We start from the raw sequence: 72,089 nt of genomic DNA on the forward strand, positions 1-72,089 counted from the left end.
CACAAGAATGGCACCAAGAACATAGGTGATTTTAATGGCTGTAAGACGGTAATTAATATGACTGACTTAGGTTTGGAAGAACAGGAGAAAATTCTTAACCTCACAGCACCTATAACTGATGTATGGGGGGCTTGTACCAGCAAAGGACACATACGACAGACAATACCAAAAGGGTGGTTAAGTACTTGCACACCGGTGTTATTGGTCCAACCAGTTAGAATTAGTCATCAGAGGCCAGTTATACGAGGCCAAAGTAGGCACAGGAGGAGTTTTGACCAGGATGGGAGTAGCCCTGTCTAGATGGATGCTATTGGCATCCCCAGGGGAGTTCCAGATGAATACAAAGCTATGAATCAAATAGGTGAAGGCCTTACCACTACGTTCTTTTGGTGGTTGACAATAAATAAAAATGTGGATTGAATTAATTACATCTATTATAATCAACAGAGATTCATGAATGAAATCGGGGATGCAGTAAAGGGGATCTCTGACCAATTATCCGCCACCTCCCTCATGACCTGGCAAAATAGGCTGGCTCTCGATATGTTATTGGCAGAAAAGGGCGGGGTCTGTAGGATGGTGGGGGGTCATTGCTGTACGTTTATTACAAGAGCTCTAGCAGGGTTAACGGCTCTAAGTGAAGAATAGGCTGAAAACTCAGGGGTTAATACATCTGTGACAGGGTTGTTTGATGAAATGTTTGGCAAATGGAAAACCATAGTAGCTACCATCTTGGGGGCTGCTGCTATTGTTTGTATGGGTATGCTTGTATTATGTGGTTGTTGTCTTGTTCCCTGTGTCCGAGGGTTGGTGAGCAAGGCGTTGGAGAATGCTGTGACGCAGCAGATGGTGAGGTATGGACCCATAAGAAAGAAAATATTTACAATGATTTTAATTTGTCCTTATTTGACAGGATGCACACCTTATTAGAAACAATGTAACAGTCATGATCATGATTCTTGTACATTTTTTGGTTGATCCCTTTTAAAATTGAGATACAATTATAAAACTATATACACAAAATATACATTTCAATCTGACATGATTTCAATCTGACTCTCACAACTCGACCTTTGGTGGTTATTTTTTAAATAAAACCATGATAGCTTATGACTATTTTTTATAATTTGTTGCTTTTCATCTGTTATGTATTTTAAGATCAGAGAAAGTACCTGGATAATGTATAATGTAATAATCCATGATGAGTTTTCCCTGGTTAAATCATGCAGGACTGGTCCACTCTTCTACAGTAGGAGGGGGGTTTCTCATCAGCATTATATAATCCAAAGAATATCAAGGTTGGAAAAAGACATGAAACTGTGAATAGGAAAATCAGTGTAAAACAATAAATAACTTTGTTATCGTTACTCTTTGGAGTTTTAGCTTAAAATAATATCCAGGCCAGCCCAACAAGAAAGTACAGTAAAATTGACAGTCTTAAAAAAATGTGCACAATTCTGCTTAAAGCGAAATATAGTTGTCACAAAAAAATGGACATCAATCATCCCAGGATAGATTCCTGGTCCTTTTGTGCTCTTTTGGCAAGACAGCACAAACAGATCTCGGACCAGGCAAGCATCAACTTATGCCTCTCATTAAATCAGGGTGATTATGGTTTTATAAAACTCCCAGGTGTTGCTAGGAGGTCACGAGGTCAGGCATCATGGGGTCATGTCCAGCCCCCTAGATCTGAGACTCTCCCGTGTTCTGGGCACTCTTGGATGTCTGGGGGACACAGACAGAGAGAGGGCAAAGACAGACAACAACGTCAATCAGTTGCTTTTTGATCAGACTCTGTCATCACAGTCCATTATTAATGCACAAGTGGCTCTGCTGTCTCTCTCTTTCACCCGCTAGACAAAATGCTTCACTTAACACCTTCCTCACCCACCTCATCTTTAGGGAGCGTCGGCTCTGGCCCAGAATCACACATTTGCCTATTTTATGGAAATCATCAAAAATGACAGTTCTTTTCCTCCTCTGTTGTGCTTTGAAAGGTTTTTAAAATTGCCTTTGAGCAATCTCACTTGAAGGAAATGACTAGACTGATCACACCTCTGCTCAGTTCTGAACATGATGTCCCAAACCATGGTCAGTAATGATTAACGATGAAATTAATGGACTGATTAATTAAAGATGTCTCTGGATGGGGAAAGAAGTGAGAATTTTACAATGCGCTGTAAAACAAATGTTCCAAATTGACCATTAACCTGATAAGAGTGTGCCCTCTGAGAAATTGAGATTGAAGTACTCTGAAGTTTGGATGAATGCACATTTGACTTGTATCTAAATATTCTAATATGCTTATATCCTTTGTATAATACAGTAAATGTAATATTTTATGCAGAACTTTAACTTGCAGATCAGCCTTAATAATATTACAGATTCTGGGTTCTATCAAGCAAATTTTTGTCTAATTTCTAATCCCCCTATTAGTATTATATATTTTTTTTTTCAGCAGTATCAATCCTCCCCTGATTGGAGAAAACTAATGGCCAACAATACTTATTCTACTGCTACTCACATCTATCTACGCTCAGATATACAGTACACTTTAATCTTAAATACCAATACCCTCAGATGTCCACAAACTAACTGGTGAGCGGCCCCCTCTTGGCAGGTTTGTTGTGATGGCATATTACATTTTTTAATAATGGATTTAATGGTGCTCTGTGGGATTTTCAACGTTTTTGATATTTTTTTATAACCTAACCCTGATCTGTACTTCTCCACAACCTTGTCCCTGACCTGTTTGAAGAGCTCCTTGGTCTTCATGGTGCCGCTTGCTTGGTGGTGGTGTAGTAGACTCTGGGGCCTTTTAGAACATGTGTATATATACTGAGATCATGTAACACTTAGTAAAATAAAGTCCACCTGTGTGCAATCTAATTATGATACTTCTGAAGGTAATTGGTTGCACCAGATCTTATTTAGGGGCTTCATAGCAAAGGGGGTGAATACATATACACGCACCACTTTTCAGTTTTTAATTTTTAAGAACTTTTTCATTTAACCAATTTGGACTATTTTGTGTATGTCCATTACCTGAAATCCAAATAAAAATCAATATAAATTGCAGGTTGTAATGCAACAAAATAGAAAAACGCCAAGGGGGATGAATACTTTTGCAAAGCACTGTAACAACCACTCCTGGACCTGACTCCAAAACCGAGCCACTGAAGTACCAAATGAAATCTGTTTATTGTGTTTCCTCATGACAGAGTCTGCACAGAGCTGAGTGTTCATTGTGCCATATATTGAGGATTATGTTTGTGGCGAGAATTTTATATAGTAGTTTACATTGAAAAGATCGGATTGATGCGTCCATTTTTTGTTTTGTATATCAGTTCATAAACCTGATTCAATGGTAATGGGACATCAAAAACCTGTTCCCAATTATCTTGAATTTCATGCTGCATAGTTGTCAAACCTCTCAACCCTATATTGAAACTGGTACATTTCATGATTTATACCTGTCATTTTAAGCCATGCATGGTTTTTCATTGGAGGCCGACAAACCAATTAATTTGTTTCTGTTTTGAGTAATTGCAGTCTTCCATTTTTGTGGCAGAGCTGCAATGAGTTGGTTATACTTCTGTATTTATCTCCATACACATTTGTTCATTTCTTGTGTGACATAATTTTACCGTCCTTATTTACATTGTCATCCATAAACATGATACCTGCCTTCTACATTTCTTCCCCAAAAAATTAGTACATTGGAGTTTAGACATATTATTTGCTGTAATATTTGTTCTGCCTCTTCTGGAGTATGAAATTTGAATTTTGACCAGCTCTGTATGGCTTCATTTTAAAAGAAGAATACGTTAAAGAGGGTTACGTTATCAATCCACTGGAAATGTTTTATTTTAATCAGTAAAGCAAAAAGCTCACTTTTGAAATTGGATGTGGCTATTAGTACCCATCTGGAAAACCAGTTTGGATTTAGATATAATTTTGGTATAACAGAGGCTTTAAGGGATAGGTTTAATGCCTTAATATCCAAACTCATGTTCGTTATATAAATATAACTTTATCTGGTTTGCCATTAAAATTAAATATATTTTTCTCGCATGACTTGAAAAAGGATTCTCCTGAAGTCGGTAGAGCCATTAGTAAATATATAAACTGAGATATCAATAGAGAATGAATCAGGGTAACTTTCCTGTAAATGGACAGGTGTTTCCCTCTCCATGATTTAAGGATCCTATCTATTTTGTTTTCTATCGAAGTTAATAGTTCCAAGGTCGTTAAACTTTTCTGGTATATGTACACCAAGCACATAAACTTCACCATCCACCCATTTAATCAGGAGGCTACATGGCAATTTAAAGTTGATATCTTTTAGAGACCCAATCCATAATATAATACACTTATCATAGGTGGGTTTCACCCAGAGAAACTATCCAGGTCCTCAATAAGGTTGAAGATTGAGGACTCAAGAAAAAACTTGAATCCTCGGCGTACATTGATACTTTTGTCTCTAATCCATAAATGTTTTGCCCCTTAAAGCTGCAATATGTAACTTTTTGGGCGACCAAATTCACATAAAAAAGTGAGTTATAGATCTGTCATTCTCATTAAAAGCAAGTCTAAGAAGCGGTAGATCTGTTCTGTGAGCTATTTCTATGCTTCCCATTCTTAAGTTTACTTTTTGCGTCTTTTAATTTCAGTTTTGCACACCCGCTGAAAGTACAATATTTTTGGTTATGGAACATATATTTCACAGTGGTTTAGATGGTTCAAGGATGCCGTAAACTATATGTGCTTGTTTTGTCACAAACTAAAATTAGATTTTTAGCAATCAGGAAATGGGGGAGCGATTTCTGCAGTGCAGCTTTAATGTAATCAGTAGATCAGATTTTTACAGCTAACAGTTCAATGGCTATAACAAATAAGTCTCGTGACAGCGGGCACATTGTTTTACTCCTCTTGACTATTCAACATTCTCAGAGAAATAACAGTTATTTATTATTTTACATAAAGTATTGTTCTCTTAGAGATTCTGCAAAAAAAAAAAAAAAAAATCCAGGCACTTACACAGATTCTAGACAGGATAAAAGGCTTTCTCAAAATCTGCTATATAGATTATACCTGGTTTCCCTACATTCTCGTAGTTTTCAATTATTTCTAATAGTTGTGTAATGTTGTCTCCAAAATATATTCATTTTAAGAATCCCGTCTTATCATGATGAATAATGTCTGGTAGGACATTTTTAATTCAAAATGATTTTTTTTGCAATAAAAAAAAAAAGATGTTGGGTCTTTGTACTGCCTTCCTGGCTCCTGCTTCAGTAAGAGAGTGATCATTCACTCTTTGTGTGTCCGACAGGTGGCAATTAATATGCGATTAATTAAAATATAATAGTAATGGATCTTCCAGTAGAACATATATTCAACTTTTTATCTCTATTGGAATGCCATCAAGGTCAGAAGTTTTTCCCGTCTGAAAGGAGTCAAGTGCCAACTATAGATTGTCCTGTGTAATTAGGCCTTCACAATATATTTTTTTGGTGTCTGAAATAGTTTAACATGATTTTTTGGGAGAAGGATATCACAAAACTCACTGACAAATGAGGTTTGAGGAACTTGACAAGCTTGTTTAAAATATTTTTATCCTTTGGTGAGATAAGGATTTATCCATCTTTGTAACTATTTTCTGTAGGTTATTTTTGGTTGGGTTTCTATATTGAAGGTTTAGGAAAAACTTTTTCTTGCCATTCTCCATCTAATTTGCTCTGTTTTTTAGATAAGTGAAACACGATTTTTTTCATGAATAAGTTCCTCAAACTCCTTTTACGTTGTCTATAGAGTATTCAGTGCTTCTGCAGTACATTCATCAACACCATTGATGTCTGTTAGATTTTCTATTTCTGTTGTAAGCCTTTTCTCTGTTGACCAGTTTTTGGGGATGAAGATTCAATTGATTGGCCTCCCATATGATAAATGGGTCCGCTGAACCTGTATTGTGCAAGAAAAAGTAATATGTCCCTAGTTGTTGTTAAGAAAGTTCTGTCAGTCAATAAACCCAGGTAAAATTGTAAATATCCCTGTCCTCATGGAAAGTATGTCATAGTTATATGGAGGGATATAAGTTGATGATATGATCGCATTCGATCCTCAATCAATACATATTTCACTTTTGGCACCATAGAAAAGGATACAAGAAAATAATCAATCCGACTAGCTTGATTAAGCCTCCTCCAAGTATATCTTACGAGATCCGGGTTTCTGAGCCAATATCAGTCAATTCCAACGTGCCCATAATATTCATAATCTCTATGAGCGCCAGAGGGTGATAGTTGGTAGTATGATTTCCTTTACGGTCTACTGACTTACTTAAAACTGTAATAATGTTATTTGTATCTAATTAGATTATTATAAATATTGTCAAAGAAGTTTGGATGGTCATTATTCGGTCCATATAAATGTATGAGCAATGTGTTTATAATCAAGTAGTATTATCAAAGCAATCCATCTTCATTGAGCATTTAAAAGTATTGCACCTCAAGATCTAGAGTGTCTTAGTACATGACAGAAATAGATTTTACCATCCCATTCTTTTTCCAAGGGCAATTCGTCAGAGTATATTTAATGACTTTCCTGTAAACAATAAATATGGTATAACTTTTACTCGCAGAACTTTGCCTCGCAGACCTTTACCTAGTGTTCAGTGTCACTCAAACTTAACAGTGTTGGAGGGCATAAGTACATCATATTGAAAGCCTTTCTGCTCTTTTAGATATTGGCAACTCAATTAGTAAGAGTTAATACCTGTGATTTGCTGTTGCTTGACTGGTTGGAGGAAAACTCTGAGTACTTCGTCTTCTGTAGTGCACAGACGCTGTCCAGGATCTTGCCATACTCCTCTCTCACCTACAAGGTGCAAAAGAGAGCACTATGAGCAAAGATGGTAGAGAAAGCTGGCAGAGCAAGGATGCGGGGAAGGGAATAAGTAGACCGGAACCAGCTATTCGTTCCTCCATTGTTCCTGTCTCTGTAAGTGGGCGTTCGTTCTCTAGTGTGACCATGTTTGAGCATGCGGTAAAGCATGCTCATGAGAGACAGGGAACGCTCATTTACATAGACAGAACCTTGACCATTTATTTAAATGGTAAACAGCTCTTATGCATCATCTTTATTATCCACCACATTTGTTATGAGTCCAACAAGCACATATTCGCCTACCCTTAACTGTAGGCCCTACAGTAAACTAAAGCCAATCAGTATTATTTAAACACTTAACAACTCATTTGGAATTCAGCCAAAGTAGTATAACCCAAAGCCATGTATTTAGAGAGTTGGGCCTATGTGGTTCCTGCATTATGATGCATTTACATGACACTGTTAGCTCCTAAAAAATACTATATAGAATGAGCATAATGGTGCATGTACATGACACTACAACATTCTATGACAGCCATGTTATCTCCCCATTAACATTACATGGGGAATATTTAAACAATGCTGAATCCCTCCCCCTAGGCTTTTGTGAGGCCCAAAGGCCAAACTTGGTCCTTCACATTTGGTCTGGCCTGCCAGAAGCTTCCAGAATGATCTTATGTATTGATGAACAATGTTATTGAATGTTTTTTGGTTCAAGGCCCAATACTGAGATTACGTTTCATCCCACCAAGCCCAACAGTTTGGACTCATCTGTACGATGTCCATATTAGAACTGCTTCAAGGTCCCTGGTTGACAGAGTCTTGACGTACCTGTTTAGAGAGCAGGCAGTGCATGAGGAACACTAGGACCCCCTGCAGACTGTTGAGGATGGTGAACAGGTACGACATGGCCAGCGTGCTTTCCTCAAACTGGAAACAGCCAAAGATCCACATGGTGCCCAGCACACACAGCTGAGCCACTGCAGTTATGGTGAATGCCCTGCAGGAGGTGACAAACACACAAAGTTAGATAGAAAGCATGGGTCACAACATGTCATCTTACAGTAAGGCCTGTTTTTTCCCCCACATGTTCTGGCCAGGAAAAACAGTGGTCCTTTGTTATGGGCTATAACACAGCCTGTGTGAGAACGTCCGTTTCTTTGCCGGCTCACTTGATTTTGCAGAGTTTGTCAAGGTCAGGGTTCAGGCTGGAGAACTTCTGGGCCAACTTCCACACCGTGATGAGGAAGAAAAACACATTCACCTAGGAGGGGAGAGGGAGATAAGTAGAACTAACATGACACAAAACATTGTAAGTAGGAGTGATGAAACTATTACACCTTTCATCTGTGATACGCACCATGATGATGATACAGACAGGGCCAAAGAAGCTCCAGATGAATCCATCCTCAAGGTTGAGCCAGCAGCTAAAACACACAATGCACACATGAATACCTGATCTCTATAGTACACAACAGAGAAGGACAGAGAGTCAGACAAATATATATAGGGAATCCAGTCAGGAGATGACACTGTCAGGGATCGATGCAGTGGTCACTCACTGGCGTTCGGTTCCGTATCCTTTGGCGTTGGCGAGGGCAGAGATGGCGACGATGACAGCAGGAACGCCGTAGCCCCCCGCCATCATGTAGAGGGGCCTGAAGGTGGTGTTGAAGACCAGGACCACCATCCTGAAGAGCTGCACTCCCTCCAGACACATCCAGCAGAACGCTGCCAGGAAGAAGAAGTGAAGCAGTCCAGCCACCACCGCACAACCAGCCTGAGGAAGAGAGGAGAGAGGGATGAAGAGAAAGGAAGTAAAGGGGTGAGAGTGATCGAGAAAACTAAATGTGAGTGAAATTACATATACTGTAGATAGTGATAAGGTTCACAATACAATAAGTTACCCACAACTGAACACACAATCGCTGCATACATTAACATTTCTTCCTACTAAAACATTTTTCTCACCACCCACATAGACAGAGTACCTATGCCACATGTAAATGTTTCACATATTGTCACATCCTCTGACCTCCCACGCCCAGAAAAGCTCAGTGGAGTTTTCCTTATTCAATCTTGTTCCGAGGGCAATTCTGCCTCGAGGGCAGAGCGTATGTGATTGGTTGGATGCAAGCTTACCTGGCTCTCGGTGTGTGAGATGCCGACGAGGAAGACCAGGTTGGCAATGAAGAGGCTGAGACAGAGGTGGAGGTGGATGGTATTGCGGGTGCTCCGGATGGAGCGGATCAGGGAGAAGGTGAGGATGCAGAGGAAGAGACACAGCAGGGACAGGGACAGGCCCACCCAGGTGATCAGCTGCAGCTGGAATGTGTCCTGGAGGGAGGAATGGAGGCGAAGACACGTCACCATATAGTCACAGCAGTGGAGGCTGCTGAGGGGAGGATGGCTCATAATAATGGCTGGAACGGAGTAAATGGAATGGTACCAAACACATGGAAACCATATGTTTGATGTATTTGATACCATTCCACTTATTCCACTCTATTACCACGAGCTTCAGTTAATGTGTCACCAACCTCCTGTGAGTCACAGTGACTGACAACTTTCATGGATGTGTCTTATAGACAACATACCCCTGGAGAAATAATAATGGAGCCCTATCTAGCTAGACAAGACACAGAACAAATAAAATAAAACATCTTTATGGATTCACTGTTCTCAAATGAATGCAAACTTTTTAAAAGCCAAACTATCGCATATTGCACAATTAAATAGAAAGTGAAATGAAACTATTAGAAAAGGCATTGTTACTGCTCTATCTTACAGCAGAAGTACAGCTAGACTAAAAGAGAAATCCCCCTCACCTTGAACTCATAGAGAGCCATAAGAACAGAAAAACTGCTGAGATGGTAGCAGGAGCACACCGTGTGGGTGGCATTGGACTTCACCAGCAAACAGCCTCGATCAGACCAGGTCCCTTCTCCCAACTCAGCATCCCAGTACACACAGGTGTAGTTACCTTCATCTGACTGGGAAACAACATTCACAATTACCATAGAAGAGAAGTAGAAAAACAATGTTACTCCAGGACACTTCACATAGTGACCATCCCAGAAAAGCAAAGCAGGTTCACTCAGATGTCTGCATAGATCTTGAAATATAGTGCAGCATATGAAGATTTGATACTGCCACATTCACATAGACCATCATAATGGGATAGAGAGGTAATGCTTTTGCTCCTCACCTTCAAATGGGAGAAGGTGAATGTGACTGGCTCCTTGAGAACGGATGTGTCCTTGTTACTAATGGTGGCCGTCACCACTTTGGAGTTGATCTGGAAGCTGTGGCCCTCCTGTGCCTTCAGCCCTGAGAAGGAATGGTTGGTGGATGTCTCCAGACCCTTATAGCTGAGCAGGGACACCGTTGCAAATCCTGAGAAAGCAAATGTTTAAGTCTAGGAGTTTGGACACTGTGTACATTAATTTCACATTATATCATTACATTATAAAGATTGGTTCTGATGATTGTGATTCTGATGATTGTGGTGGGATTATGATGGCAGTGTTGAAGTTGATCATGAAGATGAGGATGATGAAGATGGTAACCTGGGTAGGAGGTGTCTCCAGCAGCAGTCTCCCAGTGGCTGTCTAGCTGAGCGTGTGTAGAGGACAAGGTGAGGGGTCCCTGGGGTGAGGAGGCATTTCTCTGCACCAACAGCTCCACCTCTGGAAGAAAATACATTCACATCTTCACAAACAGGCCTACAGCAGGTGAGATGTTACAACTCTCAGAATGGTTATCTGCTAGAAAGGCAGACTTGTTCCCAGGAAATTATGCAATGAAATGTGACCCATTTAACCTAATGAAAAACTTTAAGCTATTCAAAAATGGCCACAAATGGCCACAAACTACGAAGGAAGTTATAACAACTTGTCTTCCGTTAGGTGGCTTCAAAAGCCAAAACAATCATGGCTGAGTTTGTTGTCTGGACTCATGGCTGAGTTCAGGACGTTCTCCTACCGGTGTGAGTGTTGAACCTCCTGGTCTCGGGGTGTTTCAGCAGAGGTCCTATCATTTTCAGAGCAGTCTCTACCAGGTCCAGCAAGACACTCACTTCCTTGTTATTATTCAGAGGCCCGCCAGACAGGAGCCTGTCTATAGCAGACAACAGAGTCTACAGAGACACAGAGAGAGGTGGGGGAGGAGGGGTTACATAGACAGTCAGAGAGGCTGAGACTTTTATTTGTCACATGCACAAGTACAGTGAAATTCTTAACTTGCAAGCCCTACACAACATTGCAGTATTCAATATCAAAATAGTAAAACTAATAAAATAAATAAATGAAATAAAAACACAAGAAATAAGAGAATAAATATAGAAGAATGTTATATACAGCAGGGTCAGGGCCAATTCCGAAATGTACATGACTATATATTTGGCATACACAAACCACAATGCTATGTTTAGAAGTCATACAGCAAAAGGAGGCCAGTTTCCATTATAAGAGTTCATGACAACAAACTCAACCTTCCCAAGTTCTCTCACGTCACCCCGCTCCTCCGCTCTCTCCACTGGCTTCCAGTTGAAGCTCGCATCCGCTACAAGACCATGGTGCTTGCCTACGGAGCCGTGAGGGGAACGGCACCTCCGTACCTTCAGGCTCTGATCAGTCCCTACATCCAAACGAGGGCACTGCGCTCATCCACCTCTGGCCTGCTGGCCCCCCTACCTCTGAGGAAGCACAGTTCCCGCTCAGCCCAGTCAAAACTGTTCGCTGCTCTGGCACCCCTATGGTGGAACAAGTTCCCTCACGACGCCAGGACAGCGGAGTCAATCACCACCTTCCGGAGACACCTGAAACCCCACCTCTTTAAGGAATACCTAGGATAGGATAAAGTAATCCTTCTAACCCCCCCCCCCCCCCCCTAAAATATATAGATGTACTATTGTAAAGTGGTTGTTCCACTGGATATCATAAGGTGAATGCACCAATTTGTAAGTCGCTCTGGATAAGAGCGTCTGCTAAATGACTTAAATGTAAATAAGCTAGATGTACCAACAGTGCTGGTCATCAGTCGTTGTTTCACTGCATGTATCCTTTCCTTAATGTGTGTGGGCTGAGTCTGAACCTGCATATGTCAACCTCTCTATGATGGATGCCTGGGTTATAATGAGCCTCAAATATAAAAAAGGGCCTCAAATATAAATATAGAAATAAGCAGTAGTACCTCTAGCAGGGCCTCTCCATCGACTTGTTCTGCCGTATTACTCTCACTCAACTTCAGACAACTGGTCCTCATCAGGGCCACAGCATCCTGCAGACCTGGGATGACCTGAGAACGAGGGATGAGGAGAGAAAGTGAGGAGAGAGAGAGAGAGAGAGAGAGAGAGCAGGTGGGGGGGGGGGGTAGAGAGAGGAGGAAGTTAGTCTATTTTGTTCTGCAGATACCTGTAGGTGTGAATCATTACACTGTATACTCATGTGGATTACCATCTTAAGATGCTTCTCACTCGCAAACGTGTCACAGTTCAACTCTGTAGAAAGAGAAGAGATGAGTGAGTAAGGCATCTTAAATGAAAATACATTTTTTAATGAAATTATTGATGAAGTGATGACAACTTGATCATGCAGAGGAAGTATTGAAATTTGAATGTTGAAACAGCTCCATCTCAATGAGAATGATGATCTATAAATGTGATTCTCACCAGTACATCTCCCCTGCGGGTCTCCGTAGTTGGTGAATCCTGCATGGCACGCACACCGATGGCCACTGTTGGTGGCATTATGGCACGTTCCATTCCCTCCACAGATAAACATATTTATTTTACACAAGTCTACAAAGGAATGATAGAAAGCACAGGTGACATTTTCATAAGATGTTCAGATCTACCTAAAACCGATCAAGTCACATAATATCAATTACACATTCTGGTCATAAAGAAATTAGTATCTGGTGCTTCATGAGGAAGAGGAGCAATTGAGCAAAATACATCAAGGGGTATAGATAAAAAATGATTTAACTTTCTCAAAATTCCCTTGTTTTCCCCAAATCCCGGTTGGAAGATTCTTGGAAATAGCAGGAAATCTGGAGGCTTCCAACCAGGATTTCTAGAAAACCCATTAAGGGTGATAATACAATTCCTCCCATACCTTTAGCACCTTGAGCATCCTCACTGTCTGTGGTTGCTGTCTGGTCTGTGGTGGCTTTCTGATCTGTTATTTCCTCACATGATTCTCCATTCCCTGTGAATTGAGCTTTACCAGACTTCAGGCCAATCCCTGGATTGCAGACACAGGAGTAGCTGCCTTGTGTGTTGAAGCACTGTTTATGCTTCCCGCAAATTGTGATGTCGTCCACACACTCGTTTCTATCTATATGTGGGTAAAAAAGACCATTAGGAAAAGAAAACTCACCATTTCATACATGATGACATCCTGTATATGCCTGATATGCTCTCTGGATGTACTGTACACATCTTTTGATAGTTAGTGTTATCACCAGTTTTCTTTGGCATCTTACCTTTACATGTGACTCCTTGGCCAAATATAAATCTTTCCACTCCAGTACTGGAGACAAACCCCTCATTGCAGATGCAGGAGTATGACCCTAACACATTGTGACACTCGGCATTGGGACCACAGGTGGCCTTATTCTCCAAACACTCATTGATGTCTTGAGGCACAGAGAAAGGAATAGTCAGTCACACCTCAAATGCAAACGTAGAATATACACTGAACAAAAATATAAACGCAACATGTAAAGTGTTGGTCCCATGTTTCATGAGCTGAAATGTTGTGTACAAATTTGTTGACATCCTTGTTAGTGAGCATTTCTCCTTTACCAAGATAATTCGGCATATCAAGAAGCTGATTATACAGCATGATCATTACACAGGTGCACCTTGTACTGCGGACAGTAAAAGGCCACTCTAAAATGTGCAGTTTTGTCACACAACACAATGCCACAGATTTCTCAAATTGAGGGAGCGTGCAATTAACTTCAGGAATGTCCACCAGAGCTGTTGCCAGAGAATTGAATGTTAATTTCTCTACCAAAAGCCGACTCCAATGTTGTTTTAGAGAATTTGGCAGTACTTCAAACCTGCCTCGCGATTGCAGACCACATGTATGGCGTTGTGTGGGAGAGCGGTTTGCAGATGTCAACGTTGTGAACAGAGTGACCCATGGTGGCGGTGGGGTTATTGTATGGGCAGGCATAAACTACGGACAACGAACATAATTGCATTTAATCTATGACAATTTGAATGCACAGTGATACCGTGATGAGATCCAGAGACCCATTGACGTGCCATTCATCAGCTGCCATCACCTCATGTTTCAGATCTGCACACAATTCCTTGAAGCTGAAAATGTCCCAGTTCTTTCATGGCCTGCATACCCATCAGACATGTTGAGCATGTTTGGAATGCTCTGGATCGACATGTACGACAGCGTGTTCCAGTTCCCGTCAATATCCAGCAACTTCACACAGCCATTGAAGAGGAGTGGGACAACATTCCACAGGCCACAATCAACAGCCTGATCAACTCTATGCGAAAGAGATGTGTTGTGCTGCATGAGGCAAATGGTGGTCACACCAGATACTGACTGGTTTTCTGATCCACGCCCCTATCTTTTTTTAAAGTTATCTGTGACCAAGAGATCATATCTGTATTCCTAGTCCTGTGAAATCCATAGATAATGACCTAATGTATTTATTTAAATTGATTGATTTCCTTATATATAAACTGTAACTCAGTAAATTATTTTAAATTGTTGCATGTTGCGTTTATATTTTGTTCAGTATAGTCACTATAGCGAATAAGTGTATGGATTCCAAAATTGCAGCAGTGCTGTGTTCTCTGGCCAGGACTGCAATGTATAGAAATGCTATAAGGTAACTAAAAAGAGAGTTGTTTACCTATACATTGTTCAGGTAAGACAGCTGTGAAGTTCATCTGCTGTGATGATGTGAACCCAAGAGCACATTGACAGTAGTAGCTTCCATTAGTGTTGATGCATGCTGCATTCTCACCACAGATGTGTGGTGTTTCAGCATCATCATTATTGTCATCACTGGGAGGATTACACTCATTCTCATCTGGGGTCAAAAACAGAGGCATTGAGAAAGTGTGAAGAGAGGTAGAATGGTTGGGGAATGGGAATGGTCATTCAAAATATAAGAGAGATATACAGTTGACGTCGGAAGTTTACATACACCTTAGCGAAATACATTTAAACTCAGTTTTTCACAATTCCTGACATTTAATCCAATTAAAAATTCCCTGTCTTAGGTCAGTTTGGATCACCAATTAATTTTAAGAATGTCCGAATAATAGTAGAGAGAATGTCAGAAGTTTACATACACTCAATTAGTATTTGGTAGCGTTGCCTTTAAAATTGTTTAACTTGGGTCAAACGTTTCAGGTAGCCTTCCACACGCTTCCAACAATAAGTTGGGTGAATTTTGGCCCATTCCTCCTGACAGAGCTGGTGTAACTGAGTCAGGTTTGTAGGCCTCCTTGCTCGCACACGCTTTTTCAATTCTGTCCACAAATTTTCTATGGATTGAGGTCAAGGCTTTGTGATGGCCACTCCAATACCTTGACTTTGTTGTCCTTAAGCCATTTTGAGACAACTTTGGAAGTATGCTTGGGGTCATTGTCCATTTGGAAGACCCATTTGCAACCAAGCTTTAACTTCCTGACTGATGTCTTGAGATGTTGCTTCAATATATCCACATCATTTTCGTACCAAATGATGCCATCTATTTTGTGAAGTGCTCCAGTCCCTCCTGCAGCAAAGCACCCCCACAACATGATGCTGCCACCCCCGTGCTTCACGGTTGGGATGGTGATCTTCGGCTTGCAAGCCTCCCCTTTTTTCCTCCAAACATAACGATGCTCATTATGGCCAAACAGTTCTATTTTCGTTTCATCAGACCAGAGGACATTTCCCCAAAAAGTACGATGTTTGTCCCCATGTAAAGTTGCAAACGGTAGTCTGGCTTTTTTTATGGTGGTTTTGGAGCAGTGGTTTCTTCCTTGCTGAGCGGCCTTTCAGGTTATGCCGATAAAGGACTCGTTTTTACTCTGGATATCGATACTTTTGTACCTGTTTCCTCCAGCATCTTCACAAGGTCCTTTGCTGTTGTTCTGGGATTGATTTGCACTTTTCGCACCAAAGTATGTTCATCTCTAGGAGACAGAACGCGTCTCCTTCTTGAGCGGTATGACGGCTGTGTGGTCCCATGGTGTTTATACTTGCATACTATTGCTTATACAGATGAACGTGGTACCTTCAGGCGTTTGGAAATTGCTCCCAAGGATGAACCAGACTTGTGGAGGTCTCCAAGTTTTTTCAGAGGTCTTGACTGATTTCTTTTGATTTTCCCATGATGTCAAGCGAAGAGGCACTGAGTTTGAAGGTAGGCCTTGAAATACATCCACAGGTACACCTCCAATTGACTCAAAGTATGTCAATTAGCCTATCAGAAGCTTCTAAAGCCATGACATCATTTTCTGGAATTTTCCAAGCTGTTTAAAGGCACAGTCAACTTAGTGTATGTAAACTTCTGACCCACTGGAATTGTGTCTGTAAACAATTGTTGGAAAAATGACTTGTGTCATGCACAAAGTTGATGTCCTAACCGACTTGCAAAAACAGTAGTTTGTTAACAAGAAATGTATGAAGTGGTTGAAAAACAAGTTTTAATGACTCCAACCTAAGTGTATGTGAACTTCCGACTTCAACTGTATATAGAATATATAATACAAGACAGACATGTACATACCAATGCAATCTTTCCCCTTTGTAGAGAATCCTGGGGGACAGCCTGATACATGTACCATCAGCGGGGCAAGGTGAAGAGCTGCAGAGTAAGAAACAGGCAGATTCTCTAATAAGTTGTCCCATTATCGTATGGTCACTGCTATCCTGGATACTTGGAACATCCCTACCCTAAAGCCTAGCCCTAACCTTAACCTTATTAACCCTCACCTTACCCTAACCCTCACCCTTACCTTTCTACATTTCAAATTCAATATGGTAGGGACGTCCCAAGGACACTGGATAGCACAGAACATTAATGGTATTGGGGGAGTGCCCTGAACATGTGTAATATTGACAAGTACATGACAAAACTACTTTTGTAGAACCAACCTTTGACTATGATTGTAAGGTTGTAACATTAATCAGTTGGAGAGGTTTCAGGCACAGAAACGTGCAGCCATAGTTTTTAAAGGTTTAAATATTTCTCTCTCTCTGTTCAAAAAGGTATACCCCCTATCTGGATTTAAGCAGATTGTTCCTACGGTAACTGTGCTCACAGGAAGCCATAATAACAGGAAGCCATCATGCCCATAATAACTCCTGAATTGCACACGGCTGTCCGGAGGTGACCATTTCCTCTTTACCAGGAAGCCATCACCTGGCATGGGACTGTGTGATAATGACTGTAAACCTCCTCAGTCTGTATGATAGTGAATGAGTAATCAGTCCATTGTGTTAATGAGTGGAGAGAAGAGGCAGCAGTAGTGTGGAATGTTGTGGTCACAGAGAGATTATTCTAAAATGATGTGTAGGCACTGTTTAAGCTCCACATTTCTGGTGCTCTCTGTTTCACTCTAACTAGTAAAAAATATTAAGAAAAAACGTTTTTAAATAGTGGAACTTTTCATTGAGGAACCATCTGTCAAACATTGTTCTCTGATACAGTAGCTTTGTTCTCTCCCTTCACAACCCTCCATGTCACGTGGAATGACGCTGGAGAGACGAAGCAGGTACGGGGAGTAAACATTTAAAACCTCTTAGGGATAGGGGGCAGTATTTTCACGTTCGGATGAAATAAGTGCCCATATTAAACTGCCTCCTACTCAAACTCAGAAGCTAGGATATGCATATTATTAGTAGATTTGGATAGAAAACACTCTGAAGTTTCTAAAACTGTTTGAATGATGTCTGTGAGTATAACATAACTCATATGGCAGGCAAAAACCTGAGAAAAATTTAACCAGGAAGTGGGAGATTTGAGAATTGTAGTTCTCCTTTTGAATCCCTATAGAAACTACAGTGACATAGGGGTCACGTTGCACTTCCTAAGGCTTCCATTGGCTGTCAACAGTCTTTAGAAACTGGTTTCATCCTTTTCCTGTTACTGGGCAGAAAATAGTAAGTAGCTTAGTGTAACGTCTTGTCTGTAGTGTGGCGGAAAGAAGCGCAGGAAGCAGCGAACACTGTGTGGTAGTTTTAATGGAACCACCTGTACAAAATAAAAGGTCTCCCAACAACAGGGAAAAATACAATAGACAAGCACAGTCGAACAAACGCAGTCGACACACAGAAAAACAATCCCGCACAATAGGGTGCGGGCCAGCTGAACTAAATAGCCCTCTTAATTGCCTAACTCAGGGCAGGTGAGAAAACATAAAAAAAGGGAAAAACAAAAAGGGAATCGGTGGTAGCTAATAGGCCGGTGACGACGACCGCCGAGCGCCACCCGAGCAGGAGGGGGCGCCACCGTCGGTAGGAATCGTGACAGTACCCCCCTCCTGACGCGCGGCCCCTGCAGCGCGCCGACACCGGCCTCGAGGCCGACCCGGAGGACGAGGCGCAGGGCGATCCGGACGGAGGCGGTGGAACTCCTTCAACATGGATGGGTCCAAGACGTCCTCCGCCGGCACCCAGCACCTCTCCTCCGGACCGTACCCCTCCCAGTCCACAAGGTACTGCAGGCCCCCCGCCCGGCGTCTCGAGTCCAGAATGGCCCTTACGCTGTACGCCGGGGACCCCCCGATGTCCAGGGGGGGTGGAGGGACCTCCGGCACCTCATCTTCTTGTAGGGGACCAGCCACCACCGGCCTGAGGAGAGACACATGAAACGAGGGGTTAATACGGTAATAGGAAGGGAGTTGCAACCGATAACACACCTCGTTTATCCTCCTCAGGACTTTGAAGGGCCCCACACACTGCGGCCCCAGCTTCCGGCAGGGCACGCGGAGAGACAGGTTCCGGGTCGAGAGCCAGACCCTGTCACCCGGTGCGAACACCGGCGCCTCACTGCGGTGGCGGTCAGCACTCCTTTTCTGCCTAGCACTGGCCTCCTTCAGTGAGTCCTGTACTGCTTTCCAGGTCTCCTTGGAGTGCTGAACCCAGTCCTCCACCGCAGGAGCCTCGGTCTGGCTCTGGTGCCATGGGGCCAGGACCGGCTGGTACCCTAGCACACACTGGAAGGGTGACATGTTAGTAGAGGAGTGGCGAAGTGAGTTCTGGGCTAACTCTGCCCAAGGAATATACCTCGCCCACTCCCCTGGCCGGTCCCGGCAATACGACCTCAGGAACCTGCCCACCTCCTGGTTCACCCTCTCCGCCTGCCCATTGCTCTCGGGGTGATAACCGGAGGTTAAACTGACCGAGACCCCCAGCCGCTCCATAAACGCCTTCCAGACCCTGGATGTGAACTGGGAACCCCGATCAGAGACAATATCCTCCGGCACCCCGTAGTGCCGGAAGACGTGGGTAAATAGGGCCTCCGCAGTCTGCAGGGCCGTAGGGAGACCGGGCAAGGGGAGGAGACGGCAGGACTTAGAAAACCGATCCACAACCACCAGAATCGCAGTGTTCCCCTGAGAGGGGGGAAGATCTGTCAGGAAGTCGATAGACAGGTGCGACCATGGCCGTTGCGGAACGGGGAGGGGCTGTAACTTCCCTCTCGGTAAATGCCTAGGAGCCTTACTCTGGGCACACACCGAACAGGAAGAGACATATGACCTCACGTCCTTAGCCAAGGTGGGCCACCAATACTTCCCCCTTAGACTCCGCCCTGTCCTCTCTACACCAGGATGACCCGCCGCAGGTAGCGTGTGCGCCCACCGAATCAACCAATCGCGAACATCGAGCGGCACATACATGCGCCCCACGGGCACCTGCGCAGGCGCAGGATCCAACACCAGTGCCCGCTCGATGTCCGCGTCCACCTCCCACACCACTGGTGCCACCAGCCTAGACGCTGGAATGATGGGAGTTGGATCGATGGGGCGGTCATCCGTGTCATACAGACGGGACAGCGCGTCGGCTTTAGTATTAAGGGAACCCGGTCTATATGAGATGGTAAACCTAAACCGGGTGAAGAACATGGCCCACCTTGCCTGACGTGGATTCAGTCTCCTCGCTGCCCGGATGTACTCCAGGTTTCGGGGGTCGGTCCAGATGAGAAAGGGGTGCTTAGCCCCCTCAAGCCAGTGTCGCCACACCCTCAAGGCTTTGACTACCGCTAGCAACTCCCTGTCTCCCACATCGTAGTTACGCTCCGCCGAACTGAGCTTCCCTGAGAAGAAAGCGCAGGGGCGGAGTTTCGGTGGCGCACCCGAGCGCTGTGATAGCACGGCACCCACCCCAGCCTCGGATGCGTCCACCTCTACTACGAACGCTAAAGATGGGTCCGGGTGCGCCAACACGGGCGCGTCGGTGAACAGGGTCTTCAACTTCTTGAAGGCTCCGTCCGCCTCCGTCGACCATCTCAAACGCGCCGGCCCCCCCTTCAGCAGTGAGGTAATGGGAGCCGCTACCTGGCCAAACCCCCGGATAAACCTCCGGTAGTAGTTGGCAAAGCCCAAGAACCGCTGCACTTCCTTCACCGTGGTTGGAGTCGGCCAATTACGCACGGCCTTAACGCGGTCACACTCCATCACCACCCCCGTGGTGGAAATGCGATAACCCAGAAAGGAGACGGCTCGTTTGAAAAACTCACACTTCTCAGCCTTAACGTATAGGTCATGCTCCAGCAGTCTACCAAGCACCCTGCGCACCAGGGACACATGCGCGTAGCGGGTGGCGGAATATATCAGAATGTCATCGATATAGACAATCACGCCCTGCCCGTACAGGTCCCTGAGAATCTCGTCAACAAAGGATTGAAAGACGGCTGGAGCATTTTTCAACCCATACGGCATGGCGAGGTACTCATAATGGCCTGATGTGGTACTAAAGGCGGTTTTCCACTCATCTCCCTTCTTGATACGCACCAGGTTATACGCGCTCCTGAGATCCAATTTTGTGAAGAACTGTGCTCCGTGAAATGATTCCACCGCCGTAGCGATAAGAGGTAGTGGGTAACTAAACCCCACCGTGATCGCGTTTAGACCTCTATAATCAATGCATGGACGCAGACCTCCCTCCTTTTTCTTCACAAAAAAGAAACTCGAGGAAGCGGGTGAGATGGAGGGCCGAATGTACCCCTGTCCCAAGGATTCCGTGACATATGTCTCCATAGCCGCCGTCTCCTCTTGTGACAAGGGGTACACGTGACTCCTGGGAAGCGCAGCGTTAACCTGGAGATCTATCGCACAATCCCCTTGTCGATGAGGTGGTAATTTAGTCGCTCTCTTTTTACAAAAAGCGATCGCCAAATCGGCGTATTCAGGGGGAATTCGCACGGTGGACCCCTGGTCTGGACTCTCCACCGACGTGGCACCTATGGAAACTCCTAGACACCTCCCTGAACACTCCCCCCCGACCACCCCTGGAGAACCCCCTGTTTCCATGAAATGAGAGGATTGTGACCAGCCAGCCAGGGGACCCCCAGCACCACTGGAAACGCAGGTGAATCAATAAGGAAAAAGTTAATGCTTTCCTTATGATTCCCCAGCGTTACCATGTCCAGCGGCACCGTAGACTCCCTGACTAGCCCTGACCCTAATGGTCGGCTATCTAAGGAGTGCACGGGGAAGGGGGAATCTATCGGCACCCGTGGAATGCCCAGCTTAATGGCAAGTCCACGGTCCATAAAGTTCCCAGCTGCGCCTGAATCGACTAGCGCCCTATGCTGGGAAGAGGGAAAAAATTTAGAAAATGAAACAGGCAAAAACACATGACCAACAGGGGTTTCTGGGCGAATCTGGTGCTGACTCACCTGAGGTGACCGAGAAGTGTTCTGCCTGCCTTCTCGACTCCCAGACTGGCTCCTCCAGCACCGGTCGGCCGTGTGTCCTCTCCGACCACAGCTGGTGCAGGAGGAGCCACCTCCTCCGGTGCCCCTTGGCACGGCCCCCCCTACCTCCATAGGGGTAGGGGCGGGGGTGCACGGGGGTGGAACGGGCAGGACCCTCTCCGAACGCCCGCGGGCAGCCAGCAAATTGTCCAACCATATGGACATGTCAATGAGTTCGTCCAGGGATAGATTGGTGTCCCTACAGGCCAGCTCCCTGCGGACGTCCGCCCGGAGACTACACCGGTAGTGGTCTATGAGGGCCCTGTCATTCCACCCCGCTCCAGCAGCCAAGGTCCTAAACTCCAGCGCGAAGTCTTGAGCGCTCCTCGTCTCCTGCCTGAGGTGGAACAGCCGTTCACCCGCCGCTCTACCTTCGGGGGGGTGGTCGAAAACAGCCCGAAAGCGGCGGGTGAACTCTGGGTAGTGGTCCCTCGCCGAGTCTGGAGCGTTCCAGACCGCATTAGCCCACTCCAGAGCTCGGCCCGTCAGGCAGGAAACGAGGGCACTTACGCTCTCCTCTCCTGTAGGAGCAGGTCTGACGGCGGCCAGGTACAACTCTAGCTGGAGAAGAAACCCCTTGCACCCAGCCGCCGTCCCATCGTACTCCCTCGGGAGTGCCAGGTGAAGCGCGCCAGAGCCAGACGTCGTAGGAGGAGGAGATGGTTGTATCGGGGGGGGGGTGTAGGTGGAGAGAGGATCCCACTCCTCTCCCATCGGTCCATCCTCTCCATCATCTGGTCCATGGCGGATCCGATGCGATGCAGGACCGATGTATTGTGCTGGACACGTTCCTCCATTGAGGGTAGTGGAGTGCCTGCTGCTCCTGCTGATTCCATGCTCCTTCTGGTGGTGCGGGATTCTGTAACGTCTTGTCTGTAGTGTGGCGGAAAGAAGCGCAGGAAGCAGCGAACACTGTGTGGTAATTTTAATGGAACCACCTGTACAAAATAAAAGGTCTCCCAACAACAGGGAAAAATACAATAGACAAGCACAGTCGAACAAACGCAGTCGACACACAGAAAAACAATCCCGCACAATAGGGTGCGGGCCAGCTGAACTAAATAGCCCTCTTAATTGCCTAACTCAGGGCAGGTGAGAAAACATAAAAAAAGGGAAAAACAAAAAGGGAATCGGTGGTAGCTAATAGGCCGGTGACGACGAGCGCCACCCGAGCAGGAGGGGGCGCCACCGTCGGTAGGAATCGTGACACTTAGTCAATCAGTGGCCTATCTGAGGACAGGTGTCTGTGCCCGCGAGCACGCTGTTCGTTCTTTTTCTTCTGGGATGAATACCTATTGTCCGGTTGGAAAAATACCCTAAAGATTGATTGTAAACATCGTTTGACATGTTTCTACAAACAGTAATGGGACTTTTGAACTTTTCATCTATGGATTTGCACCCACGCCTCATGGCTTTGTAATAGTGTTCTGGATGCGCCAACAAAACGGAGGTATTTGGACATAAATGATGGACTTTGCAGAAGAAATGAACATTTCTTGTGGAAGTGGGAGTCCTTCCGAGTGCATTCCGCCGAAGATCAGCAAAGGTAAGAAAATATTTCGAACATATTTTAAAGATTTGCCGACACCGTGGTTGTAGGCTAACTGTATAGCTTAGCATTGAAGGCTAAGTTCTGTACTCAGAATATTGAACGATGTGCTTTCTCCGTAAAGTTATTTTGAAATCTGACAAAGCGGTTGCATAAAGGAGTAGATTAGCTATAATTCTTTAAATAATTGTTATAAATTTTGTCAACGTTTATGATGAGTATTTCTGTAAATTGCTGTGCCCATTCACCGGCAGTTATGGGGAGAATACATTTTCTGAACGTCACGCGCCAATGTAAAATGGGGTTTTTGGATTCCCACGGGGGGCCAGCACAGAAAAATTGAAATGAAATGTATGCATTCACTACTGTAAGTCGCTCTGGATAAGAGCATCTGCTAAATGACGTAAATGTAAATGTAAATGGATATAAATATGAACTTGATCGAACAGAAAATGCACGTATTGTCTAACATGATGTCCTAGGAGTGTCATCTGATGAAGATTGTCAAAGGTTAGTGCTTCATTTTAGCTGTATATCTGGTTTTGTGACGGCTATCCGTGCTTGGAAAATGGCTGTGTTTTTTTTTTTTGCTAAGGTGCTATCCTAAAATAATCGAATGTTTTGCTTTCACCGTAAAGCCTTTTTGAAATTGGACAATGTGGTTGGATTAACGAGAAGATTATCTTTAAAATGCCGTATAATACTTGAATTTTAATTTTGAGATTTTTGTGTTTTGAATTTCGTGCTATTCTATTTCACTGGTTGTTGTCCAACCAATCCCGTTAACGGGATTTTATGACGAAGGGGTCCTCAAGAGGTTTTAATGAATAACGGACATATAACGAGACAGGAACAGCGTCAGAAACAAATACAAAGACAAAAACAATCAATGCAGCAGCGGGGAACAGAGCTTGGGAACTGACAAATATAGGGGAGGAAATAACAGGTGATAAGTGAGTCCAGGTGAGTCCAATAACGCTGATGCGAGTGACGAGGGAAGGCAGGTGTGCATGATTGATGGCAGGAGCAAGTGATGCAGGGTAATCTGGCGCCCTCAAGCACCAGGGGAAGGGAAGAGCGGGAGCAGACGTGACAGTAGCCCTCCCTCTTGGAACGCCACCCGGCGTCCCACCCGGCGTCCCCCTTGCATAGCTTTCAAGATGGCGCTGATAGAGATGGTCGCCGTGTTCATAGCTCCTTTTTATGTTATTTCTCACCTTATTAGCTCAGAACGTCCTTTGCATTATTACATACAGCCAGAAATAACTTTTGAATATTAGAGCGGCTGTAACTCACAACTCAGCATTTTTGCCAGAAATACAACTTTCCTGAATTTGATCCTTTGTTCTTACCCCCAAGGCAATTCCACTTATCCCAGTGACTGCTCCAGGATGGCACCAGTGGAGGTGTTAATACCACCCACTGCTTCCGAGTATATTACTCGCTAATGTTCAGTCCCTGGACAATGAAGTAGACAAGTTCAGGGCGAGGATCTCCTTCCATACTGTCCCCATCCATACAGCCAGCTGTACATCACGCAGACAGGAATAAAGAACTCCCCAGGAAAAAGAAAGGCAGAGGTGTATGATTAACTACTCATGGTATGATTGTGGTAATGTACAGGAACTCAAGTCCTTTTGTTCACCCGACCTAGAATTCCTCACAATCAAATGCAGTCTGCATTACCTCCAGAGAGAATTCTCTATGGTCATCATCACAGCCGTGAATATTCCCCCTCAAGCTGATACCATGATGGCTCTCAAGGAACTACACTGGACTTTGTGCAGACTGGAAACCGCATATCCTGAGGCCGCATTTATTGTAGCTGGGGACTTTAATAAAGCAAATCTGAGGAAAACACTACCGAAGTTTTATCAACACATCGTCTGCGTCACGCGAGCTTCAAAAACTCTCGACCATTGCTACTCTCCCTTCCGGGATGGCTACAAGGCCCTCCCCCGCCCAAATCAGATCACGCCTCCAGCCTGCTCCTCCCTTCCTATAGGCAGAAACTAAAACAGGAAGTAGCCGTGGTAAGGACTATTCAATGCTGGTCTGACCAATCGGAATCCATGCTTCAAGACTGTTTTGATCACACGGACTGAGATATGTTCTGGGTTGCTTCTGAGAATAACATTGACGTATACACTGACACGGTGACTGAGTTCACCAGGAAGTGCATAGGCGATGTTGTTCCCACTGTGACTATTAAAACTGTGGATAGATGGCAGGATTCTTGCAAAACCATTTTTTTTTTTGTTACATTTTTGTTACATTAATTTCATACATTATCATTATTATTATAATTTTTTTTTTGTACTGGCCCCCCGTGGGAATCGAACCCACAACCCTGGCGTTGCAAACACCATGCTCTACCAGCCACCGCATTTGACCACGGCAAGGTGACTGGGAATATAGCTGAGTACAAACAGTCCAGTTATGCCCTCCGTAAGGCATTCAAACAGGCAAAACGTCAGTACAGAAACAAATTGAAGTCTCAATTGAACAGCTCAGACACGACACCTATGTGGCAGGGACTCCAGACAATCACAGATTATAAAGTGAAAACCAGCCACCGGACAACGATGTCTTGCTACCTGACAAGCGAAACACCTTTGCCTGCTTCAAGGGAAACACAGCGCCGTGGACTGTAAGCTCTCGTTCTCTGTGGCCTACGTGAGTAAGACATTTAAGCATGCTAACCCTCGCAAGGCTGCCGGCCCAGACGGCATTCCTAGCCGCATCCTCAGAGCATGCACAGACCAGCTGGCTGGAGTGTTTACGGACATATTCAACCTCTCCCTATCCCAGTCTGTTGTCCCCACTTGCTTCAAGATGTCCACAATTGTTCCTGTACCCAAGAAAGCGAAGGTAACTGAACTAATTGACTATAGCCACGTAGCACTCACTTCTGTCATCATGAAGTGCTTTGAGAGGCTAGTTAAGGATCATACCTTACCCAACACCCTAGACCCACTGCAATTCGCATACCGCCTCAATAGCTCCACGGATGATGCAATCGCCATCACACTGCACACTGCCCTATCCCATCTGGACAATGACTTATGTAAGAATGCTGTTCATTGACTACAGCTCAACCTTCAACACCATAGTACCCTCCAAGCTCATCATTAAGCTCGGGGCCCTGGGTCTGAACCCCGCCCTGTGCAACTGGGTCCTGGACATCCTGATGGGCCGCCCCAGGTGGTGAATGGAGGCAACAACACCTCCAGTACGCTGATCCTCAACACAGGGGCACGACAAGGGTGCGTGATCAGCCCCCTTGTGTACTCACTGTTCACCCATGACTGCGTGGCCACGTTCGTCACGTTCGTTTGCAGACGACAAAACAGTGGTAGGCCTGATTACCAACATTGACGAGACAGCCTACAGGGAAAGGGGTGAGGGCCCTGGGGGAGTGGTGCCAGGAAAATACCCTGTCCATCAACTTCAACAAAACAAAGGAACTGATTGTGAACAGCAGAGGGAGCACGCCCCCATCCAGATTGACGGGACCTCAGTGGAGAAGGTGAAAAGCTTCAAGGTCCTTAGCACACACATCACTGACAATCTGAAATGGTCCACCCACACAGACAGTGTGGTGACAAAACGCGCAACAGCGCCTCTTCAACCTCAGGAGGCTGAAGAAATTTGGCTTGGCCCATAAGACCCTCACAAACTTTTACAGATGCACCATTGAGAGCATCCTGTCGGGCTGTATCACCGCTTGTTACGGCAACTGCACCGTCCGTGAAGACAGGGATCTCCAGAGGGTAGTGTGGTCTGCCCAATGTATTACCCGGGGCATACTGCCTGCATCCATCCAGAAGGCGAGGTAAGTACAGGTGCATCAAAGCTGTAACCGAGAGACTTAAAAACAGCTTCTATCTCAAGGCCATCAGACTGTTAAATAGTCACCACTAGCTGGCCACCGCCCAATACCCTGTCCTGAACTTGAATCACTGTCACTAGACGGCTACCACCCGGTTACTCTACCATGCACCTTAGAGGCTGCTGCCCTATGTACATATTCATGGAACACTGGTCACTTTAATAATGGAACACTGGTCACTTTACATACTGTTTTATATACATAAACTCCGTACTCCAACATTGCTCGTCCTAATATTTCTTAATTCCATTATTTTACTTTTTAGATTTGTGTGAATTGTTGTGTATTGTGAGATATTACTGCAAGCATTTCGCTACACCCCCAATAACATCTGCAAAAAATATGTACGCGAACAAAAACATTTAATTTTATTTGATATTTCTAAATTCTAAAGAATTTGACAGAAAAGGTTTCAGCCATTGAGACAATTAACTAAGCAAATGCACCTAAAGAGGGATAGTCACCTCACCTCAATTAGCCACCCCTTGCAAGGTGTTATCAAAGATTTCCTGTCTTCTTCACTGCAGCGAGAAATCACACTGAATGTTATAACCTTGCTGTGATGTCATGGCAACAAGGATATTTTTTTTTCTCTCAGAAAGTGCATGTGTGTGCATACGTGTGCGTGTTTTTGTGTGTGTGAGTGTGTGTGTGCATGCACATGTGTGAGTTTCAAAGACAATATGGGTGAGGGGGAGTGGGTGTGAGTGTTAGACTGTGGGGTACTTCAGGGGAGATCACAGAGTATAAATACCACTGTTAAAGGCTGAGGAACAGAGGGTCTCTTTAGAGAGAGGGACCCAGATTCTAGGATGAAGAATAGGGAGAGTGTCTCTCTCTCTGGCTGTCTCTCTGTCTACTGCTAATTCCTCTGAATGTGTTCCTTCAGGCTTTTAGTCCTCAGATTCCCATAAGTCATTCAGTGTTATGACAACGGTCTGTCCTTTAGGTTCCATTCAGTTCTGATGAGTGTCATTGTTTCCATATTAAGAGCTGTGTCCCTATTGCTCTGTCTTGCTCAATGAACCAGTAAAAAGTACTTGCTGATTTACTGGAAATAAGTTATAAACGCTAATGCCGTAAAAGTCATTCCACAAGGAAGCAAGACAGATCTATTAGCCACAAGTAAAATAGTTGCAATAAACTGAACAACTCAACAATTTCAACAGGCTATTAACAGGATTTTAAATGGATTCCAACCTTGGCACACACAATGGCACGTTGTCGTCTCAAATATCTCAAAAGGACTTGCTGTGCTCTCCCCCCACCTTATGTCTTAGAGATGTTCTCAAATGTTATGATTAAACCACTATATCATTAAACCTGCAATTACTGAGAAGAACGAAATACATTTCTGCTGTCATCTGACTCCTTTCAATACAAAGGATTAAAATAACTCACAGTGGTGTAAAGTAGTTAAGTAAAAATACTTTAAAGTACTACTTAAGTAGATTTTTGGTGTATCTGTACTTCACTATTTATATTTGACAACTTTTACTTTTAATTCACTATATTCCTAAAGAAAATAATGTACTTTTTACTCCACACATTTTCCTTGACACCCAAAAGAACTCGTTGCATTTTGAATGCTTAGCAGGACAGGAAAATGGTCCAATTTACACACTCATCACGAGAACACCCCTGGTCATCCCTACTGCCTGACGGACTCACTAAGCACAAATGCTTTGTTTGTACATGATGTCTGAGTGTTGGAGTGTGTCCCTGGCTAACCATACATTTTTAAAACAAGAAAATTGTGCTGTCTGGTTTGCATAATATAAGGAATATGAAAGGATATATACTTTTACTGTTGATACTTAAGTATATTTTTTCAATTACATTTACTTTTGATAAATAAGTACATTTAAAACCAAATACTTTTAGACTTTTACTCAAGTAGTATTTTACTGCGTAATTTTACTTGAGAAATGTTCTATTAAGGTACCTTTAGTTTTCCTTAAGTATGACAATTGGGTACTTTTTCCACCACTGATAACTCAACCATTCCGCTTTACTTAATAACATTTTTCAGTTGTTCCTAAATGTAGTTTCAGTTCATGTCAGAAATTATGTCTAATGCAATCTGAGAGTAGCCTGGTCCCAGATCTGTTTGTGTCTGGCATGTGACCATGACCATAGAGGTTGGCAAGACAGTAAGAACAGATCTTGGAGCAGGCTAAGCTGAGAGGTGTTCAACCCTGTAGTGACCTCCTGTGGGACCCTGATCATAATGACCTGCCAATGAATTTGCACAGTAGCATTTCAGGCAAATCCTAATTTAAGTCAAATGATCACTTAGTTATGCTTTGATATCAATGGGAGACTAAGTGAAAATTCAATTCAAGTTAGGATTTGCCTCTTCAAGTTCAACATCCACGTCTTTTACTCTTCATCTAACCATCCCCGATCAAACATAAACACTCTCTGATTTAGTGCTTTCTCTCCCAAACACACAACCTTCTCCATGGCAACATGACTTCTGTGTAAACAGTTTACAAAAATGACTCACCCAGAATCAGGAGATGCACTCTGCCTGTCATGGTGAAGAAGAATCTCACTATCTCTTCTATGAGAATCACAACGCACAAGATTAGACCAGGGCTGAAACTCTATTCAAAAGTGTGATAAAGATCCGTCTTCTCTTCTTCTCAGGAGTTTCTCCAAACTTCTCAGGGTTGTTTTACTGAAGATAAATGGCACCCGTATCCATCAACTCAGTCAAGCTTCTGTCTAGTAGACTGAGTTCTGCTGACATCACCAAATGAGAGATAAAATGACAAGTAGTCACTGTGCTCTCATCACTTGCCTAGAACTCTCTGTCTCTGACTCGCTCTCCTTCTCTTCCACCCTGTGTGGTGGTCTGGGCTGTGTCTGGCTCACTGACATACTAAGAGGTTTCTGGGCAGAGTTTCAGTTGAGCCGCTGCTGTTGAGTCACGCCCCTGAGACAGTGAGGGAGGGTAATGCGGTTGGAGGACGAGGAGGGAGGTTTAGCAACTGCTGCTGTTTAATTATAATTTTTTTGATCTCTGCTCTTTAGGGTTACATGACAACAACACGACCTAAACTGGCCTCTCTCTCTTTCTCTCTTTCTCTCTCTCTCTCTCCAATTTAAGGGGCTTTATTGGCAAGGGAAACATTTGTTTACATTGCCAAAGCAAGTGAAATAAGTGTGTACTCACTGTTTAGGGCCAAATAGCATTCTAGTTGGCTCTGTTTTTTTTGTTCATTCTTTCCAATGTGTCAAGTAATTATATTTTTGTTGTCTCATGGTTTGGTTGGGTCTAATTGTGTTGCTGTCCTGGGGCTCTGTGGGGTCTGTTTGTGAACAGAGCCCCAGGACCAGTTTGCTTAGGGGACTCTTCTCCAGGTTCATCTCTCTGTAGGTGATGGCTTTGTTATGGAAGGTTTGGGAATTGCTTCCTTTTAGGTGGTCCTCTCTCTCTCTCTCTCTCTCTCTCTCTCTCTCTCTCTCTATGTCTTTCTTTCTATCTACAACCTTGTTTTCCACTTCACTCTATCAAACTGTATGGCCTAAATTTAATCAGACATTAAGGAGTCTGGGTTGTGAGACTGTTCATTGTTATACAGAACACTGCTTGGACACACTCCCATAGGCTGTGGTTGTCTATTAATGGTGGTGATGACAAATATATGGTTGTCTCCTTTTCGTCTTTGAGCAGATGGCATCTGTTCATACTGATAACAATGTAACAATGTAGTGTAATATACAAAACTCCCAGTGGAATCCACTAACAATGGAAATTAAAAACAAGTCATTTTCTTTCTGGGAACTGTGCGTAAATCAAATCTTTCAATTTAAAGTAAAAAAAATATTTATATATTATATATTTTAAAGTTTTTTTTTTGTAAGTATAGGACTGCAGAATTTAGCTTTTGAATGACAGAAAACTGAATAGTCATCCACCCAAGCCACAGGATTACCACAGGTTTAGAACGTGTGGTTTATTTGGTCCACACAGAAAATGCACATTCAACATTTTACTCAAAGGAACAATATCATCATCGTTGCTTTTGTGTCACAATCATAATCAATTTCTTTAGGATTTTAACTTTTAATGCCACTATTCTATTTCTTAAACATTCGTTGTCATACTGTAACACATCGTCAACAGTATATCAATTGTACTTCTGCTCCTCTTGCTAGTACAGTTATTATTTGTCTTAGAAGAGGAAGAAGGAGTGCTGAGAGCAAAGAAGCCGAGTGCAACGTGGCGTTTCTGACAACGTTATAGAGACACGGTGTTCTTTTTGGTTATGGTGTTGTCAACACCTTCTTAGTGGCAGACGTCACCACTGTAGGCACTTAATTTGATCACAGGAAATGCGGTTGAGGAAATACAGATGAGCTTTGTAATTTACATAAATTCATTGAAAACCCACACTAACACACGGTTATATTAACAGTATTCCACTTTTCATGTAGCCTCATTTTTGACCAACCTATAAGGGCACAGGGCAAGACCCAGATGCAGACACGGGAGGCAGATGGTTCGAGTCTCAGATTTTTATTAGTTTCCAAGGGGCAGGCAAGAGAATGGTCATGGACTGGCAAAAATATCACAACAAGGTCAGAGTCCAGGAGGTACAGAGTGGCAGGCAGGCTCGAGGTCAGGGCAGGCAGTATGGTCAGGCAGGCGGGTTCAGAGTCAGGGCATGCAAGGGTCAAAACCGGGAGGACTAGCAAAAGAGAGAATAGAAAAAGCAGGAGCACGGGAAATACACACTGGTTGACTTGACAAGACGAACTGGCACAGAGAGACAGGAAACACAGGGATAAATACACTGGGGAAAATAAGCGACACTTGGAGGGGGTGGAGACAATCACAGATCAGGGTGTGACACAGCCTAACCACCAATCAAGCAACATAATGGACTAAATCCTGTTGCTACAGGATTATTTTACATCTTATCCAGAGCAATTTACAGTAGTGAGTGGATATTTTTTTTTACTCTTATCCAGTACTGGTCCCCGTGCGAATCGAACACACAACACTGGCATGGCAAACACCATGCTCTACCAGCTGAGCCAGAGCCTCACAATACAGGTCAAATGAAGATTCTAAACCTGTAAGAAGGGTTTTACAAATGTAATTATTGTTATTTTGACATTGAATTATACACTGAGTTTAGTACGATACGCAAAAATACTTTATATTGATTTATCAATAATGGCTGGTGATGCCAGAAAGGCTTTTGACCTTCTTGAATGGCCTTTTCTATTCACAACTTTAGAAGCTTTGAACTTTCCAGCTAAAATAATACATCTAATAAAAAATATTATATAAATGTCCTAATGCGAAAATATTCACAAATAATACATAATTGGATGAAATTGCTTTAGAAAGGGGCACAAAACAGGGATGTCCTCTTATTTGCAGACGATATCCTGATATATTGAAAAATTCAACGTTTTTCATCTTCCAGTCTGTGAGAGAGAGAGATAGAGAGAGAGGCCATGACAGCATTAAAAGCAATTTTGGATTGACCAATGTAGATATTTTCAAATACATGCAACTTAAAACATTTATATTACAGAATATTTTGGACATCAGAGTAATGTTGAGGGAATCCTATTTGTGTGAGAGAACTATATTTATATGATATACAAAACCTTGCAGAGAGCCTATCCAATCTCTTTAAAAAAAAAAAAGTAAACTATTGAAACCAAGACTTAAAAAGAACTGATATTGGCACAAGATGGAGGAAATATTGGAACATAACTAACAAAATTACAGTTAACAAAAATGTATGCTTAATCCAGTATAAACTAATGTATAGAATGTATTATACAAGAGACAACTTTCACAAATTCTACAGCTCAATGGCAGAGTCATGTAAAACTAACAATGACTCAATAATACATTGACTCAATAATACATGCCTTCTGGGAATGCTCTAAAGTCCAAAAGTTTTCCGTCTGTCTACATATTTCAAGACATGGCATATGAGGGTACAATGAGATACCCAATGGGTTGGACTATACTTTTTTTGTCAATCATCTTGAAAAAAACGTATATTTAAAAACTGGAAATCAACCGATCCTCCATTGTTAACACAATGGAAAGGTCAAATGCTTTATTATTTAAATGTTGAAAGTGCGTGGGCGACGGAGAGAAACAAAGTGGTGCAGTTTGAGGCCATGTGGTAGAGAGTGATGCGGCGCTGGAGATGGGGGTGTGAGCATGTTTGTCTGGGCAGGTGTGATGTAGTTGATGTTTTGTAATGTTGTTGTTTGTATGTGTATGTTTTGTATTGTAAAAAATGTAAAAACGTACCAAAAAAAATATTTTACATACCTTCCTAATCTTGAGTTGCACCCCGTTTTGTTCTCAGAACAGCCTCAATTCGTCAGGGCATGGACTCTACGATGTGTTGAAAGCTTTCGACAGGGATGCAGGCCAATCTTGACCCAATGCTTGGCCCACAGTTGGGTCAAGTTGGCTGGATGTCCTTTGGGTGGTGGACCATTCTTGATACACACAGGAAACGAATCAGTGTGAAAAACCCAGCAGCATTGCAGCTCTTGACACATTCTAACTGGTGCACCTGGCACCTACTACCGTACCCCATTCAAAGGCACATAAATCTTTTGTCTTGCCCATTCACCTTCTGAATGACACACATAAACAATCCATGTCTCAATTGTTTCAAGGCCTAAAATCATTCATGAACCTGTCTCCTCCCCTTCATCTACACTGATTGAAGTGGATTTAACAGGTGGCATCAATAAGGGAGCATAGCTTTCACCTGGTCAGTCTATGTCATAGAAAGAGCAGGTGTTCCTAATGTATTGTCCATTCAGTGTATATACTAACTAATGCTAATGGGTCCTTACCTCCCATTTTATAATCCTTAGCACCCAATAAATGTATACAGGGTCTGTTCATACAAGTATAGCTCTGTCTTATTTGGGTCAGAAGCCCAGAAGCCAGCTGCACCAATGTGTCGGAGGAAACACTGTACACCTGGCAACCTGGTCAGCTTGCACTGAGCCCGGCCCGCCACAGGAGTCGCTAGTGCGCGATGAAACAAGGATATCCCTGCCGGCCAAACCCTCCCTAACCCGGACGATGCTGGGCCAATTGTGCGCCGCCCCACGGGCCTCCCGGTCGTGGCCGGCTGCGACAGAGCCTGGGCTCAAATCCAGAATATCTGGGGGCACAGCTAGCACTGCGATGCAGTGCCTTAGACCACTGCGCCACCCGGGAGGCCTTCAACCACAAATTTCACCCTGTCATTGGATTTAGGTTAAAAGATAGGTGAAAAAAACTAAATTCCCTTCCGTTGATTAATCTTTGCAAACCTAATCAGTTTTTTTGGTTGAAATGACATGGAAACAGCGTTGATTCAACCAGTTTTTCCACAGTGGGTAAGTGGTTTGTCACTGATCTTGGAGTGGTTTTTATGGGTCAATGTACATTCACTTCACAGACCAGTTTATTCTGTCCCAAAGTTCCTCCTCTAGCCATTCAACACACACAATTCCACACAGTCCCGTTATATGCTAGCGAGCCAATCACAGGCCAATAGATATGATCTTGGCATGGTTCCAGCTTATCCTGTTGTCTCCTCACCCCTTCTCCTGTTCATGCAGATGATGAACATATTAGACAAATGTTTGGGCTTTATTTCAGATCTATTTGTTTTTTATTGTGTTTCTTCTAAAGGCTCAAACAATCGAGACAGCCGTCAAACATGGGCTGCCTGTCTCAACTACTTCCTGACCTGGACTAGACCAGAGGCCTGACTGGAGCCGGAGCAGCATGTGTAGAGGAAAGGGTTGTATTCACTAGGGCACACCCCATGAAAACGTTTTGCGATCGGAAAATGAAAACAAGTGTTTTTGACCCACATAGTCACATAAAATATAAAGAATATGACATACTGTTCGAATAACATACACAAACTGTTTTAGATTGAACAGAATCAATCAAAAGTCATTACAAGATAACAAAATGATCTAATATCTAGTGTAGATCATCTCTTCACAGCTCGCTCTGTGACTTCCTTGCTCTCTTACTTTACGCCAGCCTTTTATAAAGCAGAATATATTTAACTCAACCCTGAAAACCACCCTCTCATAACCACATCCCCTTTTAAAACACAAGCTGTTGCTCTGCAACCAATAAACTGTTGCGTTGCGAACATAAACAGAACTGTTGCATCATGTCAAGCATTATAGCAGCACAGCCATATAGCTGATATACTGCACTGCATAGATTATTATGTTTTGATGACTTTCTTGATGGAAAATATCTTAAAATGAGAGCACCTTGCCTGTCCACAATGGAAAGTGGCACTCTAACACCAGTCTGATGTTGTTGACCCCAGCTTCAGAATTTTCACTAGTGTGTGAACAACGTGGTACTGTTGGCTATACAGTATGTAGGCAAAAGGGTACCGACCCTGGTCCCACTGTTAACCAGCCCCTGAATAGATAGCCTGGTCCCAGATCTGTTTGTGCCAATAGCGTGACAATGACCATAGGGGTTGGCAAGACAGCGCAAACAGATCTGGGACCTGGCTATTGAATAGATACCCTGATGGTGACATCATAGGTTTCATTTCCTTTCAGCTGTTTTAGGAACGCTGTAAAATCTGCTGCTTCCTGTGTCAGGGTATGGATAGTGAGGTAGAGAGATGTTGGTGAGGTATTTAAAAACAAACTTTTCAACAAAATCTTCTCATTGTATGAGAAGGCAAAGAGGCCTGTCCTATTTGTGGCTGAGCAAACTTTTCTGTTCGGAAATCATGATTTACATTTTTTTATTTATAGAATTTTAACAATTGCATTGAGTCTCTTTCACCCACTCTCTCCATCTAACCACTCACCCCTCCCTCCTCCTCCTCCTCATCTCTCTTTTCCCTTCAGCCTTCAACGTCATTGCAACGGTTGGAGTGGTAGGCCTCTATTAGAGTCCTGTCATTTGTTTTTATCTGCCAACACCACTTCCCTCAGACACCATTTATAGGAGCCATAATGTATTCACTTGTCCAGGCATCTTGGTTAGACATTTACAAACCTCGCCATGTAACTCTGTGTTGTTGTTTTTGTCGCACTGCTTTGCTTTATCTTGGCCGGGCCGCAGTTGTAAATAAGAACTTGTTCTCAACTGGCCTACCTGGTTAAATAAAGGTTAAATAAAAAATGTAAAAATGAGATGGGAAACCTGGGATATTTTGAAAGGATAGTATGAGGCAGTATGGCTATAGGTTACATATAGTATGACACGCAGTATGGCTATAGGTTACATATGGTATGACACGCAGTATGGCTATAGGTTACATATGGTATGACACGCAGTATGGCTATAGGTTACATATGGTATGACACGCAGTATGGCTATAGGTTACATATGGTATGACACGCAGTATGGCTATAGTTTACGTATAGTAGGACAGGCAGTATGGCTATAGGTTACATATAGTATGACATGCAGTATGGCTATAGGTTACATATGGTATGACACGCAGTATGGCTTTAGTTTACGTATAGTAGGACAGGCAGTATGGCTAAAGGTTACATATGGTATGACACGCAGTATGGCTATAGTTTACGTATAGTAGGACAGGCAGTATGGCTATAGGTTACATATAGTATGGCAGGCAGTATGGCTATAGGTTACGTATAGTAGGACAGGCAGTATGGCTATAGGTTAAAAATTGAATTTTATTTGTCACATACACATGGTTAGCAGATGTTAATGCGAGTGTAGCGAAATGCTTGTGCTTCTAGTTCCGACAATGCAGTAATATCCAACGACTAATGTAACCTAACAATTTCACAATTACCTTTTACACACAAGTGTAAAGGAATGAATAAGAATATGTACATTAAAAAAATATATGAATGAGTGATGGTGTAGAACGGCATAGGCAAGATGCAGTGGATGGTATAGAGTACAGTATATACATATGAGATGAGTAGTGTAGGATATGTAAACATATAAAAGTGGCATTGTTTAAAGTGGCTAGTGATACATTACATCAAGATGGCAAGATGCAGTGGATGGTATACAGTACAGTATATACATATGAGATGAGTAATGTAGGGTATGTAAACATTATATGAAGTGGCCTTGTTTAAAGTGGCTAGTGATACATTTATTACATCCATTTTTCCATGATTAAAATGGCTGGAGTTGAGTCAGTATGTTGGCAGCAGCCACTCAATGTTAGTGAGGGCTGTTTATCAGTCTGATGGCCTTGAGATAGAAGCTGTTTTTCAGTCTCTCAGTCCCCGCTTTGATGCACCTGTCCTGACCTCGCCTTCTCGATGATAGCGGGGTGAACAGGCAGTGGCTTGGGTGGTTGTTGTCCTTGATGATCTTTTTGGCCTTCCTGTGACATCGGGTGGTGTAGGTGTCCTGGAGGGCAGGTAGTTTGCCCCCGGTGATGCGTTGTGCAGACCTCACTACCCTCTGGAGAGCCTTACGGTTATGGGCGGAAAAGTTGCCGTATCAGGCTGTGATACAGCCCGACAGGATGCTCTCGATTGTGCATCTGTAAAAGTTTGTGAGTGTTTTTGGCCTCCTGCGGGGACATGGGGCCTGGGATTAAAAATAAAATAAATAAGTAAATACAATATGAATATAGGACAAAACACACATCACAACAAGAGACAACACAACACTACATAAAGAGAGATTTAAGACAACAACATAGCAAGGCAGCAACACAACATGACAACACAGCATGGTAGCAACACAATAACAACATGGTAGCAACACAACATGATAACATGGTAGCAACACAGCATGTTAGCAGCACAAAATATGGTGCAAACATTATTGGGCACAGACAACAGCACAAAGGGCAAGAAGGTAGAGACCACAATACATCACACAAAGCAGCCACAACTGTCACTAAGAGTGTCCATTATTGAGTCTTTGAATGAAGAGATTGAGATAAAATTGTCCAGTTTGAGTGTTTGTTGCAGCTCGTTCCAGTCACTAGATGCAGCGAACTGAAAAGAGGAGCGACCCAGGGATGTGTGTGCTTTGGGGACCTTCAACAGAATGTGACTGGCAGAACAGGTGTTGTATGTGGAGGATGAGGGCTGCAGTAGGTATCTCAGATAGGGGGGAGTGAGGCTTAAGAGAGTTTTATAAATAAGCATCAACCAGTGGGTCTTGCGACAGGTATACAGAGATGACCAGTTTACAGAGGGTATAGAGTGCAGTGATGTGTCCTATAAGGAGCATTGGTGACAAATCTGATGGCCGAATGGTAAAGAACATCTAGTCGTTCGAGAGCACCCTTAACTGCCGATCTATAAATTATGTCTCTGTAATCTAGCATGGGAAGGATGGTCATCTGAATCAGGGTTAGTTTGGCAGCTGGGGTGAAAGAGGAGTGATTACGATAGAGGAAACCAAGTCTAGATTTAACTTTAGCCTGCAGCTTTGATATGTGCTGAGAGAAGGACAGTGCACCGTCTAGCCATATTCCCAAATAGTTGTATGAGGTGACTACCTCAAGCGCTAAACCCTCAGAGGTAGTAATCACACCTGTGGGAAGAGGGGCATTTCTCGTCCCCAACCACATTACCTTTGTTTTGGAGGTGTTCAGAACAAGGTAAGGGTAGAGAAAGCTTGTTGGACACTAAGAAAGCTTAGTGCATTTAACACAAAATCTGGGGAGGGGCCAGCTGAGTACAAGACTATCATCTGCATATAAATGGATGAGAGAGCTTCCTACTGCCTGGGCTATGTTGTTGATGTAAATTTAGAAGAGCGTGGGGCCTAGGATCGAGCCTTGGGGTTATACTTATAGTATAACAGGCAGTATGGCTATAGGTTACTTATAGTATGACAGACAGTATATAGAACAACACCAGTGTCTGTTCACATTGAGCTGTGAGTTTAGAAGTACTGTATTCGGTAACTGACACAGACAGCTGTGTTTAAACAATAGGCACACACACACAAACATGGTTTTCTCTTGGACTTTATCCACCCTCCCACACAGGACAGTGTGCTGAGAGATTGAGTGGGTCAACTATTGTATCTCTCTGTCTGTTTCTGGACTTTGTTTTACAAAGTGAGACAGAAGATGAACTCAGAACATATCATGTGTCAGAACACAGAAAATGAGTCAGAACATAAAGTGTGGCAAACATTCATGAAGAACAATGACTGATGGTTAAAGTAGATAATTAGCTAAAATGCTAAAGTTGTCCTTGATGTGATTCGAACACGCAATCTTTGATTTGCTAGATGTTCGTGTTATACGCCCACCAATCCACTCCGAACAAACACTCTCCTTTCAATTTTGCCTCAAGTGACCTTCTGTCTTATACAACCATACGGAACATAACATATTATACTAATTTGAGTTTCCCGGATTTACTTTTACCATGTTATACGTCTAGTCTATGAGACCAGGCTGGAATTCATGGTTACTAGTTGGCACAGCCCAGTCCTAGCTCAGACTGCAATGTTGACTGGTTTTATGGATGAGCATGCTCTGTAAAACAAACAATATTGTAGCAAGTTTGCTTGAGGATTGTGGGTAATTGAGAATTCCTGTACATTATTTCACTAAGCTTTGTACATGTAATGTTGGTCCTTTTTTATTCTGACTGTATTACTTTCTAAAATCCATATATGAAATATAGTATTAATCTTCCTTATGAATTCATTTTTCTCTGCTCAATAAGTGTCAGAGGACATTTCCTAGTGTGGGGACTTTCTATGTGGACTTCAACCGAACTGTCACACCTGACCAGTAAAAGGGGTTGTTTGTTATTGTAGTTTGGTCAGGGCGTGGCAGGGGGTGTTTGTTTAGAGTGTTTCGGGGTTTGTTGGGCTATGTTCTATGTCAGTATACTTCTATGTTTATCTAGTATGTCTAGTTCTATGTTTATGTAATTGGGTTGACCTTCAATTGCAAGCAGCTGCTCCTTGTTGCTTCTAATTGAAGGTCCTATTTAAGAGGGGTGTTTTATTCTATGGGATTTGTGGGTAGTTGTTCCGTGTGTAGCTATGTGCCTCACAGGACTGGTTTTCATCGTTGTTTTTGTGTTACGTTTTGGTTTTCTTCAATATTAAAGATGATGAGCATACACATTCCCGCTGCGTTTTGGTCCATTCCTTACGACGAATGTGACAAGAACAGAGGCCAGTAACTTACAGGAAGTTGAACTTCTGAAGGTGTTGATGGGAGGATGTGAGTTCTCTACGTGTGAGATTCTGTAAATTTAAACCAATAACCTACGACCGGGTTAATGGAAACATGAAATGCTGCAACAATTTTATAAATGCTGACAGACAATTTGACAATTTGTTCGTCTGACAAGGTGGAATCTTTTTGTGTCTGTAAAACAAATTTTGCGAGAAATGGCAGTGTAAATGCCTTTGTGCGCAAATATTGATATAATAACCATCTCAAAGTAAATTTGTAGTCACACAATGGTACAGTATGTTGTGTGGTCCTCCCACTATGACTTGAAAAAGAATACAGTTTATTAGGCTACAGATAAAGTAAGTTATGAACTTCACAGGGGGGTGAAAGTAGAAGGTGATGACCTTGATGCTCCTTTCCAATAGATATCCAGGGTATTATTCTAATGACATGATCGATGCTTAGCTGCCGTTTGACAGATAAAATATTGGTTTTACCATTATAAACTCATAATGTAGGTACCTTATCCACACTGTATCTGCGAGCTGTTCACTAGAGCGCATGTGTTTTGCATTCGTCACATGGGAATTTATTTTTATGTGCGCTACGTCATCACGCACAGCCTTTTATCCACAAAAAGTCTGTTGGATGGAAACTCATCTCTGGAAAATGGCATGTTGGTTTATGAAGATTTCAGAATAGTTGCATGACAATCTGTTTCAAATTCTATGGAAACCTAGCTACTGTCACACTCTTTTGGCAACTTCCTCATCTTCATGCAGCCTTTTTTAAACCACTAACACCTCACCATCATCATCAGCTCTGCCATACCAACACTCCCAAAGCTCTGCGTGATTGAGTAATGACTGATTGTGTAATGTTTCTTTGCTCATAACTCAATCTGTCTGCCTCTGGAAGTTGTGCAACACCAACAATATGAACAACATGGGGTAACACTTCAATTTAAAGGGTCCTTGTTACAGTGTAATTACATGTCTAATTACACTAACAGTGTTGCTAACTGTAACAACTCATAGTTACAGTGTAATAACATGTAACTGGTAGTAATTGAGGTATGTTATTACCAAGGTGTAACAATGAATGCGTGTTACAAATGGGCAGGTTTCCACTAAATTCACCAACGTAGTGTTTCGCTTCTTCTCAGCTGCATACAGTTACAACTGTCACAAAGGTTGTGATCCCTCGTGGATGCGCTGGGTGTCTGAGAGATTATAGCCTATGCTCAATAGGCTCTAATTACTTATCCTTGAATGCGCACTGTTCAAACGATATCTCCACACAGTGTTGTTGCTAGCACTTGCCCCCAAAATAAAGTGTACCAATTGGGTTAACTTGGTTGAGCTGACAAAAACAGATCCGTAGGTCAACCTCACTGACTGGGATCTAATATGGGTGGCATCCCAGATGTGGAAAAATACACTATTTCAAAGCATAGTACATGCTTTGGGCAGCAGGGTAGCCTAGAGTGTTAGACTAGTAAAAGGTTGCAAGTTCAAATCCCCGAGCTGACAAGGTACAAATCTGTTGTTCTGCCCCCGAACAAGGCAGTTAACCCACCGTTCCTAGGCCGTCATTGAAAATAAGAATTTGTTCTTAACTGACCTGCCTAGTTAAATAAAGGTGAAGAAAAAAATGTAATATTTGCCTAAGTACAATGTAATTACTAGTTGTTACACAGGATATAGCTAGTTAAAAGTGTAAAAGTGTATCTTGAGGGTTACTTGTAGTTAATGTGCACTTATACAGTACATAACCCATCTTGACAACCTGGCCCTCATTTTAAAGCTTCTGGTAGTTTCACTTTATTTCGCAATAAGGTACAGAAATTAAGTGAAACTTCCAGAAGCTGTAAAATGAGGGCCAAGTTGTCAGAATGCAGTGACATTTGAAATGTGTTTTTCCTCATCTGGGATGACCAAGTTAGTTTACCCAGTTGGTACACTTTATTTTGGTGGCAAGTGCTAGCAATAACATTGCGTGGAGATATTTTTTCAACATTGCACATTCATGGGTAAGTAATTGGAGCCTATTTAGCATAATCTCCCGGACACCCAGCGCATCCACGAGGGGTCACAACCTTTGTGACAGTTGTTAAGAATCAGATGCAGCTGAGAAGAAACAAAACACTAAGTTGGTGAATTTAGTGGAAACCTGTCCATTTGTAACAAGCATGGTAACACGCATTCATTGTTACACCTCTATAATTACAGACCGCAATTACTGCCAGTCACATGTTGTTATTACAGTGTAACTTTGTTGTTACAGTTAACTACAAAACTTGTTACAGTGTAATTTCACATGTAATTACACTCTAATAAGGACCCCATAAAATGAAATGTTACCCAACATGACCATCTAATGAAACAGGCGCACATCTGTCAAACTCAATTTACACCCACCTCCACATTGGTGGAAAAAGTACTCAATTGTCATACTTGAGTAAAAGTAAAGACACCTTAATAAAAAAGACTCAAGTAAAACTGAAAGTCACCCAGTAAAATACTACTTTAAGTATCTTGTTTTAAAAGACACCCAACCCATGTGACAACCAGCTCCATCTCCTAAACAGAACAGTTCATACTGTCGCCTGCACAGTTATAGCAGTGACAGGCCTGTAAACTGGGAAGGCCAGATTGTTATTTCAATCAACGCAGTAACCGAGAGAGCAGAGCAGGTTCCAGATAGGGTATGAAACTCTTATATGTGGCGTTCACACAGGATGCTACTGCCAGTGTACAAGTAGGGAGGGGAGGGTTTGGCCCAAACGTTGTACTACTACTACTGAATCTGATGCCATAAATAAGTGCCGTATACAATAGTCAATGTTCCCACTTCTCGTTTGTAAATTCCTCCTGTTGTCCTGTAGTGTAAATTAGTCAATGCGATGACTGAAGGCTGTGAGAAAGTTGTCCAGGTCATATGTGGTTCCGGGGTGATACGGTGGAGAGGACAGGACACACAACACAATCAACCCTATTAGCATTCGCTTTATTAAATAATTTTAGGACCATCAAGCAGTCATTTAGCAAACAGTGTTATTTAAATAGGTAGATTATCAGCATACCAGTAGCTGTGATCTGAAGTGTTGAGTGATTTACACAGGGATGTAGCGACATCTTGTGGACACAAAGATTTTATAAAATAAAGTATTGTACATTTTTCACCTTTACATTCGTTCACCGAAAATCTTTCCATTTCCCAACGGAATACAAAAAACGGTAACTGTAATCTCTTACCAGCAGATTACAGACTACTTTTAAAAACCAGACGATTACTTCTTGGATTACGTTTCAATTCAGAAGGATGTTTGCACTTTTCTATATTCTCAATGACATTTAAATAAGTTGAAATTTTTCTGCCTGAATCTGACCTGAAGTCAGAGACCACTATGATAATGCATTTGTTTGAACGATCGTGAGAAAATAGTAGGAACAGGCTTTTATAGGCTACAGTCCAAGCTATGTCTTCCAATGGTGTGAGTGTTGTCAGCATCCAAAGATGATCCAATTTGAATAAACGCTTGGAGGATGACAGCAGTGGTGTAGCCTACGGGCGTACAGATATCACTTATTATTGATATCTACATAGAGCATTGATGTGAATCACACTGTTGCTCTCTTATTTAGCTATTAGCTTTTTGCATACTATGGATAGTGGTTGTTGTGGATGGCTTCTCACAAATGTATACAGTACCAGTCAAAAAATTGGACACACCTACTCATTGCAGGGTTTTTCTTGATTTTTATTATTTTCTACATTGGAGAATAATAGTGAAGACATCACAACTATGAAATAACACATATTGAATCATGAAGTAACCAAAAAAGTGTTAAACAAATCAAAATATATTTTAGATTTGAGATTCTTCAAAGTAGCCACCCTTTGCCTTGATGACAGCTTTGCACACTCTTGGTATTCTCTCAACCAGCTTCACCTGGAATGCTTTTCCAACAGTCTTGAAGGAGTTCCCACATATGTTGAACACTTGTTGGCTGCTTTTTCTTCACTCTGCGGTCCAACTCATCCCAACCATCTCAATTGGGTTGAGGTCGGGTGATTGTGGAGGCCAGGTCATCTGATGCAGCACTCCATCACTCTCCTTCTTGGTCAAATAGCCCTTACACAGCCTGAAGGTGTGTTGGGTCATTGTCCTATTGAAAAACAAATGATTGTCCCACTAAGCGCTAACCAGATGGGATGGCGTATCGCTGCAGAATGCTGTGGTAGCCATGCTGGTTAAGTGTGCCTTGAATTCTAAATAAATCCCCGACAGTGTCACCAGCAAAGCACCCCCACACAATTACACCTCCTCTTCCATGCTTCATGGTGGGAACCACACATGCGGAGATAATCCGTTCACCTACTCTGCATCTCACAAAGACACAGCGTTTGGAACCAAAAATCTCAAATTTGAACTCAGACCAATGGACAGATTTCCACCGGTCTAATGTCCAATGCTTGTGTTTTTTGGCCCAACAAATCTCTTCTTCTTATTGGTGTCCTTTAGTAGTGGTATCTTTGCAATTCGAATTGCAATTGCAATCTCCTCTGAACAGCTGATGTTGAGATGTGTCTGTTACTTGAACTCTGTGAAGCATTTATTTGGGCTGAAATCTGAGAAAATATAGAAAATAATAAAAATAAAGAACAATCTTGCAATGAGTAGGTGTGTCCAAAGTTTTTACTGGTACTGTATGTGTATTTTAACCCAATAATGGTTGAATTGAAGAAGTTTAAACTGCCTATCAATCATTGTTTAAGCAATCAGTGGACAGCCAGGGAAAAATGTCTCTTGCAATGGCTGCACAGTGCGGACCCAGGGCCTGATTAATGCACGGGCTTACAGGGTCTGAATCCATGGGGCTCAAGCCCGTAGGGGGCCCTTAATACAGAGTGTAGATAGCCTGCTTCCGCTCTTCTAATCATCAGATGGGGGGAGGTTGCCCTCCTTTCCCCCACTGCCCTTCGCCAGAGCGAGAGGCCACAGTTCATGGAGCAAAAAGATTTGCGGTTAAAACGACAGCGTCCGGGCACAGACCCAAGCGCTGGATCTGGGAGACCGAGGCAGGAAGACCCGGTTCACTGACAACCCCTGATCCCCATCGGACACGGCCGACGCACCTGCAACATCCATTAATGGCCATCTATGTAAACTCTAAAATTGATTTATCCTGCAGTTCAATTGGTAATATAAATTGTGGTCTAATGCTGCTTAAAGGGAAAGTAATCCCAAAGTAACTGAAAGTAATCAGATTACGTTACTTAGTTTGGGTAATCCAAATGTTATGTCACTGATTACAATTTTGGACAGGTAATTAGCAACTGTAACGGATTGCATTTAGAAAGTAACCTACCCAAACCTGCTCCCAACACATTCTCAACTTATTTCCACAACAGAATGCTTTCAAACACATATTAAATAAAGAAAGTTACATACATAAAATAAAAAGGTATACACAATAATGTTATTTCAATACAAAGCAAATCCACAATACTGCCCTACAAAGGCAATGCAGTAGCTATGTAAAAAAGTAACTGGAAAATCTGACTTCTTTTTCTGTCTAGACAGAGAGCAATTTCGGGTACTTCATGATATATTCTGATCGACTTGCTTGTTCTTGTGTCAGGAAACTAAATATCACATTAATCAGATAATATACCTGGCCATTACAACAGATCAAATATATTTGACAAATTTGTAGTTACTGCACTTTGCCTTTGTAGGGCAGAATAGCCTAACATTTGTAGGCAATCACCTTTGACCTAATATTGAGTTTCTTGGCTCTAGATATGTTTATCATAGACATGATGTCATATTACAATGTCCAAGCAAAATAAGCTCTAGTCTACTGCAGAATGAAGGGTTTCCACCACTATTTACATACGTCTGTTACAAATGATTAATTCCAATTTAGCGTAGGCTTCACAGGCCGTAGCCTAAAGTGGATCAGGCAGATATCTGCTCATTTGCGGAAACAATTCATGCACCTAACCCCAGTACCATTTGGATCAGATTGGTTGTGACCTGGTATTGCTGTTTCTGATGGACAATTTGGCACGCTCTACAGGCATGATTAATAGGAAAGACACATCAATTAACTTTGAAGAACTTCCTCCACCTGAACAACTTAGAGTATTCATCCTCACTCATGCTCTGTAGATACTGAGCCAACTTCTCCAGTTTGGAGAAATCATCCACATGGACAAAGGCATCCCCTGGGATGAACTTCTCATAAACCTGCCTGGGCGGTCCTAGGGCAACTGGCACAGAGCCCAACTTCATGGCATTGAACAGTTTCTCAGTCATATAGTCTGGGTGTTCTCTCGTATTGTGAAATGACAAGTAGAACTTACAGCTGGCCACTGTGCTTGTGTATTCCTCATGACTAATTTGCTTGTTATTAAAGTGGGCTCCATATGTGTTGAAAGTGATGAACTTGCTCAGGAGTTGGTAATATTTGACCCTATAGTGGTTCTCGTTCCAGTTGGTTACAATCCAGCAGTTTGTAACCTTCTTCTGAATGGGTAGGTCTTCCTCAATCTCACTGTTACTGAAGACTAATCTCTTGCGCACTTTAATGTCAGCATTCCAACAGTAGTTCAACGTCACGTTGAAGAGTTTCCCCAGTCCAGATGTCTTACGTGTGTTCATTGGCGACTCAAAATTCATCCACACCCAGACCAGTAGTATGGTGTCTTTGTCTTTTGACCTGGGTTGAACTGGAGAGAGATCTTTTGATGTCTCTGACTGTACCTTTGTATGGCATGGTGACAGCCCATGGTAGAACAAAGTTAGGGCACAACCGATCACAATGCCGATGAAGACATAATGATGTGCGTTGAGAGTTGGCTTCATCAGACATTGGAAAATAAAATAAGACATTGATGACTTTATAGATAATGTAAATATACAAAACTAAGCCTTTCAGGGTTTCCTTCTGAGGAAATAAGGTCACTTCTATCTACAGTCTAATCAATTCACAAATTGGACTCGACTCTTATGGAGGAATTCCATGTCCAATTCAACAGTCAGGAATTTAAAGGGATTTGACCCTAAAATCAAATTGCATTAAATCAAACTTTGCATTTAAAATCGCAGCACACTTCACAGTAAAAAAATGAAAGCGATAAAAAAACAAAGTAAAAGGCAATAAAGGAGATAAATAACCGAACATAAAGGAAGTGCATATTCAACCAGCAGAATGAAAACTTAAGGTTAGGCATAGCGGTCTAAATTATTTAAGGTTAGGCATAGTATCAGGAATGAAGGTAAGACCCAGATGCAGACAACGTCGAATTAACAATGGTTTAATAATCCAACAGGGGCAGGCAGTAGACAGGTCAAGGCAGGCAGGGGTCAGTAAACCAGAGGTGGGGCAAAGGTACAGGACGGCAGGCAGGCTCAGGTAGAGTGGTCAGGTAGGGGGGCTCAGAGTCAGGACAGGCAAGGGTCAAAACCAGGAGGGCGAGAAAAAGAGAGACTGGGAAAAGCAGGAGCTGAGCCAAAAAACACTGGTTGACTTGACAAACAAGAAGAACTGGCAACCGACAAACAGAGAACACAGGTATAAATACACAGGGGATAATGGGGAAGATGGGCGACACCTGGAAGGGGGTGGAGACAATCACAAAGACAGTTGAAACAGATCAGGATGTGTCACATAGGCATCTAAATTATTTAAGGTTAGGCATAGGGGTCTAAATTATTTAAGGTTAGGCATAGGGGTCTAAATTATTTAAGCTTAGGCATAGGGGTCTAAATTATTTACGGTTAGGCATAGGGGACGAAATTATTTATGGTTAAGCATAGGGGTTGAAATGATTTAAGGTTAGGTTTAGGGGTTTAAATTATTTCATGGTTAGGTTTAGGAATGAGGGTTATTGTTTCAGTGAGGTTAGGAAAAGGCATAAACATTTATATTGGCTTAGCGTACCGCTGTCCGCCATTTATTTTCTGCCGGTTCAGTATACACTACCAAAACAAAAAGGATGACTTAAATACTGTAACAATAGGCCCAGTCCTCAATTGTGTCTCTTACCTGACAATGCATGTCATTTCCTAGCAATGGTGGCCAGAAATACAATGCTCCGCTCATGTACTGTATCACCACAATGAGATGTGCTTGTTTTTAAGCTGATACAACTGGTTCCACAATAAGGGCAGTTTGGCTGAGCGGTGGGGCTGAGAAATGTAACCACTCTCAGGACCAGCCATGAAATCTAAATTATAGTTTTAACTATGTTTTGAAGCTATGCAGTGTAATGGTCTAATTATGTAATTATTAATTTTAATTATATAATATAATTGCATTGTTTAAAAACAATGGAGTAAAAAAAGCATATGTTTTCAGTTATGATGGTCTCAGCTCACGAGACATTTTACAAGTAATATTCTTCAAGAATGAATGCCTAAATCGCAATGCAATTTTATTAACAACTGTAAAATAGGGGTTAATGGCACAAGGCCAGCATTCAACATGATAGAGTAGATGTAGGTAATCCTACTTTACCTCATGTGTCCATAATCAGTCATTTCGGCACAGGAGTCATATTGATGGATTGTGTGGATTGTGTGTATTAATATGATGAAATGTAGGGTGTTTTAATGCCGTGTAGCAGGGGTGTCAGACTCATTCCATGGAGGGCCTACTGTCTACAGGTTTTTGTTTTTTCCTTTCAGTTAAGCCCTGGACAACCAGTTAAGCCAGGTATGATTCCCAATCAGAGGCAGCCGTCTATCGTTGTCTCTGATTGGGGATCATACTTAGGCAGCCCTTTTCCCACCTGTGATTGTGGGATCTTGTTTTTTGGTTAGTTGCCTGTGAGCACGCCAGTTGCTTCACGTTTTGTTTGTGCTTTCTTGTTTTTGTTTGAGTTTCATTTATTAAAAATTTTGGAACTCTACGTATGCTGTGCCTTGGTCTCCTCATTCAATCAACAAGCGTAACACTAGCTCTATCCATCATAAACATAGAGGGCTTCCATAGTTTACAGAAGGCTTGTGAGATTAACAAGAACTGAAGGATGTTTGACTCATCACAGGTGGTGAAAGTTTGTACTAAAGCTGTTTAATGGCAAGCAGTTTTTAGCCATAATATGTGAACACTACCTTTCAAAAAATTTGCAGTAATTTAGAAATGTCCTTGTTTTAGAAAGAAAATAATTTGTCCATTAAAATCACATCAAATTGATCAGAAATACAGTGTAGACATTGTTAATGTTGTAAATGACTATTGTAGCTGAAAATGGCAGATTTTTTATGGATATCTACATAGGCATAGAGAGGCCCATTATCAGCAACCATCACTCCTGTGTTCCAATGGCACGTTGTGTTAGCTAATCCAAGTTTATAATTTTAAAAGGCTAATTTATCATTAGAAAGCCCTTTTGCAATTACGTTAGCACAGCTGAAAACGGTTGTACTAATTAAAGAAGAAATAAAACTGGCCTTCTTTAGACTAGTTGAGAACCTGGAACATCAGCATTTGTGGGTTCAATTACAGGCTCAAAATGGCCAGAAACAAAGAACTTTCTTCTGAAACTCATCAATCTATTATTGTTCTGAGAAATGAAGGCTATTCCATGCGAGAAATGGCCAAGAAACTAAAGATCTCGTACAACGTTGTGTACTTCTCCCTTCACAGAACAGTGCAAACTGGGTCTAACCAGAATAGAAAGAGGAGTGGGAGGGCCCGGTGCACAACTGTGCAAGAGGACAAGTACATTAGAGTGTCTAGTTTGAGAAACAGATGCCTCACAAGTCTGAAAAAGAGCTGATGTGAAACAATCTGATGTGATTGGTCAAAAGACCAATTAGTGGAAAAATATCAGAATTGGGCTGCCTGTGTAAACGCAGCCATAGAAGAATCAAATTAATATCTGGTTTCAAAAGGACTCCTACTAAAGAGCAAATCTTTACTGTATGATGACAAGTTTAATCTTTACCTTACGATGAATATTTTGAGCACTTACTTCCTCCTTCTCTGATATTTACACTGCATTACACGAATGCACTGTCTTTTAAAATATTATTTACATTTCATAACACTACTTACACATCATATACTAGAGCTCTCCAACCCTGTTCCCCGAGAGCTACCATCCTGTAGGTTTTCACTCCAACCCTAATCTAGCGCACCTGATTCTAATAATTAGCTGGTTGATAAGATGCACCAGGTTATTTACAACCCGGGGCCTGGAGTGAAAACCTACAGGAGGGTCGCTCTCCAACTCACATTGCCTTAACTAAGCACATTATGAAGGTGTGTATTTCTTCGACAAATTGCACACGGCAGGGAAGTGGGCAGCGCGTCTAAGGTGTGACATGAAGGGCAAAGGCTAGAAAGGCTGTCCCTCTGCCTGCAGTTGCACACCAGTTCTAGGCTTATCCTCGCTCAAGGATGTGGAGGCACATGAGTGCAATGTGACTCAGCTAGGTTTCAGGTGTGGCTTTAAGTCAAAGCTAGCAACGTCATTCTGTTTAAGTTCAAAGTCAAATCTCAGAGCTAGCAGGTAAGCACCCCTCACCCAGTATACAATTTCCTTGAAGAGCAGTGTGGAATGTGGTGTAGATATGAATTATTGGATGTAACTGCTGTTCTCTATGTTTGAATGGAGTCTCTGTCTGATTTAGTGCTGAGTTTCCTATGTGTGTGTCTTTTATCAAGTCTGTGTAAAATTGGTTGGGTTAGAAAAAGGAATTTGTGTTTCTTTTAACAGACAAGTCGAACTAGAAAAAACAACGTAGTTAAAGTTTTGTCAAATACCGTGTGTGTGTGTATAGATCCTACGTAGCTATATTCATGTATTTAAATATTAGCTCGCTTTAAGGCAACTTGTTGGTATCAAAACAGTCACAGTTTTGTTATTACCATGTAGTTTATTGCCTACTCTGGTATTTCCCGTTGTATAACATGCTGTCTTTATTTGACTGCGTAGTATGTTTACTTAGAACCTGTCCTCTCATTAGTAACCCTTTAGGTTACATATCCTGCAACCTGAAGTTAATTACCCCGGGCAAGGGTGAAATCACAGCCCCCAACACTTTGGGTCCCATGACTCCTTAGTTCAATAGTCTTACTGTATCCTCAATAGTTATTGATATATCCTATATTCTGGTTCAGAGGGTGGACTCTATACACACAATAGCCCGGATAAGTAGCCGGAGTATATGTTTAGTTTGACCACATGGCTAATTTGTTTCTCTGGATGGACAGCATGTCCTGTGAACTCAGGATCTTAGTCACAAACACTGCCTCAGTCACTTCAGAAGTCACTAACCTAACAGAAACCTAAGCTTGTCTTATTGACTTTGATTACTGTTATGACAACCACATAATATGCATGACTAGTGAACCAATGAAATGGTCCGCTGATAGAGAACTAGCCTCGTCACAGCAGATGTCTGCCCTCACCCTAAAACCTGTCTGTGGTCTGAGTTTATGATTGACCAGTATTCCTCGTGCTAAAATAATCATTGTCAACTTTACGAATACATGCAATAATAGTGATTAGATGTGTTTGCCTGTTCTTAATAAACGTATAAACAAACAGCCTTTCCTTTTGACAGACCAAATGACGTGTCTTGGACCAAATTGTAGAATTGGGCACCGGAGCCTGATGGGCATTCTCCTGCTGGGCTGCTTGCTGACCTGTCTACTGTACCGACCTGCTATCACCTGGCTCCCTGTCCTGGCCAAGCAATTCCAGGCGGAGCACAAACAGGACGTTACCGTGTTGGTCTGGCACTGGCCCTTTGACCATCCCTTCAAACTGAAGTCCTGCAGGTCCTTGTACAACATCGAAGGCTGTCACCTGACAGCGGACAGGGAGCTGTACAGTCAAGCGGATGCCGTTCTCATCCACCACAGAGAGATTGAAGAGGATTTATCCAACCTGCCCCAAGAACCACAGCCCTCCTTCCAGAAATGGGTGTGGATGAATTTCGAATCGCCGGCACACACAAATAGAATACCTGGCTTGGAAGATCTGTTTAATGTGACTTTGAACTACAGGCAGGATGCAGACATCAACATGCCTTATGGATCTCTCGTCCCTCGGACTAAAGAGAGGGAGGAGTTTGTCCCGCATAAAAACCGACTGGTCTGTTGGATCGTTAGCAACTGGAACCCAGAACACAAGAGGACTTGGTACTACATGGAGCTGCGCAAATTCATCAGGATTCACACCTATGGGGACCCTTTCAACAAAAAGGTATCTCTTAGTGAATACAGAATGATCGTGGCCAGCTGTAAATTCTACCTGTCTTTTGAGAACTCCGTCCATAAGGACTACATCACAGAAAAACTATATAACGCTCTCAAGTTGGGCGCTGTTCCTGTGGTCATGGGCCCGACAAGAGGGAACTATGAGAAGTTCATCCCTGGAGATTCCTTCATCCATGTGGATGACTTCCGCTCGCCCAGAGCCCTGGCCAAACACCTCCTCTTCTTGGACGAGAATGAGGAGATGTACCGTAAATACTTCAAGTGGCAGAGGATCCACACAGTCCGTATCAACAGCTTCCCCATTCAGAATGCCTGCAACAGCTGTGAATACATCAGAGGCCACCCTGAGAATCGGATGGTTACTGAGCTCTATAAATGGTTCTGGGAGGAATGATGCTGAGACACTTGGAGCAAATCTACTACAAATAAACAATATCCACTTCTCCATAGTCAGGGATGGGGGGAACTGAGCAAAATGTATCTTTTACACAACAGCACAAGTGCCAAAAATTATATTTCATTAAAATACATTCACTGAACTTCCCCCACTTGAACAATTAATGGGGCGTTACAAGTCATTATTATATATTTTTTTACTTCTGTGCTCTTTCGCTACTGCTCTACCACATGTTAACTGATGAAAACAGTGTGATGGTGACATACCCCACCACTATCTGCTTGTTTACTATTGGGTCGTTCCACTAAAAGAGTGCCTTTCGCATCCCTTTTATATTGGTGCACAATGTAGAAGTTCTGCACCAATATTACATTTTAAAAGCCTGTTATATTAAACAAAGTGTCCTTTTTAATATAGACCAAATAGAGAATTCAATAAGTCAGATATCTATGAAGGCTTGCTAAAGTGCCAAAATTGAGCATTTTGACATGTCCCTCCATCAACCCTGTGTCACTTCTAGGAAGATTTTAACCCACTTAATCCCTACATTTCTCCAAGTTTCAACATTATAAAGCCGTAGTTATTTTACTTTGACAAAGTCATCTCTGAAGATTTATTTATTTATTTATTTCATGTGATTAGTGATTCATTTACATCTGTCCCTCATTTTAAGGTCAACCCTGTTATGTGAACTGGACTCTCGTTTTTAATATGGTGAAACTATTCGAGCAGAACACGTCTACCCTGTTACTCATAGATAGACAGGCTTTCATTCAATTGCCACTCCCTTTTGCAACAACCTTCCATTCCCCTGTCACAAGTGAATGTATGGCTTATTTAAGAAAAAATCATCAGCCCTGTTACTTTTTTGGGTGTTTTAATAGGCCCTTAATATAGTCTTTAAAAAAAATTGAGATGGGGAAAAAGTTTTTTTTTACATGTGCTCTTTTAGACTGTTAAAATTAGATGAAATCAAAAGTTATTTTTGACCAAGTTACACTTCTCAAAAGGCACCAAATTGGTGGAAAGACCCTATTAACATTACTGTGAGAAAGATTTGGTTTTGAACTGTAATACCTGTTGAGAAAGTCTGGTTACTGTTGAAGGTACTATAACTCTCCTCCCTCTGGTCCCTGGAATAGACTCTGTGAGAGACTCCACTGCGATCAGTCCTGCTGTTTCTAAAGCACGTGATTGGGAAAGTGATAAAGGGTAATATACGGTAGGTCTCACTCATGTACAGGCAGTACTCCCTGTACTGTCAACAGTTGTTAGGCAATTGCCTTTTACTGTACTATGGTTGCTAGGTTGTCACAATGAATGTGTCATGTATTTTCACACGTTAAGGGACCTTGTTCGCTCCACTGTTAGGCAACAGGGATTGATCACAGAAGACTCAGAGATTCAGTGTATGAATTAGGAAAAGAAAGATTGATGTAGTACAGTGGTCTCCAGCACAATGACATTACTAAACCCAGTTTACACATCTGTTTCAATACAATGGGGTAGTTTGAGACAACACTCTTTACTGCCACCCAAGGGAGTTTTAAAGAGGTAAATTAATATATGTTGCAGTACACCTGGCGACCACTAGACAGCACTGCAACCCCACTGTACGCTCGCACGGTACATTGTTGAAAAACCATTTGCATCAGTGTGAATATGAATATTTATATATGTGAGAAAATGAATACCATTTGTCAAATGAATGAATATCTGAGCTCAAATGAGAGGTTGGAGAAATGGTGGAGATTAGCTTGTTGCTTAATGGTTTAATTGAAACGTACCACTAATTAGCTATGGCTATAATCACCCAAACTTATGAACAACTCGATGATTTCTTCTTCGGCTCTTTCAAATGTAGAGAATAGAATGTGGCCCTGGGAATGAGTGTAAAATGACTGCATTATGAAGAACTCTTAAGTCTGCCCACAACTTTCACCCATTCTTATATCCCTTTACCCTTTGAAGGATCCCTTCTAATGCATTATTAACTGTACAGTACATAGAGAAAACACCTACATTCTTCTGCAAGTTTCATTATGTTTTGGTCATGGAAACTATTAGAATATCTATCACTATTTCTACCTCCTATTTCTATATTTCCGGTCTATTTCTTTCTGTACTCCACTAATGTCAGTTAATTTCCCATATTGATGTCGTCATTACCTCACTATGTGGTAACACATATGAGATAGATGACAGTGTATACTCTAAGACTTAGTCATGCGTCTAGGGACTGGCTCTGTGGTTTTCAAAAAGGGGTAGAATACATCTACAGACGACTCTTTGTTTGGCAGATTCCAGGAGAACGCTACCTGCCTGAATTCATAGTACCAATTGTAATGTTTGGTGGCGGAATAATGTCTGGTGCTGTTTTTCATTGTTCGGGCTAGGCCCATTAGTTCCAGTGAAGGGAAATCTTACCACTACAGCATACAATGACATTATAGATGATTCTGTGCTTCCGGCTTTGTGGCAACAGTTCGGAGAAGGCCCTTTCCTGTTTCAGCATGACAATGCCCCCGTGTACAAAGCAAGGTCCATACAGAAATAGATTGTCAAGATTGGTGTGGAAGAACTTGACTGGCCTGCACAGAGCCCTGACCTCAACCCCATCGAACACCTTTGGGATGAATTGGAATGCCGACTGCAAACCAGACCTACAGTTTTGGAAAAAAGTATTTGATCCCCTGCTCATTTTGTACGTTTGCCCACTGACAAAGAAATGATCAGTCTATCATTTTAATGGTAGGTTTATTTGAACAGTGAGAGACAGAATAACAACAAAAAAATCCAGAAAAACGCATGTCAAAAATGTTACAAATTGATTTGCATTTTAATGAGGGAAATAAGTATTTGACACCTCTGCAAAACATGACTTAGTACTTGGTGGCAAAACCCTTGTTGTCAATCACAGAGGTCAGACATTTCTTGTAGTTGGCCACCAGGTTTGCACACATCTCAGGAGGGATTTTGTCCCACTCCTCTTTGCAGATCTTCTCCAAGTCATTAAGGTTTCGAGGCTGACGTTTGGCAACTCGAACCTTCAGCTCCCTCTACAGATTTTCTATGGGATTAAGGTCTGGAGACTGGCTAGGCCACTCCAGGACCTTAATGTGCTTCTTCTTGAGCCACTCCTTTGTTGCCTTGGCCATGTGTTTTGGGTCATTGTCATGCTGGAATACCCATCCACGACCCATTTTCAATGCCCTGGTTGAGGGAAGGAGGTTCTCACCCAAGATTTGACGGTACATGGCCCCATCCATCGTCCCTTTGTTGCGGGAAGTTGTCCTGTCCCCTTAGCAGAAAAACACCCCCAAAGCATAATGTTTCCACCTCCATGTTTGACGGTGGGGATGGTATTCTTGGGGTCATAGGCAGCATTCCTCCTCTTCCAAACACGGTGAGTTGAGTTGATGGCAAAGACCTCCATTTTGGTCTCATCTGACCACAACACTTTCACCCAGTTGTCCTCTGAATCATTCAGATGTTCATTGGCAAACTTCAGACGGACATGTATATGTGCTTTCTTGAGCAGGGGAACCTTGCGGGCGCTGCAGGAATTCAGTCCTTCATGGCGTAGTGTGTTACCAATTGTTTTCTTGGTGACTGTGGTCCCAGCTGCCTTGAGATCATTGACAAGATCCTCCCATGTAGTTCTGGGCTGATTCCTCACCATTCTCATGATCATTGCAACTCCACAAGGTGAGATCTTGCATGGAGCCCCAGGCCGAGGGAGATTGACAGTTCTTTTGTGTTTCGTCCATTTGCGAATAATCGCACCAACTATTGTCACCTTCTCACCAAGCTGCTTGGCGATGGTCTTGTAGCCCATTCCAGCCTTGTGTAGGTCTACAATCTTGTCCCTCACATCCTTGGAGAGCTCTTTGGTCTTGGCCATGGTGGAGAGTTTGGAATCTGATTGATTGATTGCTTCTGTGGACAGGTGTCTCTTTTACAGGTAACAAGCTGCGGTTAAGAACACTCCCTTTAAGAGTGTGCTCCTTATCTCAGCTCGTTACCTGTATAAAAGACACCTGGGAGCCAGAAATCTTTCTGGTTGAGAGGGGGTCAAATACTTATTTCCCTCATTAAAATGCAAATCAATTTATAACATTTTTGACATGCGTTTTTCTGGATTTTTTTGTTGTTATTCTGTCTCTCACTGTTCAAATAAACCTACCATTAAAATTATAGACTGATCATTTCTTTGTCTGTGGGCAAACGTACAAAATCAGCAGGGGATCAAATACTTTTTTCCCTCACTGTAACCGCCCAACATGTGCCCAACCTAACTAATGCTCTTGAGGCTGAATGGAAGCAAGTCCCCGCAACAATCTTCCAACATCTAGTGGAAAGCCTTCCCAGAAGAGTGGAGGCTGTTATAGCAGCAAAGGGGGGACCAACTCCATAATGCCCATGATTTTGGAATAAGATGTTCTACGAGCAGGTGTCCACATACGTTTGGTCATGTAGTGTACCTGTCCATTACTGATGGCTGTCTCCCACCAGTCCCTTCTCTGTTATCCTTTCTTCTTGCTGCTCTCTCTTCTCTCCCTCTTTCCCCCACTTGGCTGTAAATTATTGAACTCTTTCTTTCAAGGGGACCACTCCCTCATCAGATCTGTGGGCCATCGAGTTTGCTGCTTCACCGCTCCTTCACCCCCAGCAACAGCCGTCCCCACGTCACCTCCTGACATTGAAGAAATCACATGTCCCTCACTTTCTTTTCTACCACTCTCTCTCACGCGCTTGCTTGCTGTACATTTAGCTCTCTCCTCCCTTTCAACTTTCTCCCTCTAGTGTGTTACTTCCCCAACCTCCCTCTTTCTTCTCTACCACCCTCTCTGTTTTTCTGTAATGTCATGGCTCACTGCTGAGTGTCACTGAGTTGATGGAGAGGAAAAAAAATGGAGTGAGGCAATGGAAGGAGGGTTGACGCAATGGTGTGTGTGTGTACATTTTGTGAGAGACTTGAGAAAGAGATGTGGGAACGAGTGGGGGAGGGAGATTTTGTCTGATGGTGTGGTAAAACGTTACAGCTTGGTGAAAAAACAGCAAACAGTCAGTAAATGCACCTCCCCCTACTATAACTACTACAGTTCCATGTAGACTGGTGCTACACACAGACTTCCCAAGTGATGTTCACTTACAGTCCCTCAAAATACCTCCAACACATCCCTTTCTCATGTCCATCCTGGCAAACCTATGCAACGTATTGTTTAAAATGTTATCAGCAACCTCTGACAGTGACCAACACTTTTGTTTGATGATTACATGACATTACATGGGATAATACAATTTGAACAGGTTGTTTCCATTCTCCCTTTTCATATTCATCTCATTACATCTCATATTCTGTTGATCTATTTCATGCTTTAGTGTGTAGTTCAGAACTCTAACTCTGGTAGATTAGTAAATGCCTGTTTTGATTGTACAGAGAACACACGCTCTCTCTCATATTCAATTCAAAGGGCTTTACTGACATGAGAAACATGTTTACATTGCCAAAGCAAATGGAACAGACAAACAAAGGAAACATTTGTTACACTCACAAGTTAAAAGAATATAGACATTTCAAATGTTATATTGTTGGCTATGTACAGTGTTGTAACAATGTGCAGGTAGATAAATATGGGTTGTATTTACAATGTTTGCACTCAACTGGTTTCCTTTTTCTCATGGCAACGGGCCAAAAATCTTGTGACTGCACACTGCGATATTTAGACTAACAGATATGGAAGTTCATCAACGTTTGATTGTTTTCAAATTCTATGTGGGTTTGTGTGATCTGTGGGAAATATGTCTCTCTCTCTCTCTGAGGAGGAGGCTGGTGGGAAGAGCTATAGGAGGATGGGTTCATTGTAATGGAATAAATGGAACAGTATCAAACATATGGAAACCTTATTCCATTTCAGCTATTACAATGAGCCTGTCCACCTACAGCTCCGCCCACCAGCCTCCTATGCTCTCCCTCCCTCCCTCCCTCCCTCCCCAGACAGTCCTTGTTGTGTTGGGTTCATTGTGTTCCTGGCAGAAAGCAGTGAAGCAGACCCTAACAGTCCATTTTAGAAGCTGCCACTGTCTCTGATCTAAAACACAATCAGTGAGCCATTTTGCCTGGGTCCAACAGCAACATTAAAAAGTCAATACACGACTGCACTGTTTAATATGATGATGTTCACGTGTCATCTTTATCTGGAAGGTCAGTCAATAGCATTCAATCACCACCAGCAGGACAAAGGCATAGACACAACAAAACAACTGTCCTCAAACCAAACGCATATAAACAGCACTAATACCTCAAATGGGGACAGTGTCAACCGCTTCTAGCTCTTTTGGAGCCCTAAGCTAATTTTGATTGGACGGGCTCCCACCAACCCCCGAACAAGCCATGATACACATACAAATATGAACCTACAAACACACACAAATAAAAAAGTGGCTGAGTGAACACACAACCAGGTGGTGATCAGATGAGTGTATGTACAGGTAACTGTCAAAACAAAGGGCTGCCAGAACAGCTTCACTGCACCTTGGCATAGAGTCTACAAGTGTCTGGAACTCTATTGGAGGGATGCGACGCCATTCTTCCCTGAGAAATTCCATCATTTGGTGTTTTGTTGATGGTGGTGGAAAACACCGTCTCAGGCACCGTTCCAGAATCTCCCATATGTGTTCAGTTGGTTTGAGATTTGGTGACACACACACAAACACACACACACACACACACACACACACAACCTTTAAACCACAAATGCTCCTTTGAGACCCCTCTTTCAAAGTCACTGAGATCTCTTCTTCTAGCCAAGGTAGCCAAAATAATGTTCAACTGGGCATTTTTATACATTACCCTAAGCATGATGGGATGTTTTAATTGCTTAAGTAACTAAGGAACCACACCTGTGTGGAAGCACCTGCTTTCAATATACTTTGTGTCCTTCATTTACTCAAGTGTTTCCTTTATTTTGTCAGTTACCTGTACGTAGGCTTGGCCTTACGATTTTTGTGAATTTGTGTGTGAATCATGTTTGCAGAAGGGACAGATGTCCTCAACCACCAAAACCACATATTTGGTGTGAAATGTTGTTTTGGAGCGCCATGACAGCTAATCAAACAGATTAACAGCAACAAACAGCCGACGGGATCAAAATAAAACACAAACAGACAGCGTGAGGGAGGAATTCAAGTCGGGAGGCTGCTTGAGCCAGTTACACCCCCAACCTGTAATAGCTATGAAAGCTACAGGGTAAGCCTGTTCTAGGCTTACTGAGTTTGGTTGTTTTGTTTGAGAAGTAAGTCTGGTAAACATTCATCACCGCCTATCACCTATTGAGCATTGTCAATAAATATGGACACTTTTGCATCAGAGCCTCTTGCCTCCCGCTGAATCTCTGCCCTAAGACCGCATCTCTACCCTACCCGTTCTACAGAAGTATAGAAAGAGAGAGGAGAGAAGTGAGAGAGAGAGAGGGGAGGAGAGGAGAGAGAGAAAGAGAGAGAGTGGCCACCAGCAGAGCAGAGGGGTGTAGATCGGAGTCGGGGTAGGAGTGCCCCAGCTCCTCTGATAGGTGATGATCTGTAAAGGAGGAAGTGGGAATTGGATGATCTAGGGTAGGTTATTAGTTGAGCTCTGTTAGACCATGTAATAGTCTCCGTGCGCAACAGGGGGTCTCTCTATTCCATCAGCCCACTGTACCCTGGATGACACCGCAATATGGGAGATACTCACAGCTCCACAACAAACACAAACATGCAGGGTGGCTGTTTACAGGTGTGTGTCCGTGTATGTGTGTGTGGGGGGGAGGTGTGTGTGTGGCTAGCGCCACGGTGTGTTTGCATAAGTGCTGATTCGGGTCTCCCAATCCCCATAGCTCGGCATTTCTTCACACCTTCCTCCTCTTCCTCTCTGCCCTCCAATCTCCATCTCCTCTCCTCCTCCACTTGCTTGCTTTCTCACCCTCACCCTCACCCTCAATTCATCACACATGCTATTTCATTACCCCCCTCTACCTACTGATGGGTAAAAACAGCTTGAGGTATGCTGCGTCTAGCTAGCCACTGACAACCCGGCGTGGTGAAAGTGAGTGCTTGACAGTTATGAGACAGCTATCAACCTCTGTGACTTCAGCGGGAGCAGAGCAGAACGCTGCAGAGTGGTGGCTACAATGGAGTGGGCTGGCTGCGGAGTGGGAGGCCGGGAGCCACAACGGAAGAGCTGGACAGACGTCGTCTGAGTGGCGAGAGGGAGTCGATTACTCACAAAAAAATAAGAAAACAAAGTAGCTCCAAGATAGGTTAGGAGTTGAAGAACTGGCTCTGTTCTCAACTGTTGAGAAGGAGAAAACACAGTAGCACCCTGCTCCCACTTTACCATGTGCAATTAGGGAATAAGTAGAGAAGTAGAGGAAATGTCTCCTCTCCATTACAGTAGATTGGTGTCGGAGACTCAGAGTAAAAATAGACAGATCATGTTGATGAGTCACTCCAGGTAGGGCCGGGAGACTGGAGAGATCTTACCTCCCGCTCCTCTCCTCTTTTCTTCTCCTCTCTTCTCTCCGTCCTCCACTTCAGACGTGTAGAGCACCTGAGGACGTAGCTAAGGACGCTCTCCATGTTCTCCAGTGGAACACAGGAGAGAAGTAGAGAAGTTTCACCTGCAGCAGACCCAGCAGTAAATGTGCAGTTTAACCACAGGCCCTGGGGCTTATTACGTCAGTGTTTTTGCTGTGAACTTCTAGCTGAACACCAGTGTAATAGTGGTTGGTATAGTCTCCCCAGCACAGCTATCATGTCACATCAACGCTTTTTGACTAAGATCTAGAAACAGGGAAACGGTGTCTGTCGTCGACATCTTGTTGATCACCGGTAGACTGTGTTCGAATGTGACACACAACACAAACTTGTGCGAACACACACAGACACACACGAATGCACGTACACACACGCACATACGTGACACACACCACACACACTCTTTCTCTCTCTCTCTCTTTCTCTTACACACACACACACACACACACACACACACACACACACACACACACAAACAACTTCAGTGCACATTTGACTGCGCAGTAATCCAGCTTTGTTTAAAGGGAGTAAATACAACAAATGAATCAATAAACAAACCCCCTGCCAGGGTATTTTATGTGGCATCTGTTTCCCATTCCTCTGCTTCGGCACAAAGGGCTGGCCGGGTGCTGCGGCATTGTGGCCAAACCTCTCAGTCTGGGTGGGGTGAGGGATCTGCATTGTGGCCAAACCTCTCAGTCTGGGTGGGGTGAGGGATCTGCACTGTGGCCAAACCTCTCAGTCTGGGTGGGGTGAGGGATCTGCACTGTGGCCAAACCTCTCAGTCTGGGTGGGGTGAGGGATCTGCATTGGGCTTCATTATACACTCACTCACACACACACCTTTATCTGTTCCCTGCAGTTTTGGTGGCTATCTGTTAGAGAGAGAATATGTTAGAGGCATTCTCTTGAGCTTTACAGGACAACGTACTGTACTTTAGAGCAGGGTTTACCAAACTCGGTCCTGCCCCCCCCCCGGAGGGTGCACGTTTTGTTTTTTGCCCTAGCACTACACAGCTGATTCAAATAATCAACTCATCATCAAGCTTTGATAATTTGAATCAGCTGTGTAGTGCAAAACGTGCACCCACGGAGGGCCCCAGGAGCGAGTTTGGTAAACCCTACATTAGAGGGAGCTGGTTCACCATTGCCTACGCCCTGTATCTCTTATCTCCCCCTTCTCCACTTCTTCACGCTCCTATTTCTTCTGACTCCCTTTCTTTGCCTCCCTGCATCCCTCCCTCCATCTTTCCTTTCCTCAGTCCATTTCTCCCCTTCTATCCCCCTCTAACTCTCTCTCTTTTCCTTATTCTCAGCTGTCTTCCGTACCTCAGGGATCTCATTAAGCCACTAACTTCAAATAAATAAAACAAAATGCAGAGACAAAATGAGAGATCTATAAAAAAAAAATGGGGTTGTAATGAGCTTTCCATTTCCTTATTCTGGCGCCTTTCTCCCTCTCACCCCTTCACTCTCCTTCCATCTTTGTCTCACTGGCTGCCTCTGTCAATTCAATCAATCTCAAACAGGCTTCATTGGCATGACAGAGGCATTATGGACTTGCCTGAGGTTTTAGAGACAAACAGACAAAAATGGCGCATTATATCTCTCTCTTCTTCCTCCCTTTCCTGTCTTTTCTTCCCCTCGTCGCCTCGACGTCTCGTCACATTCTCCCAGCCAGCCAGTGAACAACGCTCCCTCCTCCTCCTTCTTCTCCTCCCCCTCGGCCATCTTCCCCCTCATCCCCCTCCTCTGTTCAGGTCTTTTCTCTCTACTATTGTCCATCTGGACGAGCTCAGTAACAATAATGTTCTATCTGTGTTTCCCATTAGCGCTGGAGAAGACTGCCAGTCTGGTCGGCTCGGCTCAGACACTCTCTAGTGACTCCATCTCTGTCTTCCTGCGCCATCTCCCTTTCCCTCTCTCCCTCTTTCTCAATCCCATGCGGTCCTCCTCTCTCTCATCTCTCTCTCTTTCTCTTCCTTCTCCCTCTCTCTCTTTGTCTCTCTCTCTCTCTCTCTCTCTCTCTCTTCCCTCTCACTCTCTCTTTCTTCTCTCTATCTCTCTCTCTTATCTATATCTCTCTCTCTCTCTCTTCCCTCTCACTCTCTCTATCTCTCTCTCTCTTATCTATATCTCTCTCTTCTCTCTCTGTGTGTTTTTCCTACTACAGTAACAGTAGTAGGAGATTGATTACTCTCTAGGCTCCTGTCTCTCTGCTTCAACAGTGGATGGGGTTGGTATCCCGGGGCCATGAGAAGTATTGGGGTTGATCCAGCCGGTCCTCCCTCTCCTTCAGAGAGCAGCTGTAGGAGAGACCTGACCCTGCTACTGTATCAAGTCAGACAACCTGGGAATCCTCTGGGAATGTATTTACTGGGAATGTACTGGGCCAGGTTAGGGGTCAGAGAGCAATGGGAATCAAGATGGGCGTCATGGGAATATAGTTTATTATTTGAATCGATCAACCTTCAGAAGGGGTGAGTAGCAGCTCAGATCCAGCAGTGGAAGTCCTGCTGCATTAGTCCATGGGACTCCCTGGACTACCACAGAGATCAACAAAATGTTGCTGCAGAAGAGAGAGAAAGCGAGAGAGAGTGTGAGAGAGGTAGAGTGGAGGGTAAGCAAAAGAGAGAAAAAAAGAATGGCAGGATAAAAGAAATCTTGATTTTGTCTGAGAGGGTATTGATTTTTTCCTCTGGGTTGCCCATGTGCGCCCAGTCTGTTATTAGTTTAGAAACAAAAAAAAAGTAGGCTGTGGAGAGAGGGAGAAAGTGGTGAAAGAGGTGGCGGCAGGGTTGTGTGTGTGTGTATGTGTGTGTGTTCGAGTGTGTATGTGTGTACGAGCGTGCGTGTTCGAGTGTGTTTATGTGTGTGAATGTGCGCATCCACTTGTGTGTGTATGCACATCTGTGTGTGCTTGTGTTTGTGTGTGTGTGTCGGCCTGGCGGGTAGACCCGTATGCACCCCTGCGTTGGATCGCTCGGCCGGTTGGAGAGAGATGGGGGATTAGTGTGTGAGATTAGAGAGATGATTACACAATGTCTTCGCTCTAATGATCCACTCTGTTTGGTCATCTTATCATCCCTGCTGCACCGGATCCCGCTACCGCCGCTGATACGAGATAACACTGGGATTACCCCCCCGGCCCCAGGGTGGACACAGACCTGGCCTGGGCTACCCCCCCTCCCCCCCAGAGAGGGGGCGGCAAAGAGGGAGGGCGGGAGAGAGTAAAGTGAAAATTAAAAGCTGTAGTGGGAGGGGATGTGAGATGACTCACTGTACAACACACTGTGCTGCTGACCCCTAGAGTCCACTGAATCATTAGCCAGACCCCCTCATTTCTCAGAGAGACATTACACTGACCCCCTTAAGACCATAGACTACACAGCCTTGGACACTGTTCCCACAATTACATTGTAAAGGATGCAGTGGGGAGTACAAAACCACTAATAGGTTGTGTGTACAGGTAACTGCCAAAATAAAGGAAACACTTGAGTAAATGAGCAATACAAAGTATATTGAAAGCATGTGCCTCCACGCAGGTGTAGGTCATGTATAAAAATGCCCATTTGCCCATAATGTTGTTTACCATGGCTAGATGAAGACATCGCAGTGACTTTGAAAGAGGGGTCTCAAAGGAGCATAGGGCGGTTTAAACGGTGTGTGTGTTTGTGTGTGTGTGTATGTGTTTAATAATTCAACAATTATGTGAGATTCCAGAGCGGCGCCTGAGACAGTGTTTTCCACCACCATCAACAAAACACAAAATGATGGAATTTCTTATGGGAGAATGGTGTTGCATCCCTCCAATAGAGTTCTAGACACTTGTAGAATCTATGCCAAGGTGCATTGAAGCTGTTGTGGTGGATGGTGGTGTTTCCTTTATTTTGGCATTTACCTGTATGTCTACATATTGTGTCTGCAGCACAATGTGTTAGTATCTCTAAGGGTGGGTGGGAGTTGTTTGTGTGGGTGTGTGGGGTGGGGAGGGTGAGGGGGATGTGTGTATGTTCATATTTGTGGTGGCCTGCATCTGTCATAACGCGTATGATTGTGTGCAAATGTTAGTATGTGTATTTAAATGTGTGTGTGCGAGTGTTTGTATGAGTGTATGTATGTGTATGTATGACTATATGTGGGTGTGTTTGTGTGTGTGTGCACTTCTCTCCATGCCTGCACGCTGCTCTGATCTCCCCATTACAAGGTCGATTAAGCCACTAATCCTCAAAATACACGCGTCCAAAAGCACGACAGTGGAGTAAGGAGTGAAAAAAGTATTCTTCTCCCAAGGAAAAAAATGTCTGAGGCTTTCAGTGCTGAGGCTGCAGCTAGGGGCCTAAGCCCTACACCAATACAGTGTTGTACAGAGTATGAGCACGGTGATGTGTTTTACCTCCAGAACCATACTGACTGGGGATTAGCACCCAGACCTAAACCCTGGAAAACGATGCCTTCAGAGCTGCCTTCAGTCCCCCATCCAATTGAATTCAGTACACGTCCAGAATATAAGTGGGAATCTGTGATATTATGTGTGATTATACAGTATTTCCTCACCATTGTTAAATACATATACGGAACTTCATTCAGCTGGTGTTTCTTCTTTTTTTGGTGGTGGGAGTGGGGGAGGGGTATATTTTAATGAAAGTCACACTGAAAATTAAATACACTGACGAAACAGATTCTAAATTGCTGAACACAACTTAATAGAAAAAAACAAGATTAAAATCTCCTTACCTTCTTATTTTCTCCATCATACACTTTCTAGCTCGTCCTGCAAATCTGTCTCTCCACCGTCTATCGCTCTCTCTCTCCTCTCTCTGTCCTTCTTCTCTCTCTCTCTCTCTCTCTCTCTCTCTCTCTCTCTCTCCTCTCTCTGTCCTTCTTTCTCTCTCTCTCTCCATCTCTCTCCATATTCCTCCCTATCACCTTCTCCATATGATTGCGTGCTGAAACGTAGTAATTACAGTGGCTTTTAATTATGCATTCCTTGTCCTCTCGCTGCTCCTGCTGGATGGAGGGGGAACCGGCTTAAGCTTTAATTAGTGTGAGTGAGCTGAGCTAGCCCACCAATGAGGCTCAGACTCAGCCAGGGATGGAGCTGGTCCTCTGGACTGTGGAGGAGGCCTGATTAGGGTGTTAGGGCTGTATCCATTGGCCCATCTCTGATCTCTTATTCCATTCCATATCTGATCTAGCCCCTAGATCTGCACCCAGGGAGCTGGGGGCTGTGTAGAGGTTGAAACCCCTGCATACTCGTATCCAGACCCCAACAGCGCAGAGGTTGCTCTGTTAGCTCCTTCAGAGTTCAGACCCCCACTCAAACCCTTACTCCTCCCGTCCCTCATCGACCGATTACTCCAGCGCCTGTCTCTCCAAGGATCCGCACACACATACAGTATATAACCTTGTACCCCTTCCACTCTCTTTCCCAGCTCCAGCACTTCACCTCAGGTTTCCCAACCACCCCACCTTCACCCCACCCAACCACAGAGAGACTCTCCTCAAAACTGGTGGCCTACATGGTCTCAAAGAATCCAGCTAACACTGCTGACCTCTTTAACTACCTTTATAGGTTGCTCTCACATCCTCGATTTCCTGTAGCTCTGTTAGTGCATCAGCAGCCTGAAGGTTTACCATCAGTAGCCTGAAGGTTTACCATCAGTAGGCTAAAGGTTTACCATCTGTAGGCTAAAGGTTTACCATCAGTAGGCTAAAGGTTTACCATCAGTAGGCTGAAGGTTTACCATCGGTAGGCTGAAGGTTTACCATCGGTAGCCTGAAGGTTTACCATCGGTAGGCTGAAGGTTTACCATCGGTAGCCTGAAGGTTTACCATCAGTAGCCTGAAGGTTTACCATCATTAGGCTAAAGGTTTACCATCTGTAGGCTAAAGGTTTACCATCGGTAGGCTGAAGGTTTACCATCGGTAGGCTGAAGGTTTACCATCGGTAGGCTGAAGGTTTACCATCGGTAGCCTGAAGGTTTACCATCAGTAGCCTGAAGGTTTACCATCAGTAGCCTAAAGGTTTACCATCAGTAGGCTGAAGGTTTACCATCGGTAGGCTGAAGGTTTACCATCGGTAGGCTGAAGGTTTACCATCGGTAGGCTAAAGGTTTACCATCGGTAGGCTGAAGGTTTACCATCGGTAGGCTGAAGGTTTACCATCGGTAGGCTGAAGGTTTACCATCGGTAGCCTGAAGGTTTACCATCGGTAGCCTGAAGGTTTACCATCGGTAGCCTGAAGGTTTACCATCGGTAGCCTGAAGGTTTACCATCACTAGCCTGAAGGTTTACCATCAGTAGGCTGAAGATTTACCATCGGTAGGCTTACCACAAGGAGTTGATGCAATGTGGCAGTTAGGGTCTGCTGCCTAATTAAAATGCAGTTCATTTAAGATCTGTGTTGATTAGACCCTCCGGTTCTGTCTCTGTTTATCTTATCATGGCTGTGGTAGTTAGCAGCTTGTTAGTGATGTTTTAGTCACCTACTGTACGGTATAGACAGTACTATCAAGGTGACCCTAAAGCATAGCTACACTCGTTTCTTGTTGGTAACTAACTAGAGACATATGGATGGCAATAAAACGAATTAGGATCTGGCTTTATGAGGTAATTAGTATGTAGAAATGCAAGCATACACAGTTCATTTGTATTGCTTATTTATGGCTTATGAATTAGTAATTTGTGGTGTGTTAGGGGCTAAGGTGATGTATTGGAACTGTACGGGCCAATCATTAATAATAGATCGCTGTCACCTTTTCTAAAGTTCTCACTTATGAATTGCAAATCAGGGGGAAAAACCACAAGAGGTATGATGAAATTAATTAAAAATCCCTTATAGATACTAGCACACATCATTTTATTATAATAATTTCCCACTTTACTGATTTTATTCCATTCCATAAAAAAAGGTTTTATAAGCTCCACCAAAGGGACAAAACATTATGAACACCTGCTTTTTCCATAACATACGCTGACCAGGTGAACCCATGTGAAAGCTATGATCCCTTATTGATGTCACCTGTTAAATCAAATTCAATCAGTGTAGATGAAGGGGAGACGACAGGTTAAAGAAATATTTTTAAGCCTTGAGACAATTGAGACATGGATTGTGTATGTGTGCCATTCAGAGGGTGAATGGGCCAGACAAAAGATTGAAGTGTTTTTGAACAGGGTATGGTAGTAGGTGCCAGACGCACCAGTTTGAGTGTGTCAAGAACTGCAACACTGTTGGGTTTTTCACATGCAACAGTTTCCTGTGTGTATCAGGAACGGTCCACCACCCAAAGGACATCCTGCCAACTTGACACAATTGTGGGAAGCATTGGAGTCAACATGGGCCAGCATTACTATGGAACACTTTCAACACCTTGTAGAGTCCATGCCCCGACGAATTGAGCCTGTTCTGAGGGTAAAAGTGGGGTGCAACTGAATATTAGGAAGGTGTTCCTAATGTTTTATAGACTCAGTGTATATTTAATGTCTGGATTTGAAGCGGTTTCTCTCCAAGCCTTTAATATAAACTAAATACCTAATTGATTTCTGATTATCTTCTAATGAGCAAATAATTGGTGCTTCTTCCAAATGCACTGGGTTCCCCAAAAGGATACTTTCACATTGAATTTTAATGAAATAAAAAAGCACGATTCAATGAACTAAAATGAACTTGACAATAATCACCAGCCGAGCTCTCGATCGAAACAACATCCAGATATAAAGACAATTAACACATCTCCAACAGAACACACCTCCAACAGAACACACCTCCAACAGAACACACCTCCAACAGAACACACCTCCAATAGAACACACCTCCAACAGAACACACCTCCAACAGAACACACCTCCAACAGAACACACCTCCAACAGAACACACCTCCAACAGAACACACCTCCAATAGAACACACCTCCAACAGAACACACCTCCAACAGAACACACCTCCAACAGAACACACCTCCAACAGAACACACCTCCAATAGAACACACCTCCAACAGAACACACCTCCAATAGAACACACCTCCAACAGAACACACCTCCAACAGAACACACCTCCAACAGAACACACCTCCAACAGAACACACCTCCAACAGAACACACCTCCAATAGAACACACCTCCAACAGAACACACCTCCAATAGAACACACCTCCAACAGAACACACCTCCAACAGAACACAGCTCCAACAGACCACACCTCCAAAAGAACACACCTCCAACAGACGTTTTGAGGGGAGAGAAAGTGTGTACAGCTCAAAACGTGACAGATTTCTGCATTGTTTTCATTCTCTCATGTTCTTCTATTCAAATACTTTCATTTCATTTCTCACCTTTTTTCCTTCTCACTCTCTCAAGAAGGAAATCTCTGGGGTCCAGGTGTCGCCGGGGGTGAGTGTGTGTGTTTGTGTTAGAATGATGATTATTTTTTGTGCTGTTGTAATTATATTGTGCAGTTAGTAGAATGGTGCGGCTGCAGTGGGTGATCAATCAGAGACTAATGAGAGGCCCAGAGACCTGTAGCAGATTGACTGACTGCAGCCCATAGCCCCTCCACTCCGTCTCCACCCCACTCAGCTCCTAATCAGCCCAATACCATAGGAACACTGGGAATGTTTGTAATGCTTGCAGGGCTAGGATCTACCACTTGGCCCTCCACCCTTAACCCACCTTAACCCTTACCCACTCGGCTCATGTAGGCTAATTAAAGTAGTAGGTAATGTGATGCGGATGTATACCTGAAGCACATAAAAACATTTCTATGAATAAAAAATATATAAATGGAAGATATTAAACGGCAACAGAAGTGAGAATTAGCTGGATTTGGCGAGCAGCAGGTTCAGAAAAGGGTCGCAGTCCGGTGTAAAGGGTCACATGTAAAAGAGCGGGGAGATTGAATGTATGGCTTAATGAAAAACAGGGAGCATCTAAAGGTGAGTTAATTAAGTGTGGGGGCCATCGTTTAATTTGATTTTCAAAAGGCCCTTCTTTCATTTGATTGGTCTGTCTTCCTCTTCATTCAGAGATGTATGGATGGACTGCTGATGCTGCTCTGCCTGTTGGACTCAGTGTTGTCGGTTCCTGGTTTATTATTCATATTCAATGCCAGCTGGGCTCCCATTTTAATCATTATGGTGATTAGGAAGGTTTGGCCTTCAAACGCCCACACGTAGGTGGGCTCTATAGAGCCGATTGGAAGCCATCGTATGATTTCTGATTTCCCTTTCACTACATAATAACCTCCATCACAACAGTGCATCAAATGTATTGACATGCCATTCCGGATGATGATGTGCCATTTCATCATGGAGAGGTTAAAATATGTGGCTTTTGTGAATGATGATCGAGGTCAAAGAATGGAGTCCTACAGTATGTGAAGAATCAGAAATGGTCATGTTTGAGTACTGTTTGGATGATTGACTGTAGACTAGCCTATAATGTCTAGGCTGTAATAGGGAGGTAGCTATTAGGGAATATAATGATAATATATATCTACACCAAATGTGTGTGCACAGCAGGAATAAGGGTAGGAGAGAGAGAGACAGAGAGAGAATGAGAGAGACATTGTGGAAGTTACTTTTGTGCCTGGAAAAATTAAATGCATGAAATATTCAACAGATGAGAACCGCAGGCACTTTTAATACATAGAATAAGATACCTGCACGCTGAAACGAGAGCGGGAGAGACAGAGAGGAGAGAGGGATGGAGATGGGGAGAGGGAGAGAAAGGGAGGGGGAGTTGATATGCTGCAGTCGATCCCTTGGGAGCAAAAGGAGTGAAAAGTTCTTTAGTGTGTAGGTGTAATGTCCCTTTGTAAAGCCTTCACCGGCTTCTGTAGCAACCTGGAGCACTGTCTGTGCTGCTCAGTGTTGCTCTGTGCAGCTCAGTGGTTTACCATCAGGCTCCACCAGGCTGTAAATGCTGCTCCTTGGTAACACACACATGCAGTACATGCACACACACACACATACATGCACACACACACACACACACACACACACACACACACACACACACACACACACACACACACACTGTGATTATTCCACTAGAATACAACACATTGTTCCTCCTGTCAACTGTGTGACATGTCCATGCCATTGGAAGAGTGCTACATCTGCTTTGTGACAATATGTCCCTTCAAAACATTTGATGTGCTGAGGGACTCTTTCACTTCATCCTCAAGGAGTTTTGGATCTGTCAAACACAGTTCTTCCTCTTTATTGTCAGATTATTTATCTTCACTAGTTTGCGATACACTCTGTTGAACAGAATGTATATGTGTGTATATTTACCATATAATCCCCCACGTTACATGCACAGTATATTTATAGATTATAGTTTATGGTGGAAATTTGGCAGATGAACTACAAGCTGTCAATATTTCGTGTCGGATTAACCAACTTCAACAACAAAAAAATGAATATTTGTAAACTTGGCAG

At 43.2% G+C, this 72,089-nt stretch overlaps 3 protein-coding genes across 4 annotated transcripts; 1 reads left to right on the forward strand and 2 right to left on the reverse strand.

Moving 5' to 3' along the window:
* Positions 1-877: 877 nt before the first annotated feature.
* LOC106606823 (adhesion G protein-coupled receptor E5) lies at positions 878-30,137 on the reverse strand. Of its 2 annotated transcripts, none has more exons than XM_045720052.2 (19): positions 29,788-30,137; positions 16,645-16,722; positions 14,773-14,952; positions 13,372-13,524; positions 13,002-13,223; positions 12,557-12,652; positions 12,342-12,385; positions 12,079-12,183; positions 10,870-11,023; positions 10,455-10,574; positions 10,094-10,281; positions 9,714-9,878; positions 9,028-9,222; positions 8,448-8,665; positions 8,246-8,312; positions 8,058-8,149; positions 7,717-7,885; positions 6,775-6,876; positions 878-1,725 (listed from the first exon to the last, which is right to left on the reverse strand). In XM_045720052.2, exons 1-19 carry the CDS (start codon positions 29,816-29,818, stop codon positions 1,684-1,686), a joined length of 2,421 nt encoding a protein of 806 aa, XP_045576008.1. In that variant the 5' UTR covers positions 29,819-30,137; the 3' UTR covers positions 878-1,683. The 2 variants fall into 2 exon arrangements, with proteins under 2 accessions (XP_045576008.1, XP_014058670.1); XM_014203195.3 differs by having other exon boundaries at positions 12,557-12,685.
* Positions 30,138-46,538: 16,401 nt separating this feature from the next.
* LOC106606822 (4-galactosyl-N-acetylglucosaminide 3-alpha-L-fucosyltransferase 9-like) lies at positions 46,539-47,303 on the reverse strand. The gene has a single exon (XM_045721287.2). It carries the CDS (start codon positions 47,301-47,303, stop codon positions 46,539-46,541), a length of 765 nt encoding a protein of 254 aa, XP_045577243.2.
* Positions 47,304-50,800: 3,497 nt separating this feature from the next.
* On the forward strand, positions 50,801-53,235 carry LOC106606824 (4-galactosyl-N-acetylglucosaminide 3-alpha-L-fucosyltransferase 9). Its single transcript, XM_014203197.3, has 2 exons — positions 50,801-50,959; positions 52,017-53,235. The coding sequence occupies exon 2, from the start codon at positions 52,022-52,024 to the stop codon at positions 53,066-53,068; it is 1,047 nt and encodes a 348-aa protein (XP_014058672.1). The 5' UTR covers positions 50,801-50,959; positions 52,017-52,021; the 3' UTR covers positions 53,069-53,235.
* Positions 53,236-72,089: the final 18,854 nt, after the last annotated feature.

This window comes from Salmo salar, chromosome 06, assembly GCF_965601325.2.
Source record: "Salmo salar chromosome 06, fSalSal1, whole genome shotgun sequence".
NCBI lineage: Eukaryota > Metazoa > Chordata > Actinopteri > Salmoniformes > Salmonidae > Salmo > Salmo salar.

Bases quoted from the DNA above. Each gene is read 5' to 3' on its own strand.
- LOC106606823 (XM_014203195.3), bottom strand. From the start codon at position 29,818: ATGACAGGCAGAGTGCATCTCCTGATTCTGG. The intron at 13,224-13,371 runs GTAAGATGCCAA...ACCCACATATAG, and splicing joins CCAAGGAGTCACATGTAAAG to ATAGAAACGAGTGTGTGGAC. The intron at 12,184-12,341 runs GTAATCCACATG...CCTCGTTCTCAG, and splicing joins GTGAGAAGCATCTTAAGATG to GTCATCCCAGGTCTGCAGGA.
- LOC106606822 (XM_045721287.2), bottom strand. From the start codon at position 47,303: ATGAAGCCAACTCTCAACGCACATCATTATGTCTTCATCGGCATTGTG.
- LOC106606824 (XM_014203197.3), top strand. From the start codon at position 52,022: ATGACGTGTCTTGGACCAAATTGTAGAATTGGGCACCGGAGCCTGATG.